At 44.7% G+C, this 70324-nt stretch overlaps 5 protein-coding genes across 12 annotated transcripts in view; 2 read left to right on the top strand and 3 right to left on the bottom strand.

The window, feature by feature from the left end:
- Positions 1–16151: 16151 nt before the first annotated feature.
- Positions 16152–20979, bottom strand: mrpl46 (mitochondrial ribosomal protein L46). 2 transcript variants are annotated; one of them, XM_037486133.2, is made up of 4 exons: positions 20691–20979; positions 19684–19885; positions 18941–19111; positions 16152–17526 (listed from the first exon to the last, which is right to left on the bottom strand). In XM_037486133.2, exons 1-4 carry the CDS (start codon positions 20946–20948, stop codon positions 17282–17284), a joined length of 876 nt encoding a protein of 291 aa, XP_037342030.2. In that variant the 5' UTR covers positions 20949–20979; the 3' UTR covers positions 16152–17281. The 2 variants fall into 2 exon arrangements, with proteins under 2 accessions (XP_037342030.2, XP_037342022.2); XM_037486125.2 differs by having other exon boundaries at positions 16152–17529; positions 20691–20978.
- Positions 20980–21466: 487 nt separating this feature from the next.
- On the top strand, positions 21467–24295 carry mrps11 (mitochondrial ribosomal protein S11). Its single transcript, XM_037486147.2, has 6 exons — positions 21467–21648; positions 21844–21951; positions 22094–22192; positions 22558–22687; positions 23684–23749; positions 24122–24295. Exons 1-6 carry the CDS (start codon positions 21545–21547, stop codon positions 24227–24229), a joined length of 615 nt encoding a protein of 204 aa, XP_037342044.1. The 5' UTR covers positions 21467–21544; the 3' UTR covers positions 24230–24295.
- Positions 24296–26418: 2123 nt separating this feature from the next.
- On the bottom strand, positions 26419–35075 carry pdpr (pyruvate dehydrogenase phosphatase regulatory subunit). 2 transcript variants are annotated; one of them, XM_037486104.2, is made up of 18 exons: positions 34946–35075; positions 33987–34281; positions 33696–33829; positions 33158–33239; positions 32885–33048; positions 32561–32682; positions 32183–32300; positions 31497–31646; positions 30237–30429; positions 29966–30090; positions 29319–29474; positions 29084–29217; positions 28718–28866; positions 28517–28629; positions 28076–28170; positions 27777–27866; positions 27484–27666; positions 26419–26899 (listed from the first exon to the last, which is right to left on the bottom strand). In XM_037486104.2, exons 2-18 carry the CDS (start codon positions 34268–34270, stop codon positions 26492–26494), a joined length of 2700 nt encoding a protein of 899 aa, XP_037342001.2. In that variant the 5' UTR covers positions 34271–34281; positions 34946–35075; the 3' UTR covers positions 26419–26491. The 2 variants fall into 2 exon arrangements, with proteins under 2 accessions (XP_037342001.2, XP_037342010.2); XM_037486113.2 differs by having other exon boundaries at positions 33987–35075.
- A 508-nt stretch (positions 35076–35583) lies between these two features.
- Positions 35584–46118, bottom strand: pnoca (prepronociceptin a). Of its 2 annotated transcripts, none has more exons than XM_037455724.2 (3): positions 46025–46118; positions 38624–38757; positions 35584–37314 (listed from the first exon to the last, which is right to left on the bottom strand). In XM_037455724.2, the coding sequence occupies exons 2-3, from the start codon at positions 38741–38743 to the stop codon at positions 36703–36705; spliced, it is 732 nt and encodes a 243-aa protein (XP_037311621.2). In that variant the 5' UTR covers positions 38744–38757; positions 46025–46118; the 3' UTR covers positions 35584–36702. The 2 variants fall into 2 exon arrangements, with proteins under 2 accessions (XP_037311621.2, XP_037311612.2); XM_037455715.2 differs by having other exon boundaries at positions 38624–38754; positions 46025–46112.
- Positions 46119–59444: 13326 nt separating this feature from the next.
- The window catches only part of kif13ba (kinesin family member 13Ba), a 32683-nt gene continuing 21803 nt past the window's right edge, over positions 59445–70324 (top strand). For 4 of the 5 annotated variants that reach the window (XM_037450054.2, XM_037450080.2, XM_037450070.2 and 1 more), the window contains exons 1-3: positions 59445–59610; positions 59841–60188; positions 64287–64380. In XM_037450054.2, the coding sequence (XP_037305951.2) occupies positions 60119–60188; positions 64287–64380 (164 nt within the window). In that variant the 5' untranslated portion in view covers positions 59445–59610; positions 59841–60118. Of the gene's footprint in view, positions 59662–59840; positions 60189–64286; positions 64381–70324 lie in introns of all 5 variants that reach the window. The other variant, XM_037450062.2, reaches the window with a different exon arrangement.

Raw genomic sequence — 70324 nt, forward strand, 5'->3', positions numbered from 1 at the left:
CGGCCATGTTCTGAGTCAAAACAAAGAATCCTCTCCACGGTCACAGCGATACTGTTGACCCGTAAATCTCTGGACCGGCACCGCTACTGTTGTCAGGTCCACTTTTCCAGTATTCATCTCTCTCTGTGAAAGAGAGTTCTCTCTCTGAAGCAAATGAAGGACGCCACTGTGCTGACACCAAGTTCCAGAGACGGAAAGCGAAGTGGGTTCAGGGCTGATTCGAAAAGTTCCTTTCAGAACGAATCGGATGACAAATTAACAAACACTTTCTGAAGAGTAGTTGTCAAAATTACAGGTGGAATGCTTTTGTATATCTTCTAGAATAAGTGTTTCTTTGGGAATAGGTGAGGCACTCAATCAAACGCTTTGCATCGCGACGGCAGAACAAACACACAATAATGTGCCGTTTTCTCACAGCCCAACAATGTGTCATTTTGTTCATGACTCAACGTCCAAACCCTCTAAAACCTTTTCCTTTTTACATTTTTACCCTCTCAGGCAAAACAATACTGAGCCATAAAATGTCCTCCATAAAAGTTTAAATTATTACATATGACACTGCAGCAATTAGCTTCCATTCTGTGGCGAAGGCCTCCCTATTTTACATCGCCCGGGACGGAGGAGATGCAAAGCAGTCCATTGTATGAGGGTTTAATTACGCCACTAAGAATTTCCCTCCATCTAAATCACACGGCTGACGCTTCTAATGGGGTCCAAATAAAGTCAGCTCATTTATGAAGCAGTTAATGTGTTCAGCGGTACTCCAGTTGTGGACCGTGTGTTTGTGGCCATTAGGCCCTCCAAGACGATGTGTCTTTCTCATTGTTCAACACGCTGCAGGGAAAAGCCTCTTCACTGCAGCTAGCTGGAGTCTGCTGCTGGCTGTGAGCACATCTCAACACAAGTTTGGAAGAAAAAAAAAATATATATATATATATTGGCAGCAAGTATTTATTTGGAGGATAAGGCATTAAAAGCATTTGCATAATCTGAGCAGGGCGCTGCAGCTGGCCCGCGACAACATTAAATCGTAGCAGCCTAATTTTACTCTTATCGTCTCTGTGCGGAAAGAGGAGCAGTGAAAATGAACTGTTCATCCTTTTTACATGTATTTATTCTCCCTCTCGCTCCCTCTTTCCCGGCTGCTACTGTTCATTTAGAGACCCTGTCTTCTGGGAGAGATATCACATGTTGTTTTATGAGCGTGTTAAAAACCAGTGGCCATGAAAAAAGCGGATACTGTGGAAGCAACCTTTTAGATAAGGTGAGACAAGGCCCTCAGGGGTGCTTGTGTTTTCATAGAGGTGTCCTAACGTCATACAGACATAAAACAAGATCTTACAGCTAGGAGACACTTATTGATGCAGAGGGGGCTAAAAAGAGAAGGATGTTGGTGACGACGAGGCTGCATATTTGAGTTATACATCTGTTACTGTAAATGGAATGAGAGAAGTAGGCGGAGGATCTTTACTGGTCTACAAGAAGCACCAGTACAGATCAGTGGTTCTCAACTAGTCTGTGTGCGGGAGCCACCATCACAACCCACACCGTTCTCAACCCTCCAGTTGAGAACGACTGGTGTAGATATACGTGAATTTGCTTTATAACATCCAAAGTAAAATATTTTACTGGATTACTATAGATTTTATGAATTGTGTGGTTGGTCAAGTTGGGGGATAATTGTATCTACTTATACAGCTGCTGGGTACATTGCCCAATAACAATCAGAATTTCATTGATTTTGTTTGTACACCAATCAATGTACCCAGCAGTATAAGAAGTCATTGTAAAGTAAGTCGTAAAGCTGTGTCAGATAAGAGTGAAAGGTGCATTTGTGTGTGTCTGTTCTATACCGGCAGCTCATACATTAACAAAGAAAACCCAGCTGTCACAACAAGAAATAATGGCCACATCCCTGGGACACAGTTGGTGTACCAAGGGCGAACTGTGACCTTACACATCAGACAGGGAGCAACACGAGGGTCCCTTTGGGTACGCTGAATGTTGTAGTACTATAGTACTACTATAGCATTGCACTCCAATCAAAGGGTCAGACTCAACACCGACAGATTAAACAAAGGATAGAAATCGATGAAACAGAACCAGTAATGTCCCTGTTAAAACTTAGCCTAGTTCCAGTTTTAATATGATACAAGATATTATTATTATCTTCATTATTGTACGTCGCTTTGGATAAAAGCGTCAGCTAAATGACATGTAATGTAATAATTAAGACCTTGATTAAAGTAGAATAATTCAAATAATTTGGGGGGAATATAAAGTTGACAACAAAGAAATGCATTCTAATGACAAACTAATTATCAATACATCTCCCTTTTTTTAACAGATTAAAAAGCCCTCGTTGACAAGGCTGCACAATCCAACCAAAATATCCCCCAAAAAACCCACCGTGTAAATGTCCTCCTGCAACATGCAAAAGTAACAAGAAAAGCAATGCATTGCTAAAAACCCTTCAAACAAATCAAACTCACCGTAAGGGGGCTGGTAATCTGGCCTCGGCTTGATTTCAAGTCCTGTGCTCAATAGTTACAGTCCTCCAATCACTCTGATTTCCTTGTTCACTTCAGAAAGACAAAGTACAACCATTAAAAGTGAAGCTTTTTGTTCTCTCGACTGAAGGCTGCTCGACTTTGCCACTCTAAACAAATCTCCTTGCCTCGTTCTCAGGGTCACGACCCCTTGCAACTGTGAGCCAGGAGAAAGCAGATCACCTGACCAGTGTTGCCTCGGCGACATCTTCTTCTTCTTCTTTGGATACTGACCACACTGGTTCTAATCAAGCCTCTGCTGGAGCATGTATTACGCAATGGATACAATGCATCAGATGGTTTAGGAAGAATCCACCTTGTGTTTGTGTACATGTATCCTTCCCTTTTCATTTGTGAGGCAATTAATGTTAGTCGACTCTGTGAGTCTGTTTCTGTTGTTGAAATCCAAGCAAGGAATGAACCTGTAACGTCAAAAAACACAAAGAGTGTCTTCAGTCATAGTTTGGCTCGGGTTTGTAACATTTATTTTACATATAACATCACGTCACATTACACAGGAACAGTAAATGATGGTGCAACATAGATTTTTTAGTGTTATCACCGCATTTCATCGCATACATTGTGAGGAGCAGAGATGAGACATTTCTCCTCTCCCCTCCTCACTTAAAAAAATAGAAAAAACTGTCCAACTGAAAAGTCATTTTATCTCTCTTTGCCTCTCATTTTCTTCCTCAAAGATGTTAAATACGATGAACGGCTCTTGCGCATCAAGAAAAGCTGGTGTCAATGTACCATTATGTGTGACTACTGTGTCACACAATTGATGAAAAGGATGAAAATGGATTCATGTGGCCCATATTTAAAGGAATAAATGTGATTCTACTTTTTTGCGACTTCTTCTTCTTCTTCTACCTTCCCCCTCCCACCACCCGCCTTAACCTCCATGCAGCTTCACACCCCCGGCCCTTAGGGCCCAGCGCCCCATCCTCATCCGTCATCCTGAAGGGGGGGGGGCGGGGCTAGATTCACGTTTCCTCAAGGCGGGAGACGGGGTAAGGGGTGTCAGACATTGGTGATTGATGGGCGGGGCTGCGACGGGGCACCTGGCCCACCCACACAGCCATGTCCAGGGGCCGCCTTGGCTCCTCCCCTCCAGCTTGGCCGCTGCCATTCCCTTCTAAGGCACACGCAGCAAAGCGGTAGAGCTGCCTATAGGAAGTGAAAAGGGAGGTGGGTGGGGGGGGGGGGGGGGAGGGGAGCTTCTTGTCGACGGCGGCATAGTTTCAAGGCAGCGGACGGCGAGGGAGTCGTGCAGACACCCGCCGCTGGGAGGATGACACAGACACTGACGCTGCTGTTGCGATCCCGTAACCAGGCAACAGGAAACCTCACACACTGACTGCGACACCACGTGGTGAAATAGACATGGGTTAACATCCCTCTCCCTCTCTTTCGCGTCTCTTTCCCGCTCCCTACTTTTTCTGTCAATCCCCGGCAGAAAACAGCTGGGCCGAGCTGCGGCTTTCACTGCCTCCACCTACTCATTCTGTGCAACACCATTACACGCCTCCTCTTTCTCCTCGTGCCCCTGTACATCCCTCTCCTCCTTCTCTGTAGTGTACAGCACACCCTCCTCCGGCTTGGTTTTCCGCACCTCCGTGTTGCCTTCCACCTCATTTGGCCTCTGCAGCACCCTTCTCCTTGCATTGCCCCCCTCCTCATTGCCCCCCTCCTCTCCGGCACCTCCTCGTCCATCTTCATAGTACTCACCTTCTCCTTCACGGCCCCCTCCGAGACTCGGCAGACAGGTGTGCATTTCACACGCTATTTGTTTCCCCTGTTTTGTCATTCTGCCGGGCTCCAGCGGTCACCATTAATAACCCCGGTTCCCCTGCCTCCCGGCTGATGTTTCCTCCAGCCCGTTGGCCGGGCTACCGGGCTCTCAGCCTCCGGTGCACGGAGATGAAGCCAGACACACAGGTACCAAAATCCGGACAGCAGTCTGTGCACAGCAAGGCAAATAGCGACGTGAGCTCCCGGAATACTAATGGTCTCACTGAAAGAACACTATGAATTACAAACTAGGTGTAAGAACGTGACAATGAGAGGGTTTGTACCTCGTGGTTCTGTAAACAGGTAGTTGCATTTATTATTAGATCAAATAGTCTGCAACTGATAAACCAGATTCATTGGGTCAGGCACTATTCTCTGACACGATGTGCAACAGCCTAAAAACAATAAATCGTGTTGTATTTCGAAAAGAAGGCGTCTTTAAAGCTAATTTCACTACACACAGACAATAAAGAACAACGGTCTGCCCCCAAGAGCGCTTCCCAAAGAAGCAAAGATGTGTTGACCCCCCCCGTCACGTTTGTCAGTGGCCATACGTGTGAAACTGTGCAGTTCGTAAATTTCTGCTTCAAAATAAAGTTCCGCTTGCGGAGGAAACACCGAGGTTAGGTAATAAGTACGCGTGTTACGCAGTATGAAAGCAAAGCAACTTGGTAACGTCATTGTTGACTTTTGCTTTCCCAGGGGGCATAAACACAAATCTCCTAAACCTGGGAACATGGACCCATCGATTTCGCACAACCTTCCGCCAACACGGGCTTCATCCCTGTTTATACCAGTACAAGAGCCCCACACGGGCCCGGGATGACGGTCAGCTGCTTCAGTGAACAAAGGAACGAGCTAGTTTGGCATCTTGTAAATGATCCCCACAAGAAATGTGTTGAGCACCACGCTGTCACCTCAATGCAAAGCCTCCTCTCCCAACCGCATTGACTGGGAGGACGAGTTAATGACCCTCCCTCCCCTGAGAAGGGTCCGGGTTTTTTGCAGCGAACAATGTCTGATTGCAGAGCACACAAAGTGGAGTTTCACTTATTTCAACTTTCAACGAAATTATTAATTAATGAGAGTCAATAAAGGAATAGTTGTGGGATTCTATTTCAGCAAAAATCGACCTCCGACTCCGGAGGAGATGAAGTGATTCTCCTCTGCAGAGGAATATGTGTGTCTATCTCTCTACCCTGTTTCCTTTTCCTCTCAACATTGTGCACTGTGGAGTCAATAGTGTGGGATAACACTACACTTGCTGCAAAACTTTTATTGTCTTTGTGTAATAAGATTTCCTGTGCTGGGCAACTGTTTCCCAACAAACCCAATCAACAGCCCTAAGTAGTTTATTTAAGCTACCATATACTCACTTGTGGCAATTCTGCACCTCCCACAAAATGACATTAGTTTCCTTTCAAGAGAAGCTCTCGTGATGCTCTGGACTATTACATCATAACCTGTTCCAACTTTAAAAGGAAGGAGAGTGCTTATCTGATTGGCCATGACTGAAGCCAGATGCACGGATAATGCATTTCTCTAAATCCAGCCTAATATCCAGCATCGCGCTGCGCCTCCGGCATTGAAATTACCAAAACTCAGTTGGCGCATCCTGTGCACTCACATCCTGTGCCACTGATTTGCAGAAACAGAGCCCACAGTGAAATAGTGAGGACATTTGTTCCCTTTTTTAATCATCTGTTTCATGACAGCGGCTTTTCTTCACCGCTAAGCTGCACTCCAACAGCGTTATGTGTTCTTACTTCCATCCTTCCTTCCTTCCTTTGTTCTTCACTCCCTGAAAGCTTTCCTGCTCCTTTCACTTCCTGTATCCTCCTTATGCTTCACTCCAGGTCTTTCTTCCTTCTACTTCTCTTTCTCCACATCCTCCCTTCTTTCCCTCCCTCCCTTCCTCTCCATAAGTCTAGTTCAGTGAGGTCATAAAGGGATCTGCGTCCCTTGGCCTCCGTGAGGCAGTGTCCGGTTGGTGTAATTATGATGGATGGAGTAATTTCCAGAGGCGCCTTTCGCCAAGAGGGTTGAACCCACCGTGCTTTCTCTCAGCTTTAATGACTTTTTAATAGAGCTCACTCCCAAACCTACATCACAGAGTGCCAGTGAGACCGTTAAAGCAGGTATTGGCACAGCAGGACACGGGTGGTCCGGCCTCTTAACAGCAACAAACCCCTGAGGAAACGGCAGCCTCTCTGAAGATGTGTGCTGGACTCCCATAACACTGGGTCCTAACTTAGTTGGAGTCCTTAACTTTAGAACAAGCAGCCTGAGGACTAATACTGACCTTTTTGTTAGGGGACCATATATGATCATGCTTTTTGTATGAACAATATGGCTGATTGAGGCTAAATCCTTGTATTCTTGAACATATGTTATTTTAGGGATATTTAGGAACTTGTCACTCAAGTGTCTTGCTCAAAGGTACTTCAACAAACGGGGAGGTGCTGTGATGACCACCACTTCAAAGGAGAAAAAACCACAGAGGTGTACTTACCTTCTGGAGTAACTTCCTGTAACGGTGCGGTGCCCTGGATCATGTTTGGGTGGAGGTCCGTGCCGGAGCCAGGTCCCTCCACCCCCAGCGCTGTATGCAGTAGCATAGTGTGAACTGCATAGGATCGAAAAGAAAAGTATAAACGTTCATTCACAAACATATAATATGATTAGCATCATGGCTGTACGATAGCAGCATAAAGCTATGCCAGATGTTTGCAGCTTTTAATGTATATGTAAGATATCTAAAAGTCACATCTCATCTTACACACACATCAACATACTTTTGGCCTTTGCTGTGAATTGTTAGGGGACAACAACAAAAGCCTTTAAAAAATGGCATTTGAAGAGTTTCAAAGTCAATGGCGATTTCTCTGGCTGTCGTCTGTGTGTAATCAGGCAAACTGGAGGTGACTTGACTTCTACGTCGGTAAAGCAGCAGCAGCGCCGTGCTCCTCTCTGATTACCCTGGCAGATGGAAATGTCTCTGCACTCTCAGTGACCGCTCTTATTTTGGTGGCCTCTGTGTTGTCCGGGCTGATTCATTACATGTTAAGTAGGTCGCTCGATGCTGCAAGACCAACAGGGTTGTTATTTATCGGGTCGACATATTTCGTTTTTGCAGAGACATAACCTGACTGTTCTGGTTTTTTTCAGAATTTGTGAATTGTAGAGATGGAGATCATGAGGTAGGACACTTTTAGCTATGAGTCACCAGAGAGTGATTCAGCCAGCTCAAGCAGTGCATTTAAGGCCTCCTTCATAGTCTCCAGCACATCTATTGCTCTATATTCCTGAGTCTGAGTAAAATGACCTTTTGTTGTAGAGTGTCCCACCTGGCTAGTGACTCCAACAAAAATTAAAATTGTATTCTTTTGTCAAATTAAGTCAGGTGACACTTCCCATAGATGATGAAACTCTGCATAAAATATCATTTGCCACCTTAATTGTATTTAGCTATCAAACATTTGTGTCTATCAAACCTACTTTGCCCTGATTTATTCTTTCTAATTGCATTAGCACGGTTACTCCGCCTGCAGCACTGCAGGGGGGTCGAGGGGTAAAAGCGCCCTTTGCTACATTTGTAAAGCAGAGGCAACAACCTTGTCTGTGTGTTCTTCAGAGAAGGCAGCTCTTTGTAGGCCTTTTTTCTCATCAGTCGTTACGCGCCTTCCCCCTTAAGAAATACTATTAGGTCTTTGGAAAAAGCGATTTCCGAGAAGAAGAGAGATGGAACTACAAAATGCTTTGGAGCGATATATATCCAGGATGTAAAACTGAGTTGGATAAAAACACATTAACAGGATATGAGGAGAAGCTGAAGCCAGATCACAGACTTAAACTGAACTACCTGGTCATGACATGCTCAAAGCCCACAGAAAAACAGACTGAAAAGGAGCACAGCTGTCAGAGTTCTAGTCAAAGCTGGCAAAGGGTTCACCAATCAGTGTGGAGGGGCGGGACTTAGCGGTGGCTCTACTGGAGCTGCTGGGAGGAGATGTTTTTGTAGGCCAATCCCAGACAAGTGTATTCTTCCATTGGATCACTAGATTGTTATACGACTCTTCACAAAGAATGAACCACTTTTATTATCTGTGAAACATTAATAGAATCTTACTTTAAGCCATAAGTTAACTTCACCAAGGTCACACAAGCGCCAGTGTTCACAACGAGGCTGTGGAGGGTGGAGAAGTGGGTGTGAAGTTGTAGAACTAAACACTAAATTCTGACAACGTTCTGTTCACACCTGACCCTGTTCTTAGGCGTCCATCCAAAAACACATTGACTTTGAGACGGGGGAACCAGAACTGCCAAGATCCAAGTTTTAGGACCAATTCCCTCAACACCCCATACCTTCTACAGGGAGCATCTATCAATTGACTCACACTAACAGGCAGAGAATGTCACACTGAAATTACAATTTTAAATGTGATGGAAATCCTCCTCCTCTTCTTTTCACCATTGAGCTCTGAGAGATGGTAATCTTGGGTTGCTGTTTTTGACGGTTGGTTTGCATTTACACATTTCTTTATTAAGTGACAGTTTACTCCTCAGAAGCCCACTTTAAATGTGTAGAATTTGTTTATATTTTATGCTGACGGAGCATCGGTTTGGTCCGATGTATTTTGGTTCCACCAACTATTGTCACCACGGTTTGAAATTGGCACGTAATAAAACAATTTCTACATCTGCCAGGCAATCTGGAAGAGTATTTTCTGTGGCCATGCCAGATGTTTTTTATGTTCTGTAAAGAGACATATACAGTTGCCTCATCCCATTTGGATGCGGCTTGAAACCTACAGCAGGTGTGGTAACCGATATTCTCTCCCCCCTTGTTCTGGAGTCGTCCCCACCTCTGTTATCCCTCTTTTAGCATCCTCCTCCACATCCTTTACACCACGCTCCAATCTTTTACGGTGTTCTTTTTTCATCCCCCTCCACAACCATCTCTATCACAGATTGGAGTCAGACTCAGATGTTCTCTCCAATTACTTGATTCGGGTAAGTGGCGGCCTAGTTTAGGGGCTTTACTGTGTAACCATTCACACGGCCCACTCCTTGACATAAATATCTCACGAGTGTGCTTCGGTGTCCTCCCGCAGTCTACAAACCCCACCCGTTAAGTCAAGCGTAACCTGCGTGCAGATGTGATCTGCCCAAATCTCATGGCGGTCAAGAGGCGCTCGTCGACCCGAGACGGCGAAAGTCGATCGGTCAGCAAGACGTCTCGGGCCTCCACCTCTCCCTCCGCTTGGCCCACGCGGTGCTGAGCTGTGGACTTGTGGCCTGTAAAGAGGTTTAGGTGCAAACAAACAGCCCATTTAGAGGCATCTCTCCTCCATTTAGGCCCTCATTATGGCCCTCAAGGCCCTGGCTCAGCACTGAATTATGAATTAAGTTGTCAGGAGAGCCTCTGCTTATGAGCTGAGGGGGTCATTTAAATTTAATTTGAAAAGGGATTCTGTTAAGAATGTATGCTCAGCAACCTCCTGTGGAAACTTCTCCATCGGAGTGAAGAGGGGGTAAGTACTGACACGGGCAAATGCAATAAAAATGTCTGGAAGAGCATTGGCTATAATAATGCAGAGTGCATCATAGGATGGAAGCTACAAGAAGTGTTTAAAAACATCATCAAGGCTGAGTAGATACCTGCAGTTGATCTTTTCTGGTAGACGTGCGGTGTTACCCGAGGTGTGGCTTCACCTCGGAGCATTTCAAGTTCTGCAGCGCTGATGAATGATTAAACTACAGTGACATTTAGAACGGGCAGAGCTGTACAAAATAATTGCAACTGTTAAGAGAAGATACTCATAGGTACGGTTCCAAAGGAGTTTTGTGAGGCTCTTATTGGTCCATTTAGTGCTTTCTAGCATGTCATTTATGTTCAACGTTACTTTAGAACTGGCTCAGCTATGTAATCTAAAAGTTGGTGAAGGGTTTGTTTGAGGATACTCTTGAGGAGAGATTGGTTTGCTTTTGACTCCGGCTCTTTGGAGGATTTGTGGAACTGCTGGAAAAAATTGGCCAGAAATTATTTCGCACTTGCGTGAGTGGCTGAGAGAGCTGAAAACATTCAACATTGAAAAAAGCCCTTTCACCAATGCCAAATTGTAAATTAAATTTCTGCAAAATGAAGAAAAAATAAAGAAAGACATCTTTTCTCGCGTTTGCCTCTTAATAACCCGCCTCACTTCGACCTCCGCTGACCCCGTGACTCTGATGTGACCCAGAGGGTGTTAAACCACCCACGGAGGTTAAGTGTGTGAGCGTGAGGAATTCCTCCCTCACGAGGACGTAGTTTGAGTGCAGCAGTAGGCCGGCAGTGAGAAAAAGATAAAGGGTCTTTTCACCAACTGCCACCATGCATGCAGCATGCAACGCAGACTCGCTCGGTCCCTCGGGCCTTTCTTTCAGAACCTCTGTGTTTCTCATCATTGCAGGATTGTCCCTCTGAAGATACACATTACTCCTCCGTCCGGGGAGACGTGTGCGGCGCTTTTCGCAGCTTCTGTTGGAGATAACGGTGCCGTCTGACATGATCCTCGGTGCCTGCTTCTCCCCTGACAACCTTCCAGGCGAGACTTTGACTTTCCTCCCTTTTTCTGCCAGATGTTTCAGCCTCTTCGCAGCAGCTGTTCCCCCCCGTCGCGATACCGGACGGGAGCAGGTGCCAAAGCCTGGCCATTCAGGAGTCCCTCAGGGACCACTGATCGCCATCAGAAAGGTCTTTGGAAGGGGACTCGCCCCTTCACGGGCCGCTGCCAGCAAACCACCAGCACCGATCACTAGACGCACTGCGCGTGACGCTTTCCCCTTTTTTATATATTGACAAATATGTAGATGCCACTCATCTGACTGGGGATTCCTTTGCCTTTGTCTTGGCCGTGGTCTTAGAATTGAAGCTCTTGTGCCACATTCTAATCAACCAGCTCTGTCTCCTCTGTGCACCACATTCATTCTTGTTCAAGCCTTCCTTCCATATGTTCTCGGTGACTTGGAGGTGTGACGACGCTCCAGTTCGCCCGGCGGGTGGCGGTGAACCGCTCGCCCCAGCAGCCAATTGGACTGCCCGTATGGCTCGGGGGAGGGGGGGGGGGGGCTGCTGCCAGGGGGTGACAGTGACGGAGGAAGTGGAGGGGTCATGCCTCCTGGCGCGATGCCATCTTACTGCACAGTAGGATGTGACCTTTACCCCCCTGCTGTCCATTCACACTCCCTTCTTCCTCGCCCCGCTCTCGACCCCCGCACACACGGTTTGCCATCCGTCCGTCCTCATCCCATAACCCCCCCCTCAATGCATCCCACTCAACAGTCTGTTTTGGATTGACAGCTCCCAGGGAAAACCAGGGGGAGGGGAGGAAGGAGGTGGCAGATCCAGACAGTCAGTGGAGAGGAGGGGCACTCGCCCTGCAGGCCGGAGGTCTGCCTGCCAGACACAGTGTGAGCGGATCTGTGTGTGTGTGTGTGTGTGTGTGTGTGTGTGTGTGTGCGTGCGTGCGTGCGTGTGTGTGTGTGTGTGTGTGTGTGTGTGTGTGTGTGTGTGTGTGTGTGTGTGTGTGTGTGTGTGTGTGTGTGTGTGTGTGTGTGTGTGTGTGTGTGCTAATGCCAGTTTTGGAAGGGGTAGGGGAGTTGTAGAATAAATAAGAGAATCAAGAAATACATCTGAAGGGAACAAAACCAGAACATTTTGCTGTATAAATGACAAACTACATAAAACTCTAAATTACCTCGCAAATACAAAATGCCTACAGAATAAGCATATTAATGAAATACCCACGGTGAAAACAATTGGGCGAGACAGGGCTGGGGATGAAGGGATGAAAGGAGCCATGGGAGGAAGGTGGAGGTGTGGAGGACCTCAGCTTTCTACTACGGAGTAGAGAGTGGGAGGGAGGAGGGGGGCCGTCTGCTTCTTCCCAACAACATCACACACACATTTCTGGCTCCCTCCTAATACACACAGATTCACCAGAGCTGTGCTACACTGGAACAGACGAGAGTGAAAAACGAAACTTTTAATGCGCTGCTTCAACTGAAGATAGGAACAGCCATCTCATCAACTGATGTACAAAATCAAGCTTTCCGTGATTCTTGGCGCTTGTGCAGTGCCTGTTTTTAGAAAATTTGCCAGGCCTGCGATGTTGTTGCTTTCTCAGTTTTCAGCTCGTGAAAACAATTTCCCCTCCCGACGCAGCGCTGCCTTGGCGAGCTGTACCCAGTGGACCGTTTGACGCTGTGACAGTTAATATTGTAGCTAGAGACACCCAGCATGCGGTTCTTCTCCTTTTATGCTCGTCAGCTCGAGAGCAAGAGAGTTGCAGGTCGTCATTCATCATTTAGCGTCACAGTCTCCGAACTCGGAGGCGTTAGCTTCCTTTGTCCTAATCTGGAAATTTGCTGCGTGACGCACTTTTTTGTGCTTTTGTGCAATGTTAAATTTCACGAAAATTGAGAGAGATCTTAATTCATGTCAAAGAGAACGGGTCAAATTGACATGATCCCTGAAAGAGAAAGTTTAGAATAAGTAGTGTGAGGACATCCGCTATGTATGTAGAGTCTGAAACACTAAACCTTAAGTCCTCAACAACTCTATTGTTAACTGTGAAGTCAAACATATTCAGTTAAACTATGCAAGGAAAAAAAACATAAACTTAATGGTCCAAAAACAAAACCCATTTATCACTGATATGTATAAATGTCACAATCAATTCCACCTCACTGCCACTAAATGACACCGCGCTTTTACATTCAGCAAAAAATGCTCTCCTCTGCGTGTCTGCTTATTATTGGTCTGGAAGAAGTTTATCAGGGCTGTGGGGAAACTTCATTCATATTCTGCAAAGGGACAGTCATTAGCGAGGACAACAGGTTGCTGAGACACAGCTCGTCCTCCTGTTACAAAGCCACGCAGCAGGTTGTGTGTTTGCTGTTGTCTCCACACACAGCCCTCAAAGGGTCTGCTCTCTCACACTAGTTGCCCTGAGGTTATAAAATGGCTGCTGGGCTAAAAGTAAAAAGCTCTGTTTTTGTTTGTTTTTTAATTCCACGGAAAACACAGTAATTAAGTGTCACAATATCGTTATAGTGAAGTTCTTTTGCAGAAGTGGAGGTCAGTTGAGGCGCTGCCTGCTTTTTCTGCCGTGCAATGTAATCTGATTGAAGCTCTGCCACACAGCCGTGATCAACCTATTGATACTCTTCCGAAAGCGTGCATACTTTGTGTACCAACCCCAGCTTTGAAACCTTCATTAGTGCTTAGTTTGGGGTTGCTTTTGCTGGTTTAGTCCCGTAAACAAAAACAAAACTTTTTTTACGGGCTATCGTGCCACAAACCTGTCTTTTCCTTTTACTCTGGTGGACGGTCTTGTTTGATTCTAGCATTCTGTTGTAGAAAGCCGATTGGTGTGCTTGTTATCTATAAAGAGTTGTGGGCAGTGTGGTTGCTAACACAAGCAGGCTGGTTGCGCTGGGATGCTATGGTTTATCATTATATTATTCTGTATACAGTAGTGCAGACTTTAAAGACAATGACAGATCCAAGTCAAAAGCTGACAGAGATCAAAGAAGAACAGTTGTGGTTAGAAATGTGCGTCTGATCATTCAGCACCACGGACAGCGCCGTGGCTTCATCAACCCACAGCACAGGGGGCTGCTGATATTTCAGAGCCGTGGTAACGTTCCGGCTCGCACAAGCTTCAGTCCGATAGCAATGTCAGGACAGACACACAACATGACAATTTAACTAAACAATCCCTCTGGCCCCCGCACGCCCTCTGCCACTCAGGGAGATGACAAGACGCCGGCTACACAGTCACTACAGACTGCACTAAAAGTTGTTAGTTGTGGTACGTCCAATGTGAAATGACAGTGAAGATGGATCTAATCCAATCTGTGGTCGAGGGAGTAGGAACACGTTTGAATGGGGAATATAACAAAAAAATAAATCTTCGATCTTCACTTTAAAGGCGAAGCAGGACCGGGCTGAAAAGTATGAGGGCTAAGCCGACTGTCGCTGAATGATTATGGGTACAGAATACAGCGCAGTGCTGCTAGCGCTGCATGCTAGGAGAGTGGAACTAAGGAGGGCCGTGAGGAGCTTAAGGTGGTCCGGCTGGGTCGGGATCCGGAAGCCTTGTACTGAGCCGCACTCTTCTCTACCTGCATGTTTCTGTTACATAAAGAGTCTTAATAAGCTCCTTTTATCAAAATGTTTGGTAAGCTGCTGTGGATGACCGGCCTGCTTACATCCCTCCCAGTGATAGATTTGCATGAAATTAAAGGGAGAAAAAAAAGATTGCAGTGTGCAAAAGGGGTTTATTTGGGCAAAAGGGGATTGGATTTCCATAGATATATAGTATATATATATATATATAGAACTGTTGTGTAACATATGAACACTGAAGAGAAGATACAGTTGGCCGTTTTGGTTCTGTGCTGGTGCCTCAGTCGGGGCCCGGCAGTGGCATAAGTGAGTGTGCTATTATTAGATCAGGACATCCTGATGGAGCTGAGCCCCTGAGCCTGGCAGGGTCTCACTCATTGCATGGAACTTCAAAGGATCATCAAGAATAAGGTTCAACATGTGTCAGTGGCTGCTTTAAAAACAGTTTCAAATCCCCAAAGAGAACGAGGCGAGTGTGAATGTGACATCCTCTACTCTGTGTGCAACGGTTGCAAGGGGGGGGGGTCTGAAATACGTCCAAGGACCCTTCCGCACTGCATCCACTACATACCGTCTCTCTTTTACCCTTTACCAGTGCCGAGGAGCTGCAAGACCTTTCTTTTGACATTTGTCATCCGTGTGCTATGATGTGCTCTCTAATTGGACGAAGAGGCAGGCTGTGGCGTCCGGCTTCGGGCAGGAGGGGAAGGTAAGAAGCTGTGATCTTCTACCTCGGCCTGTCGGCAGCCATGTGGCCTGTGACAGCGGCGGGCGCGCCTATTTTTATTTCTTTTGCCGCGTATTCCTGATTGCAGTCAGAGCATCTCTGGTTATTTTGCCATTCAGATTCAAATGTGGAAGATTGGTATTCCGGCTGGGTATGAAAAAGATGCTTTAAAATTAATAATCCCCTTGGTAATATCAAGCCAGTTTTTGTCACCTTTAGGTGACAGGTGAAGAATAGTCATCCTCAACATGTGCTGTGTTATGGGTTTGGAACGATAAAAACAGCTGGAGAACGATTAGATGCACCACAGGATGTAAACAAGACAGGATTACTTCTTTCTCCTTGACAAATCTCCGGTTCTTCCTAATTGATGTGTAGACATTAGGTATGAGTGACTTTCCAAAAAATTGTGGATGTAGTGCATTTTCATGGTTTTGGCTTGGAGACGTTGGGAATTTATTGCATGTTTCTCCTCAAGGGCTCTAAAATTACCAGCATTTGAGACTTCCCATAATGCATCTCGATCGGACCCTGAATGAGGACATTATGGGAGATTACATTAGCATTTCTTTCTTCTCTCCTTTAGTCTTTTGAGCATTTCAGCAGGAGTAACTGTGCACTGTTTACATTGGGCCCCTTTCACCTGCCTACTGCTTCCAGGATTCAGACTGACAACCTTCTGATCGCCAGCCAATTTCCCCCGTCCTCTTAGACCTTTCATTACAACCTGGGACGGGACGCTTTCATCACGCTCCCCTTGGTCATGAAAGCGTGGACTGTTGCTCTCTTTTGCACAGGCGATTACACCTCTATTTGCCGCATGGACCGTAACCCGGACGGAGGGCGGCAGGAGGAAGAGTAAGCTCCGGTTCTGTGTGCAGACCAAAGTGTCAGATAATAAAGGCCATGACAGTTAGATACTGCTTTTATTACCTCTGGCCCTGACCTTCACATCTGCACGGACGGGGCAGGCCCGCGTGGCACTCAGGACTTCCACCGAGCCTTGAAGAATAAAGACGGAAAAAAAACATCTAAAGCCAAAGTCTCCAACATTAATAACCCCTTGTCCCTGCAGACACAAATAGAAAGAACAGGCTGATCCGAGAGGCTGTCGGGAACATCACAATGCTCTTAAGACAAATTATCGGAGCCATTGCAGAGGAACATTCCCCCTCTACGATGGATATTTTCAGGATGAGTAAGAGGAAGCCAACTTGATCAGAAAAGCTCGCTCTGCAGTCCACCTCTGAGGTCAGCACACACGGGCGCAATGACGGGGCTGTGCTAAGACTGCCATCTGCTGCTGGACCCCGGAATGTGCTGGAGATCCAGAGATCACCTCCAGCAGGGCTGCCGGGCCCAAATAGCGGGTGCTTGTTAACTGCTGCACGTCTAAATGCACTAAAACAAACGACTGCTTCAGCAAGTCATCGAGTGTCTTCAGTGGAGTCGAGCAAAGCCTAGAAATCACATTTTAAAAAATGACTTATCAGAAAATCATAAACAAACATCTTATGCGGCGTCCACTGGTTCTCACATTAAATCTCACAACAATGTGATTAACAGCTCATGGGAGCTTTCCCCTCTCATGCTGTGTGGTACATTGAAGGAAGGCGATGGCTTCGTCTTCATCGTGACTACAGGTGCATGCGAATGGGACTCGCTCCTTATCCCCCGAGGCTCGCTATTGGGTGGTTTGGTGCTTGGCGGGTAGTTTCCTTATTATTTAAAGATGACACTTTGACTTAGCTTGAACTATCTTTGAGCATCTTTTGCAAAAGAGGGAACCACTGTTTTAGGATGTATTGACTGATAAGTCAAGATTCAGGTTTCATTTTAAGATGATTTGTTAACAGGTTTTACCCTGTAAGGAAAGGAGGACATCTGACATTGTGCAAACTTAAAATACAACGTACTCATACAACACATGTATAGAACCAAAGAACTCTTTATGATACAAGACAACAGATAAACTACAGAGGTAACTTCCTGGGCCTCATAAATAACGATCCAGTGCCCACGCTCAATGTTCAGGTGTCACAGGGCGAGGACGAAGCGCTCGACCTTCATCATGTACGCCGGCTTCAGGTAGCGCTGCAGCTCGCTTTTCTTCGCCCACAGAAGAGAAGCGCTCGGGGCGGCGGGGGCCCCGCTGCCGGACAGGATGGCTTTGAAGAAGAACACCTTTGTTCCCACCGCGCTCTCCGTCCGAGCGGCTTTGGGCAATTTGTACTTGTAGAGTCCACAGGGGGCGTTGCCGAGGAAGGTCGCCTCGAGGCCGGCTGCTGCGAGAAGACAAAAACAGGGTGTGAGCGCTGGAGCCCAGAGGTGAGCTGGGGTTTATGCTGGTTTAAGTGCGACGTTACCCCCATTCGATCGCTTCCCCCTCCCCGGGACTGTTCTGCACAAAGTTTTAATACGATCGCATGCCGGCTAAATCACATGGTCCTAGTCGGTCTAAACCGAGGCCGGCGTGGCCGTGTTAACAGGCCCGTCTGGCTGTATTAAAAATGGACCGACCCTCCACCAAACGGCACGCGTTAATGTCAAGTGGAAGGCCTTAATGGGGAGTGATTGATGGAGTTGGCACATTAATCGTTCATGAGCGGCGTTGTGGAACAGTTTAACAGGCTCCGTCACCGGCGTTTTGTCTAAACACTTACAGGCTTAAAAGGCTTGGTTTCCGTCTGGCCAGAGAGAGGGAGAGAGAGAGAGAGAGAGAGAGAGAGAGAGAGATGTTGGTGGAGTGAATGTTTAACATCTGGTGGGACGGATCATTGCTGCTGTTGGCCAGCTGTGACCCCAAACGTCCGACCCGTCATCTGCTGACCGGCGCTGATCAGTGAGCCGCGGCCCCGTGTCCCTTAGTGGAGGCCCGAGTGCGGATGTGACAGGATGCAGCTGCATCGCAGGTTGGAGGCTCTGAAGGACGGCTGCGCTGCAAGTAGCGCGCAGCTCTTCCAGATAAGATTGCATCAAACTTTAATGATCCGGAGGATGAAACTGGGTCATGACAGCTAAAGAGATTTGAATGTAGATACGGTGATAATGCAGCAAATGGAGCGTGTAGACAATAAAACAACCCATAATGGCTGATGTTTAGGATATGGATGGAACCCTTATATGATGTTGCAAGCAACGGCTCTGAGGCTAATCAAAACACATTCAACACATCAACTCAGCGTCCTTCTCACGCTTCAGTTTCCTTTTATTTACAGTTGATATTTCATTTCTGTATTGACCATAAATTAGGGGTAAGGCAGTAAAGGTTAATGCTGTTGTGGTTAAAGTGAGGATAAAACATAATTAGGTACCAGGTTGCTATCACAACAGTGATTATATGTAGCATTAGTGCATTGATAAAGCTCATTAATCAATTTGTAAGGTCAATATGTTCTCCAGGGAGAACACATTAACGCACAGTCTGCACACGGGACTTTACATTTCTGAGTTAAACCATTTTGGTCTAAATGTTTATTATTTCATACGTAATAATTTGATGACAAATGAAATGTATTTCTTCGTTAGTTATTGCTGTGTCTCCCTGTGTTGTATTGAAATGAATCTGAAAGTGGTTTGAGTGGAGTTTCGGTGTGCCACTATTAAAAAAGAATACTTGTATTGAATACAGTGTAGTGAATACCAGCAACAAACATCTGCAGCATCATTCAAACCTCCTAAAAAAAGCCACGTTACCTGGCAGGGAATGCAGGGCTCTCTCGGCCGTCTGCCGCAGCGTTTCTCCTTCCTGCCACCGCGCCTGAGGCAGCAGCCACAGCTTGTCGCCGCCGACCTGCTGCTCGGCCACGAGGACCAGCGGGTCGGCCAGGCAGCGCTCCGACGAGGTCAAGTCCTCATCCACGTCAGCTAAACAGGAGAGAGGAGCGTCAGCCGGGACCCAACGGCTGCGGATTTTACACAAACTTGTCAAATGTCAAAATAGAAAAATTAAGTCTTGCACTGAAGGTAATACAAATCTGTTTCATTCCTGGTCATTTCCTTTAAACCCACATGTGTGCGACGTCTTCAGGTCATTTCAATTTATTTTCCATTCTGTTTAACTTGATTAATGACTGGAGCAGGGCAAATGACTGAATCACATGCTTCCCCATTTGTAATAGTTAGAGGGCCAGACAGGGGGATTTCTGCAGATCTATTAGCTGAGATGGAATATGATGTTTCTATTCATTAATAATCACCTGAAACCACTAATGATTTTATTTTTGTTAGATTTGAAAAATATACTTATATCTACTTAGAGAGCAGGTCCTAATTCGCCAGTTCAGCACCGTCATGTTGCTACAGCAGCAAAACCACACCACCAGATGCCACCAAATCCCACGCACTGTTGCTTTAAGTAGATACTTATACCACGTATATTCCGGGATGCTTGATAACCGCAGTGGAAACTTCACTTCATTGCATTCGCCCATGCTGACCTTTGACCCTCAACCCGGGCTGGAACTTTTGAAGCTTCTGCTCCCAAGAGTCTTCCAGGTCCTGAGCCAACACGATCTCCTGGTCGCCGCGGTTGTCCTCCTCGTCAGAGTCGTAATCGTCCGCCTGCTTGCGACTGATCCTCTCAGAGTCCTCCAGGAGCTGCAGCTCATGGTCCGACAGCAGGCTTTTCTCTAGCTCCATCTGAAAATCATGCAGGAGCAGGCCTCCATCTAAAGTTCTGGGACCTTTGTCATGCCTCGATTTTACCCGGAACATTTTAGTTACCTAATAATGAATTCATGTGGTTGTGCATCGAAACTAATCACATGTTACACGAATGAACTTCATGGAAATATGAAGTATGATAGAAATAGTGTGTAAGTCCTAACTTGAGACATGCGGTTTGGCTTTTTGTTATTCATTCAGTTAACATTAAACATTTCAGGATATAATCCTATAAAAATAATTAAAATAATCAGAAAATATTGCTGAGCATGACTCTTAGTACCTCGTTCAATTTGCTTTTGTTCCTCGTGACAGCAGTTTTAATAATTGCACGTGATGGAAATTACAGCTTTCTCATTAATGGAGGATGAGAAGCAGACAGGATAAGCTAACCCGCTGTTTCAAAATATGACTTGATTCTATAAAATGAACATACTTTTACATAATCTTCATTACAGTGTAACGACTTCAAGAAACTCCGCACAAGATCAAAGAGAATTCAATATCAAATGTCACTAGTAATAAGTGCCATACAACTTGCATTGGTGAGTTTATTAAATGAAAGTGGGTTTTACCCAAGACTCGAACTATAGGTTATGTCTAATGGATCATGCATGTTTATTTATCATGATCACACTGTATTTGTAAATGTTTTTTACATTTGCAAAATTGCTGTTTCAAAAGTTTTTGGATGCTAAATGTGGTCACGTGTTGTAGCCTATGACATTGATAACACATCATGTCACAGTCAAAACGTGTGTTTCATGGTGAATAAACTCACCTGCTGCATCATGTGTCTGAACTGCTGCTCTATCGGGCTGCAGTCCGCTGATATGACCGGAAGCCTTTGCAGACAAACGGCTGCCATCAGAGTCCACGGAGATGGACGTTTTTCCGTTTGACTTTTGGTTTGCAAAGTCACCCGACACACAGAAGAGCTGGACAACTGACGAAACCCAGCGCTCCCAACTGCTGCCCTGCTAAAGCACCGAAAATGTAAGAGAGTTACACCAGCCATCCTTCTACAGGGCGCAGCCATCTTTTTTTCGCCACATTAAATGTTTATCCAAGAAAATCGTAATTTTGGCTATTTCGGAAAATAACCTGAAGTGAGGGATATCGTATGGGGGATATTTAAACCACGTTATACCCTCTGGTGTTAAAAAAAACACCAGTTGTCAAAATCACATGTTCTCTTAAATGTTTAAATTGGAATCATTGTAACTTCAAGGTAACAAGTTGTAGTGTTTAGAATAATATTTGATATTTCCGGCGGTTTACTAGTAACGTGAAGGCATCAAGTGTCAACATATACCCACAATTCCTTGCAGCGAGTCGAACGGTCTATTCAGATAAAAGTGTGGGTGAGGGCTTACATTGATATACTTTTTTTAAAGCAAACATCTTATTATACTTACTACAGAAATGTATTTTAGTGATCATTAAGTCATTCTTATGCAATCGTCTTACAGATAACAGCTGTATTTGCAGTCTAATACGATTAACATTGTATAATAATTAACTTGCCATCCCTTGAAAATGTAATATACCCATAATCTGGTCTTCAATGTCACATTTGTTGTGTGTGCAGTAACTTGAGTTCTGACAGCGAATTTGTGTCTCAACATATTAAATATGTATAAATTAAATAGCGTATTAGTTGGTTCTGTGAATAACGTTTGCCGACAGCTGTCTGCCTCCTTCAATACAATCGGAAGCTCTCGCAAAGTGTTCAATGGGTATGTTTTACTAGCATCCTTGTTAGCCAACGGCTAACCGCGCTGATGAAGTCAGGCTGCTGCATGCTGAAAGTGATATAGCGATGTGACACTCTACGTCATGGCTAGAAGATACTTGTTTGATCGGCAATGCATCGTTTTTAGCTGCTTGCTAAGCAACACTGGTTTCTGACGATGGTGCCACTGTGTTTACAGTTGTGAAAGCGTCGGGTTGTTGCAGAGAACCCTGTGCACCAGTGCAGTGCGGCGTCAGGAGACCGCAGCATCCACCACCAGCTCTGCGAAAACCTCCAGAGACTCCAGGTCAGACATTTACGTCCGTTTCATGTCCGAATAATAATAAAGAATAATTCTGGATTATTTGTTGTATTTTCCCCCGTTCGTGTATCTGTTCGCTGACTCCCGTGTTGGTGACACATTAATAATCTCAATTGTAATCCTGCAGCATTTTCCCTCCAATAATTGGCGAGGAGAGTCCACTAAGATGGGGTGGGAAGAGGTTTGAGGAGCTACCAATCGCTCACGTTAAAGCGACATACAACAAGTAAGTGAAAGCAGAAAAAGTGATTTATTAGGATCATTGTAATCCTAATTTAGGATACGTTAAGTTGCTGGATCCACATTTTACTAGTGGGGAAAAATACGAACATAAAACAGTAAATGATTTTTACAGCCTGTGTACTGACCCATCAGATACGATTGCAAGTAATAGCATCCCTGATTTCTGCACTACAATTGCTGGAACATCATTAACGTTATTTTACATATTTTATTGTACAAACAAGAATTTCAGCTTCCTAGTGGACTTCATGCTGCAAAAATAGGGTTGTTTTCCCCAACTAGACCAATGCTTAGTTAAAAATGCAATGGAAACAGCCCAGCGACGTAAACTGTCGTGTCCTGCACCAGCACCCACATCCAGCTGACGGAGAGCACGGGGCAGTCCATGGTCAGGACGTCCTGCGGAACCGAGGGCTTCAAGAACATCAAGAAGTCGACGCCCATCGCCGCTCAGACTGCGGGCATCTCGGCCGCCGCGGTACGCTCTCGCCTGATTCTCCTGACGCCCGTGGAGGGGGGGAGTCGGATTTGTTTAAAAAGAATGCAGGATTAGTTCATCTTGCTTCTCTGCTCGGTGTAAAATAAAAATGTAGAATGTTAACCTTTCTTATCTCCCTTCTCGGAGAGAACAGTTACCATAGTAAAGCCTCTAATAATAGATGAGTTCATGTTTTCTTTCTATGAGACATTCACACCATCTCATCATCTACTGAAGGGGTTCACCACCTCTATCAGTTTGAGCTGGTTTAACAGGATATGAGGAAGGATGGATTTGCATACTGAGCTAATTTATGATTGGTCTATCTGCTGCAAACTGTAGGGTTTAAGGTGCTTCACAATGGTGAGTTATATTATAATTATGATATAAATATAAGTTTGTCACAGGTACGCTGCTGGCACTGAGCCGTGTAGCAGTGGGTGGGTGTTTAGCGCTCAATTAGACTTTGTAATAATCTGATTTATGAAGGCTGCTGGTAAGGTCACACTGGTAAATACACCGGAGAAGCTTCTTATCACAGTGCTCCCTTGACGTTTACCGCACGAGCAGATTATTCTGACCCCTGATCTGCTGTTTAGCAGAAAATGGAAATGAGAGAACAACATTTAATAGAAACGTTCTCGTTTGTTAGTGATTGGAAGCTCAGATGAAAAAATGAATTTATTCTCCAAGTAGACTTGAGGTTGTTCAGTTCCGCAGGTCAGAAAATATTGATAAAATGCCAAGGAAGTTATTTTTTTTGTGACTGAAGGGCCCAAAAACGCTGTTCAGCTTTTAGACAAAGAAAAGCAGCAAATCTTCACCATTTCGAGCTGAATTGGGTTCAAACGCCTGTTTAAGATCCACAATAGTTTCAATTCAGAGGAACACAATGTAGTGATTAGTTTTCTGCTGTTCCAAAATATAAAAAGCAGTGAAGGTATTCTACCTGGCGGCTAGGTGTTGACCTCGATCTACTCTGCCTCCTCCGAACAGAAAGCCACAGCGAAGGGAGTGAAGTTTGTGCGCGTTGTGGTCAAAGGTCTTGGGCCTGGACGTCTGGTGAGTAGATAAACCTCATTTTTTTCCCCTAAAGAACACCTTATTCAACCTTTTTTATGTGGTTGTTACAGCTAGATCTTGACATTTCATTAGGCCTATGAATTATTATGAAAAAGTGACCCTTACTGCTTATCTTGTTAAAAGTCCCAAAAAGTCCTTCAATATTAAAGCAGCAAATCCTCAGTTAGTTGCTTAAGCAATTCTTCGATTATCAGATAGTAACAGGGTAGCACATCAAGTATGAAATTGCATCATAAGCTTCTGTTTCTGCACTAAGAAAGAAGATGTCATTCATTTCAGTTGTTTTTATTATCAGTGACATTTTGATCCCTTCCCATCGACTTGAATGAATGTATTTTGTCTCCGGTACAGTCGGCCATCAAAGGCTTGACGATGGGCGGCCTGGAGGTGATATCCATCACAGACAACACGCCCGTGCCGCACAATGGATGCCGGCCGCGCAAAGCCAGGAGGACGTGATCCCCAACCAGAAGAGCAAGTGGTTGTGATATCGTTTGCTAATAAAAGGTGTTTTTTGTTGTGGAACCTCCGAGCTTGAATCTCACATAACTTTTGCAGATTGCGTTATTAATGAGCAGCGTGCACATTTCAGTCCTCTGCTGTGATTGGTTCGAGGCACGCGTATCGGTAGTGAACACAAAGCCAATTTAAACAGAGTTCTCTTTGTTTGTCTCTCGAAGCACAGCTAACATGATGTAAAGCTCTGAATAAAAGGCTGGCATTTACAGGTTAGTGCAGGACGGCTGGAGTTCAAATGGAAGCATAAAGTGGGACAAAGTGTTTGGACGCAAGCATCACAACAGAATTCCACTATATAGTCACCTTTGTAGCATTCATCGCTTTGTTACTTTAAATGGATTATTAAATAGCTGGATTATTCCGCTATTTGCGGCACGTACCCGACACAGTAACAAAATACCATCCCTTCCTTAGTTTGGAGCCACGGTTTGGGACCTTTTCCCATCAAAAATACATTCAGGAGAGAGAAAACAAAACAAAAGGGAACTACAACCGGTAACTTTAGTGCTTTGCAGTAAAATGTTTCAGACACCTTTGCCCTGAAGCTCCTGGACTCACCGTGAAGCCTTCAGTGATCCGCTGAGCTCTTAAACTGAAAGGATTGACGTGGTTGGCTTAATGGCCGTGAGGTGAGAAAAGATGTTAGAACGACCCAAAAGTGAAGCAAAAGAAGTCCCACTAACGTAGTTATGAATACAGCTCAAAGATGAAGGAGCGACAAACAGAAATTACAAAGGTTTTTTTTCCTCTGGATCCATTCGTGAGACACCAGAAACTAATATTACAAAAGAAAAGCCAGAGATGTTAGTAAAGTATTCAGATCAAAAGACATGCTTTCCATTATTCTCAACATCTGATATTCAATATGCACACTAAAAGATTTTAGCTCACCGTATTACCAAATGCTGGAGAATAATATTTAGAACAATCCGAGTACGACTCCTGGATGAGTCCAACATTCCACTGCCTGTTCCTGTAGCTCTCCCTGACCTCTGACCTCTGAAGGGAGCATGGGGCACAAGGATGCAATTACTTCAAAGAAAACCACAAGCTCTGTTTGCCAAATGTCATTCTCAAGTACAGGATCACACTGGAAAGCATGTGAAACAAAGGACTGAGCGAAACATCTGTCAGACTTACAGATTCTGTCAATGTGACATAAAGATGAAAAGATCCTGTACTGAAAATAGAGATTTTTACACAATAGCTATAGAAAAATACATTTTATAATTATTATTTCAAATCACACTGAAGTCCGTCCTCGATACAAACATTGGAACTCTGGATCAAGCACAACAGGAAAATCAAATAATGTAAGATATGTGGTCTTTAAACCAACAGCAGCCACACGTTCAGCAGAACCTCAATGAAACGACAGCAAGAGGGCGACGGTGCATCGAAACCACCACAAAACATAAATAACAGTGCGGATTAAATCACTGTGAATACAGCTTCCACAACGACAGGAAGCAGGAGAACAGCTGGAAGTTGATGAGAAAGACGAAGTCAAGCGGCTAAAAGAAAAAAGAGCGAATTCAGCCCGGCTTTGGGCTCGTTGGGAACCTTTTCAAATGGAGTAAATATTGGTTAAATACTGGTGTGATCAGGTTCTTTGACCTGACCGAGGGAGGGCAACGCAGCGGGGATGGCGCCACACAGACTCACACATCCCATCACAGCCATTTACATACTGCCGGATCCGATTGTCTGTCTCGACTTCTGTCCCCCCCGGCGGGGTCGAGTGAACAAAGTGTCCCCAGACAATGTTGTCGACGCCCCCTTGACAAAAGGCACTCAACGGGGGCCGGGCCGCGGGCCGCGTTACCACTGCGAGGCGACGACGGTGCTGGAAACCGGCGATGCGACGACACGCGGGAGCCTTGCTGCGCTGCCGGGTTTTAAACCGCTCGTGGCATTTGGGGGCCTCTTAAATATTGCACTTTTTGAAAAAGAAAATAAATAAATAATAGAAACTGGGACGTGCAGCGTAGAAGTTGGATACAAGAGAGCTGAAATGTGAAATTGTGCACATCGCCCTTCTCGGGTTGAGAGACGTTAAAAAAGGGGACAATTGCTTGCCAGTTTAGCAGTGGACCGGAGGACGGGAGGAGTGTCACAGAAGCCCCCCCCCCCCCCCCCCCCCTCCCGAACAACAGCCTAGCAGCCTAGGAGGGACGTCAGGCCCGCCACCGCCCTGCGTCATCACTTCCCCTGGAGGTTGCTGAACTCCATGTCCTCCTTGCGGCGCTTTTGCTGGGTGAAGAGCGAGCTGAAGGGGTAGAGTTTGGCTTTGGCCGGGTAGCGCTGGCCGGCGATGTCCACCTCATAGTCGCCGCGGTTGATGAAGTCCGGGGTGATGGCCGTGGGCAGCCCCTCGGGGCCCGGCGGCGGCGACACGAAGCCGAGGCAGACGTGGCGCTCCAGGGTGTAGCTGTAGGCGCTGCTGGTGGTGGTCCCGGCCAGCAGGCCGTTGCGGTAGATGGGCTCGCCCCACCACGGCCACAGGTCCAGCTCCGTGTCGTGGTCCTCCAGGACCAGCATGACGAATCGCCGGGACACGCCGTCCTGGCGCTGCTGCAGCAGCGCATCGCGGCCGAGGAACTCCGTGTCCTGCAGGAGGCGCAGGGAGGGGGTGGAGAGGAAAGTGTTTACGGGAGACGGTCCACAAATAATCTGCAAGCGCCGCACAATCGCGCTGGGAGAACCACTGAACTACTCCCCGCTGTGGTAACGACTCACCTGAAAGCAATCTGAGAAACCGATTTCACACGCCGAGGTCCGGCCATTAATACCGCGTCGACATTTTTGCTGTGTGCGGCAGACGGCAGCACACCTGATGTTTGGCTGCAAGCGCCGCCTGTTGTGCCTGCAGGTGCAGCGCTGCTGACAATCTTAACAGATGTTCGGGCGAAGCAGATGGCTTAGTGCCTTTCATTACCCCGCAATCATTTCCTCATTTCCCCCGGCTGTGCAAAAGTACAACTTGAATTACAGCGGTAACAACAAGTTGCCGTTTTTAACATCGTCTGTCAAAAATGTTGCCACTCCATTTTGCATATAGAGGAACTCCTTCGAGGTGATGGATAGTTGGTAAAGTCATAGCAATAAAAGGCTTTTTTGGGACCCGGGACCGAAGCGCAGCAGTTCGTATCCACCCTGGCAGATACCAACAGTTTGAGCAGCTGGCCACTGACCGTGTCAAATTTCACCCTAAACTCTCGTCCGCACTCCAGCGGGGTGGTGAAGGCGTCCAGGTCCTGACCCCAGAAGGCAAAGAACTTCTCGATGCGCAGGCTGCGCAGCGCGTAGTACCCTGCGTTGCGGATCCCGTACTTCTGACCCACCGACATGACCTCGTTGTACACGTGCAGTGCGTACTGTGGAGAGCAGAGGGAAGTACTGCAGTTACACCCGACGCGCCGTACCAGCGGGGAATGACTGGTTTCATGTTTGATTTGAGCGTGTGCAGATGTGAGCGGCGACGCACCTCGATGGGTATGTAGAGCATGAAGCCTGGCTCTCCAGTGTGGGTCATACTCATCACTCGGATCCCATTGGCATAGCCGACGCTCATCTCCTGTGAACACACACACACACACACACACACACGGTTAAATGCTATTCACTGCAGGGCTAATAAGTATGAACAATTATACGGTTAGCAGCATTAACAGAACCACAGGTGGAGTCTGAAGTGATGCTGAAACTATTTCAGCAACATAAACTATTGGTACCACCGCTGTGATCAGCAATACACGGTTATGAAACTAGATTTGCGTTTCCTACCTTACAGAACATGGAGGGAAAATGGTCAGGTGTCATGGAAACATAGGACAGCTCAGCCAGAACATCCATTGCACGTGGTCCAATCAGATTTAAAGCTGTGGGCAAAGAATTAAGTGAATTCATATTTAATACTTTGTCTGAGAAAGTACGGCCGCATTAACCCTTTGTATAACTATACAATTTCTACTATTTGAAAATGATTATTATTATAAAATATCCCCCTTTGAAAATGTCAATGAATTGTTTAGGAATCTGAAAAAAACAGAAAATGCAAATTACATGTTGGACATGTAATCAACCACCCTTCTTGTGCGGTGTGTGTCAGATTGTAACAACAAACCCAAATTCAGACCGTATGAAAAACACTGCGAAGAGCAGAGTGAGGTCGTGGGATGCTGCTGCGTTGTGTGGCCACTAGGTGGCGGCGTCACTGCAGCTTACCAGTGTACTTCCAGCTGACATCCTCTAGGTGGAGGTGTGGGTCATTGGGCATGTGTTTCTTCATCCAGGACCAACAGTGGACTTGCTGGTCCGTCGGAGAGACGATAAAGTAGCTGGAGATGGAATGGGGGAAACATTTTTTTTTTTTTTATGTTTGCAGTAAAGTGCTTGTTTCTAGATACTCGTGCCTCGATGTCAAACCTGTTCTTGCTGACGCGGGCGACGCTGCAGTCATTCTCGTAACCTCCCCTCTCATTCAGCATGCCGGTGTGGACGATATGTCCAACGGGGACATCCAGGTCGTTGGCACACAGATGCTGCAGCAGCTCCAGCGCCTGGCCATTCGATGACTGGGACATCAGGACAGACCAAAAGGTTCTACTTAAAATCACCACGTGAAAGTGGATGCATACCTCACCGACTGATACATAACGGCTGAATCAGTGGCTCCTGCTTGATGTGGGACATAGCATAAAATATACCACGTAAAAAAAACAACACAAAGATGGAAAGTTCCACTGGTGCTGAACCAGTATAAGACGTCCACACCAGCACGTCGTCACTCACACTCAGCTCAAACTTGGTGAAGGAGGACATGTCGATGACACACACGGCCTCTTTGCAGCATTTCACTTCTGCTCCAACGATGTCAAACCAATCCGGCTTGTAGAAAGTCTTGCTTTGGTCCAAAGACAGCAAATCTACACACACACACATAAACAAACTGGTTTATAAATAACATATATAACACAGATACATTGAAATTGAACGAGGACTTGTGTTGCTGGCGAGTATTCTGCACCTTTTCCATGAGGAACAAAGTATTTGGGCCTTTCAAAACCGTGTTTTTCCATCCAGCGAGCTCCCTGGGTGTCCAGGCGGTCGTACAGAGGGCTGGTCCGCAGCTGGCGGCCAGTCTGGAAGTCCCAGCGCGGAACCTTGAGTTCGTACAGCAGGGCTGGAAACAAACACATTAAGAGAAACAATCAGGCCAAAGCAGAACTCAAACACACGCAGATATGCTGTTGATATCTAGACACAACGGAACCATGGGGCAGCAGTTTTCTGTGTGTTTCTGCTCTAATCACACACTGCATGTACTTTCAAATATTTGTCAGTTAATTGTTCCTTCTCTCAAAATCCACAAATCTATTTTTATGCAAAGATGCATTCCAAAGGTCGACACCAGCTGATATGAGGATTCTGCAGTGCGACTTTGTTAAATCGGGTGGCTATTTTCCAAAGTTAAGCTTTGTTAAACAAAATACACTAGTGTGTCCTTGCCTGTGATAGAAGGAAAGTAAAAGATTGTACGCAGAAAACTTTGAAAGACACCAACTTGTTTTGTCTGAGATTTTGATTTGTCTCCCATCATGTAAACTGGAATCGGACGCCGCCTGTCAACACGCCACGGTTGTTTCAAGAGCAAATAAAGAGTTTTCTACTCACGCATGACCTCCATCACTCTGTGTCGCAGGAAGGTTCGGCTGCTCTGCAGGTTGCCGAAGCGCTTGATGTCCAGTGGCCACACATTGGCGGTGGGGTAGCCGTAGGTCATCCACTCTGCCAGGTACCTGGATACCAAACCACATCATGCCGTCATGCCGTTTGTGCCACATTGTGATGCAACCGCAGCTGAATTATTCTCTGGGTAAAACACATTTTTGTTTCAGGCCTTTTAGTAATCTAAGCTAACAAATACACTCAAACCCACGCTTACTTGCCAGCTCCTCCAGCAAAGGCCAGACCAGACGAATTCATCCCAGCCAGCACAAAGTATCCAGCCACACTGGGAATCTCTCCCATCAGGCAGCGCATATCGGGGGTGAAGGACTCCGGACAGTTGACCAGCTGATGGATCTCAGCCGATTCAACACTGGGCATCCTCCTCAGCAGGGCACTAAGCATCGGCTCTGGAAGCACAGGAGAGGTGTCATGTCATAACCAATGCATAGCCTTTTCAATAAAAAAAATATGATGAATACTCAAACTCAAGACAACAGTTGGCCTAAAGCTATGCCAGCATTAGTATTTAAAGGCACATTTCCCATAAATCCAACTGCTTCCTGCTGGTCTACCCAGCCCTGTGTGCCTTTACAATGTCAAATAACTAAATCACACCAGTTGCTTCTAGTTAACCTTTAGCCAACCACTACCCTACACAAACCATCCACTATTGCAAATACTCAGAAAGCTCGGGATCAGTAGGAGCGGCCGCGTTCTCCTTTTATGTGGGGCTATAAACAATCCATGGAAGCTGAACCAGTGTGGCAGCACCATGAAACAATGCATCGCCAGCAGGAAGCCGACCACCTGATGGATTTCTGTTGCTAATCATACGATACTGGAGACCAAACATGAGAAAACTCTGCTTTAGTTATTTCTTAAGTATCAAGTTATAGTAACAATTTTAAGGGTAAAAGGGGGTAAGCGCGGGCAGGGGGCATATTTGTTAATAATCCATAATTAAAACTAGAGCCCCCTGGGGGAGATTAGGTGGAGTCTCGGCCTTGCTCCACTTCACGGCTGACTGGTGATTTACGGCTGTTTTATAACAACCCGTCAAGCTGCATGAGGAATCTCAGGTTACCAGCGTAAGGCCACGGTCAGGAGATGGGTGTGAGGTGGCATTTACATGTGTGAGGTGTACTCTGAACTTCTATTGGCTAAATAAAGAACATGTCACAAAACTAGTCAGACAATTGATTTCAATCACTGAAGGACAAACTATTAATTGAACAATATGACTTTGACCTCTGAAAAATGTCTGAAACTGCAGTTGAAAGAAAACCAGGTTAATGACATGTTACCGAAATAGAGACGCTAAGTCTATGAAACCAGGACCCGATCCATCAAAAAGATTAAAGAAGTACTGTGCAACTACACAGTCTTCCATGTCATTGGAAAACAAAGGTTTCTTTTCTTTTTACTCAACAACCGCGCTTTGAATCTCCCTCCTTCCCGTTGCACCCTTCCTCACCAAAGTGGTCCCAGTCCTCCTGCATGTTTTGGATCTCCAGCTGGTTGCGGCCCTCGGTGAAGATGGGTTTGGGGTTCTTCTCAAAGCCCCCCGACAGAAGGCCGCCCTGCCACGGCCGTGCGTACATCCTGCCGTCCATATCGATCACAACTGGAGACGAGACACATTCTCATGAGATCATGGCTTGTGTAACCAGGTTCACTGTACGTTATCAATCAATACACGGGTACAAGTGGCCGAGCAAATGATTAAGGCTGCAAGAAAGACAGTGGACCAACTGACCAATGAACTCGCCACGCCGTTTTATCCTCTCAAAACATACTTATCAACCTGCAGAGTCACAACCATTAAGGGAATTTACTGAGTTGCTGAAGTGTTATTTTGCTGAGGTTTCCCTCCAGAAACAATTCATTAAATTGAGTTGTTAGCTGTCAATCAATATTTTTCCAGATATAATGCCGTACCATCATACTGAGCCGACTTCTCCAGGTGTCTTTGAAGAGCAAATGATGATTGTTGCAGGGATTTATATACTGTGCAATGACTTACTCGACCAGCCAATTTGCCAAAAGAAAACAATGAAAGTTCCATATCAGTCATCATATTTGGCTCAAGATTTAGAATCCATTCAAATCGGTTTGCCACTGTGCCACCTGAAAGAACAAGTGAATGTTCCAGTAAGAGACCTGGCGTGTTGGGTGAAAGGGGGTCCTGGAGCGGTTTGGTGAGGAGGTAAAAGTGTTCACAGCCGTGAAGAGGAACCGACACCTTGGTCTCACTCCCCTGGCCCAGCTCGTAAGCCCACTAGAGCAGAGACAGACAGGACAAATCTTTATATCCACCGCTCTGACCACAGGTTGATTGTGCCCCATGCTGGAGACTTTGCAATCTGTGCTAGAGGTCAATTTCCTTCAGTCATATTGTTCATATCTATGAGCATTATGCAGGTGAGAATCAAGCCAAGACAGATCTGGAATTAAGGCAGATTTTAAGTTTTCTAAATGGTTACAAAGATTCATTAACTCCCTTATCTTAGTTGGCATCCAAGGCCTACATTTGTTTACCTGTCCAGCACAGTTGACAAAATATTCACACTCGATGGAGCCTCGATCGGTCTCCACCGCCATCACATGACCCTTCTCTATCAGGACCTGCTGGACTGTGGTTCTATCCAGGATCTGAACCCCTGGGTAGCATGAGGGAGACATGGAGATGAAGGAGGAAGCAAAGAGGGGAGAAGGGTGGTGGATGGAAGAAAACAGATGCAGCTAAAGAGGAGGAGACTCAGACAGAGAAACTGTATACGTGTAGAAATGAGGTAATAATTACGCATCATAATTGTCCATTAATGCTCTATCAATGACACAGAATCAGTTTGAGTTTCTCACCATGTCCAGCAGCAGCCACAGCCAGGGCATGGTTCACATCAGGTGAAGACACCACGGCGTCTGCTGGGAGGTGGAGTGCCCCCACCAGGTCATGAATGTTAACAAGAGGGTGGAGTTTGGCCACCTCCTTGGGCTTAATGATGTTACAGCTGATCCCCATGACCCTAGAAATAAAGTGAAGGAGACAAAGATAAAGGATACTAACAAATATATCATTTCAAAAAGGCAATCGGTTCCTCTACTAAATGTCTACTGGAGGTTTTAGGGTCTTACTTCAGTCGGGATGCCAAGCGCTTCAGAGACAGGAAGCGATCTTGATTTTGAGCCAAACAAAGAGACCCCGTCTTCACGTAACCTGAAACACACAAAACGACGTGTTCAACCAAAATGATAATGCAACTCAAAACTGAAGGGAATAATCATTCTAGCTTTAGAAAAGGCCAAAACATAGAGGAAATGTTATAGTGAGCCACATCAAACAATTTAGGGCTTCTATAATAAATGTCATAGTAGTGCATGCCTTGTGTAAAGGTTTCAGATGCATTAACTGATTATGAGACTAGTGCAAATATCTACAACACTAAGACTCTTAGTGCTTGCTTGTCTACACACAGATATATGCCCTAGAGAGATAAAAGTGCAAATGCTCCTAATATTAATAAAATAGTCCATGAAGACAAATAACCTCTAGTCAGATGGATCTGCAATATATTTTTTAGCACATTATAATAATATAAACCCTTGTGTTTTTCCAAATACCATCATGAGAAGTTAAATTGGAATCAAAGTGAAACACATCAAATTGGCGGACCTGTTTTGACTCCAGTCTCCTCCTCCAGGCCCTGATAAAGACTATTGGAGTAGTTTGCCATTTGACACTCGATGGAAATAGGCTTGGCAACGCTGACAATGCCAGCACACAGCCGGGTCGTTCCTGCACCGAGCCTGCCAACAAGCAATCAGGAAGCAGCATTAGCACAACAACATCCAGGCAACACCTCTCGGGTGTACTCCTCCAGTGTCTCCTACTGTAGGAGGCACTGTCTATACCCCACATCTAACTGTTAGCACCAACAAGCAAGGGGAAAAGGCATCTTCTCACCTGCCCTGCTCCAGCAGCACCACATCGGCCCAGCCCAGTTTGGCGAGGTGGAAGGCTACGGACGAGCCCACGATACCTCCCCCGCAGATCACCACGCGGGCCTGGGCGGGCAGCGGGAGCGGCTGCGTGTCTCCGCTGGCCACAGCCGCGCAGTGCGGGGAGGTGGAGAGCCGCCGGCCCGCCGACCTGTAGCCGGTCGGAGGCGGCAGCAGCAGCAGCCTGGGGAGCAGAGCCGGGGACAGAGCCGGGGACAGAGCCCTGGAGCTCCGCACGCAGCTGCACATAGCTGCGCTTCCTGCGGTCACACGCAAGAGCACTCTCACGCACACCGGAGAATATGAGGTTACTGCTGCAAGTGTGGCTACGCTATTTATAAAGGGTTATGTGCAAATTATTTTTTTTATAGTCTAGTCGTATTTTTAGGATTCGTGTGAATGCCACTGTTTGAGTTGTTGTGCTACAATGTCGGCTCATCTAACGCAGGTTGACATTTAACAACATTACAGTAACGTAACGTAATACGAGGTTAGCACTCTGCATCGCAGGGGCCCTCCCAAAGCAGCAAGGTAAATCTGCGCTGGTTCTTCAGCTGTCACAATCGTATTAAAGCGTAATGGCAGTTTTAACGTGAATCAGTTGACGTTAAGTTCTCAACTAGCGACATAGCTAGCTTAAGCTGCAGTACGTTAGTGGGTTCTCTGTCAATTATCTTAACTTTATCTTAGATGTCACGTCAACGAGGTTTAGCTGAACTGTACATTTGTAAACTTGACTTTTAAACTAATCCGTGTTAAAACAGATCACATGGTTAAAGTTATGGCCAGTGTTACTGGTGGCTAGCGTAACATCTCATAGCTTCGGCTATTGAAAAGCTAGCTAACGGTGGGTTTTCACCGCTGTACGTAAGCTAGGTTAGCTAAAGGTCTACCGTGCGCTACATTTATCGATTTATAACTCACCGAATCAGCCAAGTCCAGGCGTTATGATATATGGAGGATAGCTATAGACACCAGTGATGCGACAGAAAGTCTTGTTTAGATACAGAAGTCGAAGCAATGGAAAATTAGCTTTAATCACGACTCACACTTCCGGTTCAACCCTTCAAAATTAAATCCTTCTGCCTCGGAATGCCTATAAATCAACATTGAATTATTGCATATTATTATTATTGAATTATATTAGTGGTAAAATTCATTAGTGGGCCTCCGATGTTGAATACCTGAGATATTTGAGAATACTTCACAATGTACAACAACAAGTAACCTGTGTTGCTGCAGTGTGGCTTCTCCATTTTGACTTAACATGTTGAAGTAGTCCCATTCCACTAACGGTGAAGGATACTATTAAAGAAGAATGTTGACTTGCAAACATACTTACAAAATAAAAAAATGAGATGGTTCTACCACGCACTGTGGGAAAACGTGCATCATGCAGATCCGCCCACTAGAGGACGTCATAAACCCACTGGATCATCTGATGAGGGCTTCTTTAGATTGACCTTCATTACCCCTCATTGCTGGCCACACTGTAAATTCAAAATACTAAGAAGAAAACACCTCAAGACACAGAATGAGTTGCTGCATAACAAGCCACGACAGAAATAGTAAACTATTTTTATTGACAATGTTTAGATTTAGCTATTTACAAGTCAACGATGTTGGCAACATTTTACACCATTACAGTTGGACCAAAGAAGAAAGAAAAAAGACCAATATCATTTATACATACAGAGATTTGGCATCTGAACATAATAGCCAGTCTGAGATGATGCTCACTTGTACAACACATCCGTTTGGCAAACAGAAATGCAGAATATATGAACATTGAGTGCTGTGTTATCTTTTACTTCACTATCGCACCAGTTGAAGAAGAGCTCTCTTCATCACACATGTCTCAGTAGCCATGTCTCACATGTGTTTTGGCACAATCAATCAGTGACTTTTAGCGTCATTTTCCCTTTTTTTTGCATTTATTTACTACAAATCACCTACATAATACATCACATTACTGCTAACAATACCCTAACAATTATGGAAAAACGTGAGAAAAAAAACACTGGAGTTGTCCATTAAAAGACATGCGTTATGCATTTTGCCAAAAGATGGAAGCGAACGATTATACCAATGACATGCTGTCAGCAGTAATGATGCCCCAAAAAAGGCCTACATTTGAGAAGTTAAAGCACTTTTAACACATATTCCCAGCACACTAATTAATTAGGAAATCAAACTATATAAAATAATTATGCAAACGTTAACCTGCTCACACTATAGAGTAAATCAGAGCCGATATTTTACTGTAAATCCCTGCGACACTAGCAAGTATTCCACAAGGGAGAGCGTCCTTCAAAGCTTCTGAGGATCGGGGGCTTGGGCAGGTACTCAAATGAACTATGTTGCATACAAGGTGGCACTAATTGGGAGCCCCAAATTTAGTGTCCTTACTCAGAAGGAGCATTTTTATTTCTACTGGAGCGTTTATGTCGAAATCAAGGTCTAATTAAAGTTTGAACCGTAATTAAAAGGGATGTAAAACAGAAGCGGCCATGCGTATGCCGTGAGACAAAGAAGCTTGCGATGGTAGTCTTAGATTACCGGCTTAGTTTTCACTTTTTGGTAAATGACTTGAATCGGTAGACTTTGGTGACGGCGGTTAGAGTTTGACATTTGGTGGGACACATCAGCAACTAGTTTCGTGTTGGTGGCGTGAAGGTGTGTTAAACCTCATTCTGCTGGGCGAGGTCCTTCGACACGCCGTTGAGCTCAGTGGCCTTTGTGCTCCTCCCCAGATACTGCTTCAGCAAGTCGCTGAAACGTTTTTGGTTGTTCCACTTGCGGGCCGACTTGCGAATGCCGACGAAGCCGCCGTACCTCTTCTGGTACAGTCTCCCAGGGGAGATCAGCTTCCTGTAGCCGTGCCTCCCCTTGACGAAGCCGCCGAACCTCTTGAAAACGCTCAGCCCTGCATCGCCCTGTCCTCCTGCTACCATGTCAGTGGCTCCTCCTTCTTCTTCTTGCCCTGCATCCTCCTCATACTCATCCTGCAGAGTCAGGGCATTCTGCGCATTGTAGGCAGTGTTCAACTGATGCCTCTCATCCGACCCCAGCTCCCGGGTCATGGGAATGTACCTCTGCGGTGCAAAGGGCGACAACAGACCCCCCTTCAGAGGCTGCTCCTCTTCCTCCTCAGAAAACAGGGCCTCCACCTCCTCCCGAGATCTTTTCTGCATGGTACCAGCAAGGGTGAAAACTTGAGAAGACAGCACTTTACGACAGAAGTCCCAGAAGAGGGCCGGGGAGACGTCGGCCTCACACTCAGTGAGACACACCTGGCAGAGATGAAGACAAGACATCATCTTGATGTGCTGTATGGAGTCAGCTCATTTGCAATACGAAGCAGGGCACTGGTGGGCCTAGTGGTGTGGATGGTATTGCAGGTCTGTAGGGCCACTGCCCTGATCCCATTACCATCCCATTGCTATAACAATTTGTACACCCACTCGTGATCCCATCAGGATGTATCATGACGTTGATGATACCTTACCTTTTCATTTAGTGACAATAATACCTGGGTTTGTATTACCTATGACCAGTTCAGATGTATGTTGCGCTTAATGCTATTTAGCAACGTCTAGCATGCTAACAGGTACAACTAAGTGAACATGTTAATGAGTGGGTTAGCATTTAATGTTGACATTTACCTCAGACGTGGGCGTTGAGTCTTGGACTTACTTGATTTAATGTCCCATCTAGATAACGTATGGAATTGCATACCAATGAAGACACTACATCTTTGTAAGCAACGTATCGGATTCACTGGGATTGTTTGAGTGGAATATGAAAGCCGAAATGAAAGAAGGAAGGATTTCTAGCCTGTTTTTCACCTTTATCTTTAGTGGGTGGGTATTATTACGTTTCTGCCTGAATAAGAGTAAACGTTGATGCATGAAAAACCTTTGCTTTGAAAATAAAATTGCCTTGAGCATGAAGCCAACTAATCATCGAGGCCCTGGTCGCTTATTGATTTATAAATGAAATGCCTTTTAGCCGAGGGGGACGAAGAAGAAGAAGGAGAGAATTAGAATAAGCAGAAGAAGAAAGGGTTTCAGAGCAGTATGTCAGTACATGGTCAAGTTACATCTGTCTTAAGCATCCTATGTTTTACAAAGCAATATATGTCCGATTGAAAAGGATCACCTGAGGTTGCTTGAAAATATGGCTGTGATCTAATGGCCTAACAAAAGATTCTGGTGGTTCAACGCTTATGATACAAGCCATGTGCGCTCTAAGGTCTTCTTGCATTCCCCTTGCCAAAACATCTGAGACGCTGACGTGTTGTTATCCGGAAAGAAACAACCACGCAGCAAAAGGGCTGAGGGGCGAAACACACATCTATCCTCAGGAATCAATTAGCTACAACAAATTAAAAGTCAAATGGCAAAAGGGTAACGCGTTGAGTCAGGACAGGAGAAAAGTGGGAAGGTGGGGTGGGGGTAGGTTTAGAAAAAACCCTGTGAGAGTGTAATCTAGTGTGTGTGTGTGTGTGTGTGTGTGTGTGTGTGTGTGTGTGTGTGTGTGTGTGTGTGTGTGTGTGTGTGTGTGTGTGTGTGTGTGTGTGTGTGTGTGCCGACTCCTCACCATGGGGTTGAAACTGAGGTGTTTGGGCAGGATGTCGCTGCAGGAGGCGCAGTCCGCCTGGCAGTCACTCTGTCCAGGGTCACACAGACAGAGCAGCAGCAGAGCCACCACAGTCTTCATGGTCCCACCGTCTGCTGACAGAGCGCATCAGCACGGGGTCGCAACGCCAAGCGGAACCAAGGGGCGGAAAGACAACGTTAAATGCACTTGATCCTAGTTGCAACCGCCCAGTCTGGTGAGTCTGACGTCAGGAGCACAACCAGAGTTTTCATCTCATTAAACAAACTCATTAACGTCTTTAATTGATGACTCAATTAATGCCGCTGGCAACGAACTGAGTCATTATTTGTTGCTGACAAATGCCCACCCAAACTTACTTGCTAAAACATAAAGACACACATATATGCAGCATGTGCATGTGCATAATAATACAGGCCTAATTTGTGTATCCCCACTATGCAGGACATTAAAAGGCACGATCAAATAGAGACCCCCCCAAAAACAAGCACACACACACACACACACACTACACTGCTTTTTTTGCAGTAGGTTGACATTATCTATTAAACTGACGTGCCTGGAAGTGAAACTCATTTTCTTAAATCAATCGCTACGTAATAATGTCTTTGAAATTGGAAGTTTATTCAGACCAATTAAAAACTGATAAAAGTGTTCCTCCACCACAGTTTATTCAAATCTCTTCCCATCCTTAAAACGGCAGCTCGACAAAATCCAAAAGCCTCGTAGTTGGCAAACAATCAAAGCCTGCGCTGAGTCTTAAGTCCGATAGGAAGGAGGATGGGTTTGTCAGCGAAGGACAAAAGAGTCATTTTAGGCAGGAATATTGGAAGAGCGAGAGCGGCAGATGGCAGTGGATTCAGACAAACGGCTCGGGCCTGTTCATTTGTCCAAGTTGCATCTCGTTCTCCAACCCCCCGTCAATGACTGTTGCTTCATTTGCCTCCTAAAAGGCAGCTGCCATCACTGAGGCAAATGCATGGAGGAGATTTGGCACTGCGTTGTGGAGGGAGGATGCAGCCTCTGCCCTCACCCTGCACACATGGATGCTGCATCCTCAATGCCGCGATGAATGAGTCAAGGAGATGTGGATTACACATTTACCTTCATATTATTCATATTTGCTGTATAAGGAAAACACACACAACTAAACCTGTTATATAAAAGGTGGATAGAGGCTGAATTTAGACATCAAACAGCCCGAGGAAAAGAGCTGCTCTGTAGTCATTTTACATGAAAAATCATATTCATATTGTCTGTCTGAATACGCCTCTGTTTATCCTCTGTCTTAAACACTGTGATTGAGCCTGTTTCAATGGAATATCACTGGTAGCCAACAGCATGGGGCAATGTTTACCACCTGCCAGCAGATGTAAATCACTTTCACTGCAAACAACCCTTTTAGAAGGCTTTTCACACACAGGCTGTGTGTATTCATCTCCTCAATATATTTACAATTCACTTTGAAGGGATCTACAACGTTATTGGGATTCTTCATGTTGGAGCCATAATTATGTGCCTCCCCTGTTATGGTAAGCCCTCCAATAACAGCTGAGAGGATTAGTCCAACCAAAGTGGTGGACATAAAGCAATACAATGTAAAGCTAACGCGAACCCAAACATAGAATCCCTGAAAGGGTTCATAAAGGTTTGGACAATTGTCTTCCCATGAAGTTTTTCTTTTTCCCCCCCATAATAATCCTAACTTTGTAAAACACAAATAAACATTGAATGACATGGTTTGATCAAGCTGCCGTTTGTGGAGAAGTGTGAATTCAGCTCAGGGGGACTGCAGGGCAGTTCCCAGCCCAATCTCTTTCCCACTGAATGTGATTAATCCAGAGTTCCTAACAACGTCACAGCAGCACAGAACGCACTCACTCAGTGTTACAGGTGCACATGCAGACATGAATGCACTCCTGATTGTAATCTACTACTGTTTTCCTGTTCTCTTGTCTGCAAAGTACGGCGTGCGATTGGATGACTGTACAATCACACCGTTCTGACGTGACTTTAAATGACTGATTAGTGTGTGAATTTGATGCAGTTCCCACATCCCATTGAGCACACCTGTGTCCTATCTCCTGATGAACACCTGTCCCTCATTCCCATGACAACCAGTAAATCCTTTCCTAATTTTTTTTTGCATCGTGACTATACGATTACGTAACGTTATTCCTTTACACGTGCTGTCATCACCTTTCCAGCTTTCCTTCTCTCTCTCATCCTACTGACGTCTGCCAGGTTCTCTCTCCCTGGAGCCCTAAAAAGCCAATTATTCAGCTTTTAATTAACGGATTAACCACTAAATAAACCAGTTAATTAAGTCATTATGTGTGGTTCTGCACTGAGGCGATTCTCTGAGAGGTTTGCAGTCGGGGAGACAAAAAAATATTATTCAGGAACAAACCCCTCAGTCGCACCCGGGATCAACTTGTTATTGATGTGCCATTTAAGCTGTTTTACTACCCACAAGAAATGTTGCACATGTTGCAATTCAAGGCCACTGAAGAAGCAGCTACGGTGTTTTGCATGATGTATTCAGACTAATAAAAATCAAATGACACACGGCCGCACACGTATGTCCCCTTGGGAACGTGTAGGCTTATGTAAAGTCAATAAGGTTTGCCTGTTCAAATGGAAAATGTCCTCAACCAGGAATAAGTACTGTTAGAATTACAGAAAGATTCACACGTAGGTTCAAGTATGATTCGTGGTCTTCCGACAGCTCACAACTGTCTGTGTTATCAAGCGTTTCCACCATTATGCTTCTATATTATTACCATTTTCTCATCAAGAACAGGAAGTACAAAATAAATTACTCTGAGCCTGAAGAGCGACTTAAAGCCGGATTATTTACGCGTGGTTGAACGGAGGAGCAGCGTTTCTTTATTTTCAAAAGCCAGAGAGCAGGTTTTTACCAAACTTAAATGTAGTACCAATATTATTATATTAACATTCATGTCAGTATTCCATGTCATTTGGCTGTAGATGCTTTCTATATTAAGTTGTTACCGGTCATGAGGACATGCTGGAGATGTAAACAACAACAAAACACAGACGTTGCCTTTGTCTATTGGAGTTCCGACCTAACGTTGTGTGGCATTTGCATAAAATGATGCCAAGGCCTTTCAATTGACTCCATTTGAAATAATTTAAAGGTTCAGTGTAGTTCAAACACAGTCTAAATTGATATGCACATTAGGTTTTTGTTTATTTTTCCTTTCATATAAAAAGAGAACAAAGTAGTAGCACTCTGCTGAGTGCACCCACTACTTTGTTCTCACTAATAGTCTAAAATGGCAGGTGGGTCTGTGACGACCACTGCCATATTGTTTGTTTGAATGATCCCAACGCACCATTTGGCCAAACTTCTGTCCAGACACCAACGGCCAGTAAGGCATCGCAAAACCCACTCCATTCAAACAAAACGAAAACGTGACGATGAATGCAGTCAATCAACCAGAAGTTGCATAATACACCTCATAGAATCTCCCAATAACAAAAGTCCCTGATCTTTGCGCCCACTTTTGCAGTGAAGAAACGGTTTGAATGGTTCTCGTTCTCCCTCCCTGGGTTACCAGGTTACTGCGAGAACCACAAAACCCAACAAACAGGACACATAAGCACAGTAGTCCTTTGTTAGCTGTTGGCTCAAAACAATAGCAATGTGCCACAGAGCAGAGGCCGAGAGGTTCTGCTCGTTGTCAGATGGAAACTAAAAAAAGATTAGCAGAGTCACGGACAAAGAAGCGCAGAGTCACGGACAAACGCACAAGCACGCACACAATCAACTACTCAACTGGTCACATGATCCTCCTGGCGGAGATAACAATTAAAGTGTGTTTGTGTTGTCGGCTTTGTTGGTTGATGAGTCGGTTTGACAGGTAATTAAATGTTACTTAGTCTTCTGCCTGGAGCCACAAGTCCGACTACTTTAACTGTCAGAAAAGTCACTTTGATGGACAGCTTGTCTCAGGCCCACTCAAGATACATCAGGCTCTTTGTTCCAATATTGATAGGTACAGTATCTGACATATTGGCATGGTGGCCATTGCTGTGACACATTTCAGGAAAATACATCTAAACTACGAATCATTTATATTCAACATATCTGATGTATGCATGAATAAGTCTTGGCCTTCAGACAGACGTCAATAGCTCCCTCGTTTGCCTCAGGCTTCTATAGGTCTCCTTCTCACCCACTCAAAAACATAACAACAAAACTAAGGCCATTGGTGTAGAAGTTTCCAAGAGGCTTCACTAGTTCTGTCCCTAAAACTAAAATTTTGCTGAGAGGTTACTGAATTCTAGCGTTAAAAGTTAAAGCACATTTGACACTTGTTTTGTATGAAAATGATCAGTGTATTGTACAGATTTAGTGTGAGAAAGCCTGAACATCTGCCCAGTTGTTGGAGGTCATGTCTGCTCTCATAGTGGGCGTTTCGACACAGCCAGAAGAGACCTTTAGAAGAAACCTTTTACCAAACGTTCCCTGTCGGTCACACTGTGTGTGACGTGGCGCTAGATTACCTGCCGAAGCCATTACAGGCGGACGCGCTAAGCAAAATCAATTTCCTCTTTCAATGCACCTAATCACTTATTGTCGATTAATGGTTTGGAGGTGTGCACACACACACACACTCACACACTCACATTCAAACCCATTTGATATTGATTTCGTTTTATGGCGTGAAATGAGGTGATGCCCTTTAATTGTGATTTTTCTTTTCCATCCCACCTGTGCAAATTTGACATTTGTCAAAGAATTATTTTTAATTACCTGAATTAATTGTATTTTTCTTCACAATGTGTTTTTTAGGATTGGTTGTAAGCGAGTTTGCAGCATTTTTAATGGGTGGTGTTGGGTTGTGGTTCTTTTCAACAAGCAGGAGACATTTCCTGATATTAGAACTGGGATAATGTGCATTTCTTATGAATGACTTGTTTATTTGGGACAGTTCCTCTTTCCACTTGATGTTATGTCCCTTCTGGGCTGACATGGCTGTGAAGAGAACTTGCTTTAGAAGCGGCTCATTCTCTTGAAACTAAAACATGCTAAACGCTTAAGGCTCAAGACTTACTTACAAAGAAAACATGTTATTATTAATATAATTCAACGCTGGTCAGGGCCTTTGCGCTGTGTTATTTTCCCTCAGCAACAGCAAAAGAACAAATGCACATCTTTTTCTTTTTTTTAATCGAAAGTAGCGCGACTGCGTATGACCAGAGTTTGATGGACATGCAGGGGGAAGAGCCGCAGCAAGGATGAAATCCCCCCCGCACAAAGGGATGGACGGGGGCCCTGCCGTGTTAGGGACATTGCATCCTTTGATTAGCTCCACACGCCACATTCACACAGTCATGAGCAGCTACCGGATCAGCACACAGCCGCACAATGACCTGTGATCCTGCTCCCCCTTTCATACCATTTCCATTTTGCCCGTCCAGCCTTGCAGTGAGAATGGAGTCCTGAGGTTTATTTAAGTGTGCAGTGTTGTTGAAGCAACCAGCCGATTTACTGAGGGAGGAAACACGTGGCTGTGCAAATGGGGCTGTGATTCAGGAAAGTGGTCTCAATCAATTGTTCAGTCCGTGTGTTTTGGGGGTAAGCTTAAGGTTAATTAATGCCATGTACTCTATGGATTTGTCTTTATTCTTACTTCCCAGTGAACTTTCTGTTTTTCTCTTTGTCTCACTTTCTGACTACCAATCTATTCCTTCAGTTTGTTTATTAACTCTGGATTCTATTCCATCCAGCCAATCCCGACATGTCAGAAAGCAATACAAAACTAATCAGAAAATAAATGCATTTCACAGCCTTGATTATCTGCCCTATGGTGTGGTGAGAGCGTAGCTTCTAGTTTCCCTGAATCGGTTTAGAAGAGCGTGTTTCCAGCTAAAGCGTCACAGTATCCGTAGATCTATCAGCCTCCTTCTGATAAGCAGCAAAAAGCTTCTCTTTCTCAGATAATTAGAACCAGTTACGGCAACAGATCTGTTATCATCAGTGGTTGTTAAAATAGCCTATTAAGGTAAAAGCTGACGAAAGGAAACTGGCTTTGAAAAGCACATTTCTTTCTAGATTATTGGTCCAAGGTCAATGAAAAACAAGCCCCGGGCCAAATTAAAAAAAGCAAAAAGCAATGTCAATTAATCAAAGTGAAAAAATGACATCCAATCTTAAAGATGATCATTTTTATAATCGATTCTTGACAACTTAAAGAAACACTTAATGACAACAAGTTATGCCGGAAGCCATAAGAGAAATAACATTAGTAGCACTACAGAATCGCTACCTTTACCACTAATAACAAAAACACTAATGATGAGGAAATCCTTATTATAACCTAACAAATGGTTCCATAGAAGCAAGTCATACTATTCATCTAATGGTTTTATGACAATGTGATTGAAGACATTGTTCTTGGATGGATTTGGACTCATTAAAGATAACGGGGCCTGATATATGGGATCAATAAAAATCCATTTATATTACTTTAACCTTTAACTTCCCTTCATTCATTGAACTTCCATTTTCATTCTCACTGGAACTCTCAATTAACTAGTATCGTAATAGGTATGGATTTCATATAACAACACACAATTTACTTATTGAATTATTTCAGTCATGTTTAGAATATGTAATGACTAAGCTGGCTTTGAAAATCTAAAAATAACCTTCTAACCAAGAGAGCCCGTCTAAATCTGACCCTGACTAATCAATGTGCACTGACCCAGATCCCCATTACTCTGTCTCTAAAGGCCACGGCGCAAACACAAACCTGCGCCCCCCCCCCCCCCCCCCCCCCCCTTTCATTCACAGGCCTTAACGATCAGCGACTAATGGCAACATACTATTTATGACCTTTCCCCCTTGACGGAACCAACTGGATGTGCGGCCCTCAGGTGGAGCGCCTGTGCGGCATTCGCATCCCTGATGCTTTACGCTTTTCACTCACTCAAACAGTAGTAGAAGTATTGAACAATAGATTAAGCCTCAGATCAGCGACATTACAAGCGGCAGCCCGCCTCACGGAACCCAAGGGTCAGGTGGTGACAGCAAGCGTAACAAGGGCTGCAAGGATAGACAAGGTCCAGAGAGAAATAAGTCACACTGGATGAAGTGAAACCTGTCAAATGTTTTCCAATTGTTTCATTATAGTTTAGATTTAATTCAAATGGAATTCACAACAAATGGCAGCCACTCAAATCTGCCGTATTAACACCGCATGATAGCAACTGATGAAAGAATTTACAATAAAAGAAAATCCAGCCTGTCGAAATGACAACGTAACAAATTCTCTCAGCTTTTACCACAAACAACGGTTGTGTGTAAAAGGTCAGAGGTCAAGCTGATTCCTCCTCCACGGTGCCCCTTACCTGTGTCGGGGGGAGGTTGCGGGTGCCTGTAGGGGTCTGGAGGCTGGTCGGCGTATAGGTGTCCTTCCCTCGGTCTCGGCGTGGTTTCTCTGGCTACGTGGAGACTGGAGGCAGCTGCTCTTATAGGGACCCACCCCCTCCCCTCCAACCTCCTCCTCGGATTCTCGCTCTCTTTCTAAACTCCCCCTTTCATCGCAGGGAGGGAGGGATGTCATACAGAGGGAGGAGAGGCACGGACATGGCAGGGAGAGGCATACAGAAGTTGGGATGGGAACAAAAGTAAGTGGCATAAGTTGGAAGGAGGAGAAAAAGAAGGAGGCAAGAGGGAATTTGGCAGGATAAAAAGCAGAAGGGGACAAAAGGATTAAAATAGGAGGAGATGGCAGACGGAGAAGAGGAAGGCATCCATCTTTCAGTCAATACTCAATGTTGCGTGGGTGGCTGAGGCTTTGCTGCAATCTAAACATTCTTAACTTTTTCTGGTTGGGTTGAGACATTGAAGACTTTTAAATTAAGAATCATACCATACTGAAAAGTCCAATTTAAGTGTCAAACTCATTCCGAGGAGCATTCTGTGCAGCACTGCAGCTCGATCCTCCAACTAAAGACATTTTTATTTTTTTTAATTTCTATTGCATATTTCTGCCTCCATATTTCTATTTCCTCAAACTCTCTAAATTAAAGTTGACCCATATCTATATCTTCTCTGAACAACAGTTACATGACATTCATTGACATTAACTGTCCGGTTTACAGCCTGAAGCTGAAGCTGCTTACAGCAGTTATCAGCCCAAAAAAGCCTTCTCGACTGACAGGGTCCAAGGGAAGTACCCCCCCTCCGGTCTTCCACCTCAGCACTGCTGCCTCGGTTTGCTCTGTTAGCGAGAGAGGTGGAGGGAAAGCCTTTCTCCCATTCAGCGCTTTAGACCTGATTCAGCGGGGCCTTTGAACAGATTTTTCCTGATACCTTCATCCAACTCGGAGTGCATATACTGTTACGACCTTGTGAATAACAAAGGAAATATGCAGAGTTCTTTTGAGGCGAGGTTGGCAGGACATCTGGCTGTCACTCCGCCGCCGTGTTGTGGGAGTGACAGCCAGACGTCCTCCAACCTCTCCTCAGGCTGTGGCAGGACTGTATTACTGTCAATTCTGCTCTCAAACCAAAACCCACCCAGGAAACAAAAGAACCACGGGAAGTTGTTATTATGCATCGGTCTGGCCCTCATTATCTGCTTCTCTCTGCTTCCAGTTACTTTTCTTTTCACTGCATCACAATGCGGGATGAAACGCTGTGTGGTTTAGGTCTACATGCAACCAACACGCTTCTGACAGACAGGCAAGCAGACATTTTATATTCTTAAAGACTAAGTTTGACATTAAGGACAGTATACTCGTCTATTCAAGAGTTCAACAAGAACATTACTGTGACTCTCCTATCGGGCCGTTAAATAGGAAGCTGGAGCTTCCTATTTTCCTTGGTACAGAGACTGCCCAGGGCAGTGTAGGCGGGGGGGGGGGGGGGGGGGGGGGGGGTGAGGAGCCATCAATCGCCTCGTCAACCCCTCCCAGTCTGCTCAGGTGTGTGTTACTAACAATGACAGACAGACGCAGACCCCACGCTAGTCACTTAGATGAGAGCATCTTACACATGAAGACAGTTAACATGGTAGCGAGCGACGGAGAGCAGCTCCCAGCAGTTAATAGGATCTCCTCCTCAGTGGGTTCATGATGGTTCCAAATTAAACATGAGGGACAGACAGAGAGCCTTGCAGAGAGCCTCCTCTGGATGATGAGTCACTGCTCAGCATCAGAAGGGTGACGTGGCTGCTGACAAAACAGCAAACGGTTGCTCGGACGGCCTGCTTGTTGCTGCAGTAAAGACGGCTCAATTATTCAATTATTGTCTTTGTCTAGTCTAGTCAGCAGCTCATTTGTAGATTGGCATCGCAGCAGCTTGGTCAAGTAATCCAAAAAGACTGTCAAATAATCACGATGTCACAGGTTCCCCCGCCACTCACGCCGCGTACAGCGCAAAGCATACAAACATTATGCCGTTTGTCACTGGAGGAAAAGAAATGGTTTTGTGCAGAGCACGTTTGGACTTTTCGTCGTCTATAATGAACTTAACATTTAAGGACATGGCTGTGTACCGCTACTGGATAAATCTTCCCCAGCTAGTTGTGATTTACATCGATCGGCGGCGTGGATGTCACAAAAAGGGCTACAGGGAATTATTCAACTAGATTTGACGCGGCTCCAAACTAATTTTCACTGGACTCACCAATCAAATTAACAGAGGCCGAGACATCAGATGATATCTCTCTCTCTCTCTCTCTCTCCTTCGTCCTCAGAGACCAGACGGGAGGAAATAAACCTCTGCGCATCAGACAATCACCCACACGGTAATGACTTATTCGCCTTGCCTCATTGAGTGCCCTCCCCCTGATTACACATTCTGCTATTTTGCCAAATCTGAAAAGAGACACAAAATGCCAAATGAGCAATTAGGTTGTATTGTGGAGCCGGGCACAGCTAGTTGCTTCACTAATTGAGCCAAACATCAGCGCTGAGGCTTTGCACGCTGGGACCATCTGTAAGCGGGAAGAAAACGGGAAGAAGTGTTGAGCGTAACGTGCAGCAAACACGAGACGTGAGGGACAAACGGTGCGCGACGTCGTCCCATCTCGTGTGTCTGATCCACGCAGTAGATTTTCCTCCCCCAACACATCCTTGTCAGTAATTAAACACTCGTTAAGACTTTTCCTCTGGGAAATAGCTGACAGCTAAACAGTAAATTAGACAGAACCGCAAAAGGATGCTAATTTTAGCCGTCTTCAAAAACAGCCAGAAGCCAGAAGATGGTTTTTAGTTAGAAAACTGCAGGTGAATACGGTAAAATAATATATAAAGTAAGACAACTAATAGGTAACATTTTACAGACACAACAAGTGAATGGGTTAGTAAATGAAGGTTCACCGGTCGATCTACATTAAGACACCAATGTTATTGTTGTTTTGTATTCAAATGTGGCATCTAATGAACTCAAGAGAGGCAAAGTAGGCATTAAAGTAAACCGCTCACTTAACTTCAAAATGACCTTTTCTTGAAATGAACGTCCATCTCTAACCTGAACGTGTTGACTTTCTATCAAAATGTTGACATGCGCGCTGCTTGACTTGTGAAGGTCAGCTGTTAACCATCCCATCTTTGGGCTTGGCTTCTACTGACCGTCCTGGATGTTCAACCAGCACGTTTCCTCCACCAGACGCTGCTCGTGCTGCTGCTTCACCTTCGTCTCAATGAAATTGCTGCGCTCCAGTGAGGCGCTTCGGGGTCTTCCTCAAGGTCACCTCAGTCGTAAATCTGACCTTTAGACCATCACTACAACTTAGCAATGGAAACGATGTCTCTGCCATGAGAGTAACTCTAATTCATCAGAGGATTCATCAGTAGACTTTGAGCTGTTTATAGTATTTATTTTGCATGATGCCTTCGGTTTTAAAGTTCTATTATACTGTAATTATAGCACCAATGTCAAATTAATAAAATACTGATACTCTTTTTATGCAGCTGATTATCTATTTTTAAGTTTTTCAAACTAAAACATAATATTTAGAATTTCTGATTAATATTTTGAGATTTAAATAAAAAAGCGCCCGTATTCATCCCAGTCCACGTTAGAGGTGTCAACGTCTCAGTGACTTGTTTCCAGTTTGTTTTGTTCTCTTCCTCCAAGAGGCCGAGAAAATCAGTTCATCTCTGTAAAGTTTTGATGAATTTGTGCCCTTTGGTGCTGCTCAGTCCCAGAAGGGAAGCAATTGTATTTGTACGATAATTATTCAAAGGGACGGTGTAAAGATTACCATTAAAAGATGTTCACAACAAAAGCTGCAACAAAAGCTGCATTTTTATATATATTTTTGAATTTTACAATTTCCTTTCAATTATACATATATCTACATATATTCTATTACAGTATATATACACAATACATCTATATAGTTATAGATAATCTACACAACAGCTAATTATATGTAGGCTGATGTGTTTGTGTGAGAGGAGGACGGAGAGAGGTTGCGGGGTCGTCGGAAGGAGATAACAGGTCTTATCTTCTCCCCACCAGATGCTGACAGGTTGATCCGATCGAGACCTGGTTAAAATAAGTCATCGACTTCTCCAGCTGAGCCTCTGAAATACGTTCAGGGGAAAACAAAGGTGTTGATGGGGAGGGGGGGGGAGGTTGTTTTGTCAGATTTTATGTAATCTTGAAGGAGCATTGAAACGATTTAAGTAGGAGGGGTTTTTGGAGGAGGTTTTTATATTTAGACTGACGTCGAATGAGATTATAATGGAGACAGCAATGTGCTAGGTGGTATATGGAAGCTTGCATTAGTTGATGGATTCAGTACAGTAAATTCCTGCTGCTTGCCACTCGGACCTCATGTGAAAACCTCTCAAAAGGACCAAATGTCACAGATGTGATTCACTCAGGAGGCGTCAGACCTTGTCATTTTCTTATTTTCTTAGCCGCCAAGATGCCAAAAAGGTTACTGGGACTGCCCCCTTCCTCCCAGCTGCAGGCCACTGCCATTCTTCCCCATATAATTGAGTCGCTGTCCATTAGCAGTAATGGTCGTCCTCCCGCCACTACCGTCATCGTATCTGATGAGCCTGTGTAAGTGTTTGTTTGCGTCTTCTTTCCACATTATTCACAGCACACTGTCACCATGAGGAGGCCGTCTATGTGCTCTCTCACTTCTTGGTCCGCTGCGTTGTGAGTTTTGTGAGTTTTGTGAGTTCTGCGGGATTCTCCTTGTTTCGTGTTCGTGCTTAGCGTCGTTTTATTTTCACACACTGCACCACTGTCTTTTCCCTGTTTCCCACTCTTTGGATTTGTTGACCTGTCCTCTTTTGTCCCGGCCAATTGCGCTAAGACTTGAAGTTTATTGAGCAAATCTCAGAGCGCTTCCCTTTGCTTCATCTGCGTTTTGTTAACTACTGTCAAGCTTTTGCAGTTAACAACAATGATGTAAACCTTGCCTGTGGAAGCACTAAAGCTAATTTAGAGATCATTATTTCTTTCATCAGTCTCTCCTTTCCTATTCCCACATGCATTTCAGAAAGTACAATTCTTTTTTTAATCCAAACTTTTGAAAGGATGCGTTTTGCCTCTTCGTCATGGCCTTTAATGAGGCCTCGGGTGATAAAAGTGAGTATCGCACCTAGTTTTTTTTTGTTTTAAATGGGGACGTTGAGGCTAGAGCCGATCGGGCTTTGATCCCGCCTCCACCTCAACAGCTGATTTATCAGCCTATAAATGCCACGCTGTGATGGCCACATTAACTGGAACTCATGAGCAAAGGATTGGATAAACATTTTTCTCCATCACTGTGGCAGCCCGTTGCATCCAAGGAGTTTAACGATGACAGAGAGCTATGGCGCTGTAACATTCAATGCAGCTCCCATTATTCATGGGGAGGAGTCATCAGCTGGTCAGTGATGAGAGCGTCAACGATCTAGCCATCGGCCTCTCAACTAAATTGTACCAGAGATCAGGGAAAAACAAGATGAAGGAGGATCAGACTGAGAAGAGAAAAGGAGTTCAGCACGCTCCTCGTTTCCAAGATAAATGGGCCGTGGTGCCACATCTGGGATCCTGCAGCACGGACACATGCGTTTCCTCTCAAACCAAACTCATTTATAAAAAACAGTAATGTGTGTTTGCAGGTCTTGGCTGAGTTCTGAGCGCTGTCTCTTCCTTGAGTCTGAACTAGTTTCCTGATAAACAGAAGTCAAGACAACATAAAACCGAGACCGGGTTAAGAACAAGACCAATAGTGTGCCGAGACCGGGACACGTCTCTGAGGTGCTGAAACAAGTGCAGACCAGCTGACGTTGCATGACACTTATGACTAAATGTGGAAAATGCACACCACAAAGAAGGAATATGAAATAAACCTCTTCATTCATATATTTTATTGCCATCTATACAATAAACAAAAATCATCAGGTAATATGATGTGTGTGAATTCACTAAAAGACGGTCAAGGAAATTGTTTGACTAAATGAATCAGAGAAGGAAAAGAACCTTTTGTGATATTTCTAGGTACGTGGTTACCTTATCAGTGGCAGTATCCAACGTCAGGGACCACAGCGTTTTTCTTTAGACGAGTCGAGGCTCGTTTTAAGGAACAGGACGAGTCGGGAGAAGAACAGGACGAGGCCGACATGTGGGGGAGGATGGACGAGGTGAGTCTGATGGAAAGGGGCACTAATGGAGGTCAGAGGCATTAGCCAAGAAATCTGGATGTGGACAGCAGGCCAATGCACCAGGGAGGGACCGGTGCCCGACACCAATGGTTTGTGGTGAGGTTTTTTTCTGTCTGGGGGGGTCAGTCCGAGTCAAGCTGAGAAGAAATGGACTCAAGGACTGCTGCATCAGTGCAGCTCTTGAACTATTTAATACGGGACTTCTTGAACAGTAAACGTTTCAACCGTTACACAACCGTGTGTGGACTTTAAAAAACACACTCCAACACACACACCTTCGGCAGTCTATTTTCACTCCGGGTCTTATCTGAGAGAGTAAGTGATTGGTGTTCAACAGAGCAGAGAACCCTCTGTTATCTAGCAGTGTTCCCAGGATGCTTCACTTCTGCTGTCATGACTCTTTCTCTAAAATACACACACACACACACACACACACAAAACCCTCTCAATCTTAGAATCATGCAAGGTTTTAAAAATTCCGTATTCTGTCTGAGAAACATAACGTCAGAATGCAAACACGGGAAAATAGCAAAATTGAGTGCGCTCAACGTGTGATTAAACAAATGGGAAATTCCATTTCACCCCACAGGTTACATCCGCAGCTTTTAGACCTCTGTGCACCATCAAACTGGAGGTTTAAAATAACAGTGTCAGTGGCTGATGTATGAGACGGCCCAAACAAACTCCTGCAGCTTCCCATAGAACACGGCAGGATCCAGGAAGGACTCAGCGGACGAGTCGATGCAGGAACAGTCGATGCTGCTGCTGTTGTGTTGTGTCATGCACAGACGCACACATGCTGTTCACGACATAACCTGGGCTTCTTTTTTTGAAATTGAGAAATCCGCCGGTTGTGAAGGTCTTCCACTGCAATCATGCAAACTCATGCAGACTTTTCCAGTGCACTGATTCTGTCTACACCTGAAGAAGTATCTCCCGGGCTGCACAGGGAAAACCCAGGGTATCACTTCTCCCAATACAGCAGTTTGCTTGTTGGTGGTCACCGGTGGGGCTGCTGATTATATTGGCCTGTCTAAGTAATGAGCTCATGGCCATAAAGCTGCTAAAGTCATTAACCTTAAAGAGCCTGCTGTAATGGACGACAATATTCTGGCAGGGACCTCCGCCACCAAAGCCATAAAGAGCAATCTCCACTGTCTCCTGAGCCGGGCTCTGCTTTTAGCCGGGTACCAACGCTGCCACCCTGCACACATCCAACACTAACTGCACCCCAAACCTCCGCCTTGCCCTGCACTGAGGCAATTGGCAATAAAGACAATTATATTAAGCAACCATTTGAGATCCCATCACGATTTGGTCGGCTGGCACGTCAGGTTTGGGCGATGTGAGAGGTCTGATGCATGGCTTTGCCTCTCGCAATGGACACGATGACATCACATAGCTCAGGTCGTGACTGTGTGCTCAGGAGCACTGCTCTCAGACCGCGTCTCCAGTTGTTGAACGTCACTGGACAAAGTTCTCAAGCTGGACCAAAGTAATAGAAGGAGTAGGGGTCATTTGACCGCTTGTTGTTAGTTGCCACGGTGAGAACACACAGGCCATCAGACGCAGCTTGGGGGAGGCGTACTGCTGGCTACTAATGGAGGGTCCTTCTCATCGGAGACGGGGGGAGTCAGCTGGCGGGGCGACGAGCTGGTTAACTAGCCAGCTGTCCGCAGGCTAGCTAGCAAGCTAACTGCTCATTCTAATCTTTGCTGTGAACCCCCCCCCCCCTCATTGGCCAGCCCTGAGTCATTGCCGTTCATGCGTAAGTGGGTCAGCTAGTTGTCATTAATGGAGAGGGTACACATTCTGCTACGTTGATTTTAATGTCCGTTGTACGTTTATCTCATTGGACAATAACGAGTGTAAAATTCTGTTTAACATCAAATATTTCTCTGGCTGATGAAATACTGGAAGACATTTTTAAGTTTTGGGACCAAGAAGTCTGATCGCACTGTTGGTTTCACACAGCCTACTTTTATACCTTGATTGAGTTTTTAACCCGGGGGGTAAAAAGTAAAGTTGGAGTAGTAGACATCATTAAAAAAATAAAAAAAAACACTGGAGTGTGTTTGTCTGTGCACAGAACGCCGCCGCAGGGTAGCATCACTCAATCATGTCTTCACCCCGCCTGGATGTCCTGGAGCCTTTTGGGAATTCAACCAGTTGCCCTCCAATCACCATCTGACTCACGTAGCCTGCTGAGACTGGTGTAGACTGACGAGGACACCAGAGAAGCTGGTTCATGTCCCAACTGTGTGGAACATTTAATATATCTTTAAAACATGAATTTCAAATTGCCGATTATAAAAAACCTGATGTGAATGCTGGGCTGAAGACCAGCTTAGATAATGCCGATCATCATACACAAGCATAAATATTTGTGTGTATACTGTATATGCATGTGTGTATACATATATCTGTACGCAGTACACACACACACACACACACACCATCTCCTGCTTTGGTCTGATTAGTGGCCGGAACAATTACTGCAATCGAGTCATCTTAGCAGAAAAGCGGATAAGGATTCAGACCTTCCCTTCCACCCCGACGCCCTCAGCATTCACGTTACCGTACACTAAATATACAGATGATCCACCATAGCTTTTTTTAAAAATGAAAATATAATATAACAGGTATCAAGGTTTTATACTAGTGTGCTGTGATACAAATAATAGTCAATAGGTCCCGTGTTATATTATTACAAACTTTATTAAGTTACAATTCAAGCATTAGGAAAGCATGTTTGTTTTTAATCCAGTGGGCTGTTTATGAGCTAAAGCATTATTGGACTGTTTTTTATTTTATAGACTCAAATTGTTCATATTTTTGTTCATGTTGGGAACACCTTATCAAATAACTGCCATGAGCAGAAGGGCAAATGTATTTTTTCTTGCTATAATTCATCTGTCAGCAGCTACACTGTATTAACCAAGAATGACATAAGCTGGTTAACTAAATCCCCTTAAGTATAATGCTTTATTGTGTATTGACTAGTCCCTAATTATTCATTTTCATTGAACTTCTTACCCTTAAATCATGTCTTTTTGATTTTTTATTCCATAGAATGTTATTATTGTTAACACTTTATTTCCCTAACATTTTTCACTGTACCAAAACCAGAGTGATTTATTTATCCTTTGCTTTGATGCCCAATTGTTACTCCCTTTTTTCCCTTTTGTCTTTGTCTGTGTATTGCTGCTCCTAGTTTTACATTAAAAATGTTATTCCTTGCAGTTCATATTTATTGCACTCATGATGAAAGTGTACTTAATAGATGAATTCATTCCATACACGATGAGACACAAGGCCGCACCTCCTGTAATCGTTGCTTCCTTCGCTGCTCAGTGGAAGATGCTGATTGAAATTGAATAATATGAAGCGTAGTGTCATTAATACACTTCAAAGCCTCTGCCCTTTGCTTAGGAAAACCTCTTGGGAGTCTTAATCAATCCAAGCCCTCCATCCTTCCTTCCTACACGGCATCGTTGTCTCCTCCGTGCTTCGCCCCCACCTTAGTGAACCTGCTGATTCCTGTTCTTCTACGTAGATCGGGTGTGGTGCGCTTTAATCACTTGACATCGCCCTATTAACTTGCTTTCAGCACATACGTAGCACTGTGCGTCATGTGACCACGGGCAGAGTCAGGTGGGGGAGCAGCCGCAGCGACTGTGGAGAGACCAGCGAGTTACTCCCTGACCCAAAACTCACCAGTTTGGAAAGGCAGTACATGTCATCCGTTCACTGTGAAAAACACTATAAATAATCTCTTCCATATCCCAAGCTCGATGAATATTTTGATGAACCTGGCCTTATGGTGTCAATTTCATATACAGAGGTATGACTTTCTAATTCATTTTGCAGAATGGACCTACGTAATCTACGGAGCCCCCTGGGGGTCACGCTGAGGATCCTGGGTAACAAAACTCTTAAGGTCACCCGCACTGGCTTTTTGCTTGACCACTGTTCTATATATAGCTTTTAGTTTCCCTCTCATTTTTTGCATATATTATAAATTCAAATTGAAACGAATAAAATTGGCAATTTGGCATCAATCTACACTGTGTCACCCATGATGACAAATGAAAACAATTTTAAAAAATGTTTAAAAAATCCATCTTTATCCTTGAGATCTGTCGAACATGTGGCAAACAAACTTGTCCACTACACACCTGTGTACATAATATCCCAAATTTACAGGGAACAATCCACGAGTCACACTTTTTTCTCTAATTCAATTCAGATTTACCCTTCATCTCCCAATTTCCCAAATCATGTATATTGGCCAGGACGGTTTCACTGATTCTATAAATGGCAAATGGCTGTGGGCAGCATGTTTGTCTCTGAGGCACTGAGTGTTCTCTACAAACACTTCGGTGCTGAAACCTTCACTGGTAAAGAGCACCGTCTCTAATGAGATTACCTCGTTAGAAAAATTGTACTCGACACTAGTTTAGTGTCATTAAACGGGACATTTATTAAAAATTCTTGCAAGTGGGAGCAGGGTTGAAACATAAGTGTACATAAGTCATGCATTAAAGCTTGTCAAAAATCTGGCTCTGGAAATAAAACGTTTTAGATGACACATACAAAGGCATCAGAAGCAGGATGTGCACCATGGACACAGACGTGAGATTCTCTGGATACTAACGCTCAAATCATAATATGCTTCAGCAGGATATCTGTTTGGAGGCCTGTTGCACACAAGGTCACAGACTCAGCGTCTAAAGTAATGTTGCTTGAATGACTGTGACTTGGACAAAACACTATTTAAGTTTGTCCAACACCTCTACATCCCGCAGGTGCTTTATCTTTATCTACTTGGTAAATGGGAACCTTTTGGTTGGTGAATCAAGAGTAGAATGCATATTCTATTTTTAAACATGCATTTGCTTTTCTCCAACTTTGATTTCCTGACCGACGCACTTTGTACTTTGTACTGTGCGTGGCTCTGCAGTACATCAACGCTGGCAGCCACACAGTGGGGAAAGAGAGACAGCCGTAAAACATACGCTCTGACAGCAGACTTTGGTGTTTTTGCAGTTCCTGGAAAAAGAGGCCAGGTACCAATTTGTCTGTCTGTGTGTTTCTCCCCTCCGCCTACGCTCATAGCAACGTGACACACATCTCCTTCCGGTCAAAATGTCCAATAATTACAGATCACTCGTGTTCCCGGAGATATTGGCGTAGGAGTAATTATTAAAAAGTGAATCATTCATCATTAGGCCCACCACCTGGCATATCATATTTTAAAAATGTTTCTTTGGGATTTTTTTCAAACAATTGTCTCTTCTAAACCCTGAACTTTACTAATACCTTTTTTCCTTTTCCGTTTATTTTAAGTGTAGCTGAGGGAGGCCCTTCATCACCATTTCCCTCATATTTCAAGCTTAATATGACCAAATCCATCTGGCTTACCATCAACACAAACATGACATTGCACTTTCTTGTTTCTTGTTCTTCTGGGTTTGTGTCCTTATGGTTGAAATGCACTTATTGTAAGTCGCTTTGGATAAAAGCGTCAGCTAAATTACATTTAATGTAATGCAATGTAACACAATTCCTTACATTCACAGTGTGAGCAGGATGGATACAGTGCAGATCAAAGGGCCATCTTCCATATTCATATTTTCAGTTACTGAGTAACTTTAATTTCTCAGAAACAAAGAAAATCTTGATTAACTCGCTCGGAATATAATGCTTAATCTTAGGCGAGGTAGTGCCTCCCTGTGTTTTTTTTATAGTATTGTCACATATTACCAAATGTTCCCAGCAGGGGTCAGCAACATTGCAGTCTTATTTAGGAAAAGCACAGTGGGAAGTGACATTAATAAGAATAAGAATCCTTTTATTGAAGGATGTGTCATACTTCCGGTAAACGGTTTTTCAAGATAACGGTATTCTAAAATAATACTGATATTTCTTTTATTGTTTAGTAACTGGTAAATGCGTAGTTTTTGACTTAAATATATAAGGAGCTTGTCTATTGTGAGGAAATACGAATCGATACATGTTTAATATGTACATTGTGAAAAGGATAATATAAAACATACAATTCGATCAAATTGAGTATAGTCTTTTACTAGCTGACTTGAGATTAGGTAAAATGGTATGACAGTTTTTGTATGATGGCATTCATAATTTGAAAACGAATTGCTTTATATAGCAGCAGCTTTAACTCCTTTAATACTGTGATTAACATTTTGAGTTATTTCAGTTTCAGTTATTTTTGTTTTTATGTACTCTATTGTGTCTTTTATTGTCCACTTGAGGTAGGTGGAATACAATTAGACTAAGCTGAAAGGATGCAACTGAATGAAACTGTAATTTGATTTAAAGGTTACAGCAGGATTTTATTCTGTAAACCACCGCAGGAAGTGTAACCTTTTCACGTGTTTGCTTTGACGGTGGACAGCGGAAGTGTCGCGTGACTGACTGGGGGCAACACGTCTGGTAACAGGCAAGTTTTTGCCCAACATTTCATCCTAAATACGGGTAGTTTAACCTGTTATCTAGTCAGTTTTTCCTGGTTAGCCTGACAAATGGTCAGTGGCCTTCTGACTTACCGAAAACTGAACTGCGCGTTTCGCTGCTCGTTGACGTTAACGGTCACCGGCTGGTGTCCGTTAGCTAACGTTAACAATGTTCCCCTGTGGGAACTAACCAGCAACGTAAGACTGGAGGGATGTAACGTGTCTACCATGTCGACCTAGTACAAGATTAAGTCAATTTACGGGTGTTTTAATGTAAAAATCTTTGTTTGTTAGTGTTTACGTTATATAAATTAACGTTGATGGTTGGAGAGGTTTCGTAAAGTGTTTTTGCCAACCTCTACTGTTGCTATTTCGAATTTGTATTTACGATTAAATACGTTTTTTATTAAAGTTAAACTATTTCCAGTCCATGGTAGTTTTTAGACACGATACAATTGTGACCAGAATTGGACGAATTTTACTTTGGTAGTTTAGTTTCACGAACAAACATATGTCCCAGGACTAGCTAAACATGGGCTTTATCTATAAGGCAACACAACTCCTCTCAAAAGTTACAACTCTACTGTTTGGAAACAATTTATATTCTTCTTTGAATTGAGTTTGCCAGACGAGTATAACCGACGCGCTTTTAATTTGAAGGGGTATCCGTTTGGCGGAAAGGCGGATGCTGCTCGCGGCCTCTAGCTCGACACAAAGGGAGTTCATAGTGGATTCCATTGGGAAGAAGTAGATCATCGCCAGGCGTTTCTCTAGTGATCTTTCTTCGTTATACGAGTATGTTAGCGGTGTCACCTCCGGGATGAACCCACCAAGGTGTGTAGCTCGAAGGCGGGGTTGTTTCTGGGGATGTTATGTCGTCAAATGGTAGGGAAATGGACAAAACTTTCTTCCTTTCCCTGCCGCTACTTCCCTTCAGTTTGCCTGGGAAATTAGCTGGCTAGCCCTTTTTTTCGTCTCGCCTTGCAGATAGCATGTGTTTGCTCGGTCACCTTCACCGGCTGCTTTGACATCGTATTAAATATACATTTATCCTTCCCTTCCAGCGTCCGCGCCTCCGTGGATCTAAATTAGCCAGGAATATGAGCAGAAGAAGATAAGAAGCAGCAGCAGCAGCAGCAGCAGCAGCAGCAGCAGCGGCGGGTGGCTTGCTTCCTGCGGGATTTTGTCCAGGCTTTTTTTTTTTTTTTACCCACCCCCGTGGACATGGTTGTTCTATGGAGCCAAGCGGAGCGGAGCTAGCTGGCTGACAGTCCGGCTAGCGCGACATTTCCCGGCGTTTGGATGATTGTTTAGCCGATCAGCGGCCGGGTAAGGAGTCAGCATGGGGGAGTCCAGCCTGGACGACGCCAATGTCAAGGTGGCTGTCCGAGTACGGCCCATGAACAGGAGAGGTGAGGGGACATCACTCTTTGGATTTGTTGTCACGCTGACTCTCCATTCAATGCTGTGCGTGGATGCTGCGACCGTCTTCATTGTCTGGATTTCCGGTTAACATGATGGATACATTGATGTGTTTGTAACCCATTTAAATGCCAGGTTGTTGATAGAAATGCAGCCCAATTAGATGACCATTTTTGCACACGTGCAATCTCAGGTTTAAGTGATTGCATAAAACAGCCGCAGGTTGACTGTAAACAAGCTGCATTTCACAATAAAACGAGGCTGGTTTGACTTAAGTACTCCCTCTGCTTAATTTCCTGGCAAAGGGATGCCAGTCAGAAATCACCCAACCATTAGTGAAATGAGCAGATAATAAAAAAAGAAAAAGCTGATAGATTTAACATATTTCAACTGTCACTTACAGCAATGTGTCAGAGAAACTCTTCTCAAGTGCCTCGGTTGTTACAAAGTATCTTTTGCTACATATCAAGTGGCTCATTGATGTATTTATCAGAACAGAGGCTCTTCTCCTGCTTCCTCACTAACATGGGTAACTGGTATCTTCAGCCCACCAGTTATCCCTGTGCCGCTGCATATTCTGTGTCCGTTGTGACATCCTCGTCCCTAATTTTAGAAAAGCCTTCGGGAAACAAAGGCTCAGTGTTACAAAGATCTGCATGCAAATGCCCTGCTCAACTATATTGCGAATTTTCAAAGCAGCGCACACACTTAAGTACGGAGGGCTTTTTTTTCCCAATGTCAATGGCCAATTTGTGTTTCGTTACCTTTGGAGACCATGTGTTTCATGAAAGTAGTAGTAGGATGAGAAGAGCTGCTAAGGCAGAGCGTTTGACTGACAACTGGCAGAATAAAACCGGTGTATCTCTCTCGTCCCTTCACTCTTTCTCTCTCTCTCCGTCCCTCTCTCCTCTAATAAATTCGGTCACAAGACCAAGGCAGTTGATTGCAGAAACTGTTCCCATAAGCAGGGATCTACAGTGACCTCTAATAGAGTATAGCCAGCAGGCAGGTCTCTGTTGTTACTTTAGACATCATACCATTGCAAGGTTGGGCATTTGTTTTGGGGATGCAAAGATCTCAGGTATTCCTAGTGTTTGGTAGAGTAGCATGAGTTGCTGGTGAGACCGAGATGAAGAGGTCTCCGGTTAGCTTTGGTGTGATTTAGCTCCAGATCTGGTTCGGTTGAATTCAGAACGGGGCGAGGTTCACCCAAACCTGTCTTAGCGATAACTTGGTTGACGTACCACCTTGTTTTTTGCGTTCTATTTCATTTCAGTGTTGATTGAGCTCTGACAACTCTGACTATAGACCACCACTCCTCACCGTATATTTAATTATTTTGAAATAATCACCATTCAAGCACCAACAGGTGCACTATCAAAAGTAGACAAGTTCAAATAAAGTCTAGAAGTTTTTAAGCCAGGTAACCTGTGTTCCCATTAGCTGTACGGCTTCCCTGGCACTTGATTTCAAACACGCAAGGCTTATTGCCTGAACAGTGTAAACACATTCCGTCTGCTTTAACCTCGAGGGCACAGTCCCCGTGGATCCCAGGTCGGGAGGAGAGTTGGCTTAACAGCCGAGCTGGACAAAGACAGGAAGGGAGTGAGTCTGAATGAATATTTGCTAACGTTGCGTAATGCTCCACGTTCCCATGGCTGTGGCCTTCGAAGAACGAAGCAACCCCAGGCGTAGCAACGGCAACACAGCGGCCAATCCGCTTCCCGGCCGACATTGAAAAAAGGGGGGGAACTTCATCACCGGTAGAAAGACCAGAGGGAAGTGGAAAGTTGGAGCTGCTGGTCATATGGAGCAGGGAGAGGCAGATAACAATGGGTACATTTATCCTCATCACATTGCATCAAACTTTCCCCTCTGGTTAGCAGGACGCAAAGCCGCAGCAGTGGTGGCTCATGGGTAATGGTGGCAACGGAGGGAGGGAGGAAGTTCAGTCCCCGTTGTTAAACTGTATTTTGCTCTTTCACTCTTTTTTGCTGCTTGCCCCCCTCCCCCTTTTTTGGGCTCCGTACTACCCTTGACAGTAAAAGAATCGGCGTGTGATTGAGGTCCTGTGAAGTTTCCATGGCTCTACCCCTGTGTTGCTGCCAGGAACAGCAGCGTTTAGCTCCACATCCCTAATGTCCCTGGTTTGCACACGGCTTGCTTCTCCCTCAGGTTGGGATTCCCCTTTGCATCTCAGGGAGTGCGTATGGATTTTGGGAAGTTAGAGCAGTCTACTTGAGCGGCCACTTTTACAACAAGAGACTTACAGTCCAAGAAAAGGGCCATTTCTATATGTTTGTTAGGAAAAACATGGACAATGTGGCATGCAAAACACGTGCAGCCCGCTGACCATCTCCACAGCAGTTGAAAACACTCTTGGCAGGAACAAAGTCTGCAGGTACGGTAAAATCCATAAGTGGACACCCCGGTGAGGTCATCGCACCCTCAGGAAGGGTTTATTAGTAATTGTATGCTGTAATCAACCCGGGATAGTTTGCTGACTGTTGGAAAACTCACACCAATCCATTATCAAGAGCAAAATGGCACATGCTCCACTGCTGACTAATTCACTCTGCTGTGCAAACTCATCCCTGCCTCCGAGTCGGCGGGTCCTGATCTGACAAAAGCCGCTGAAGGCACATATATCATAGACGGGGTGTAACACTGCCTCGGATAGTTCCTGTAGAAGAAAGGAATTGAAACCAAAGACTGTTTTTTGTCTGTCCGGACACATTTGCTGAAGTTCTGCATATATTTGATAACTTGACTCATTATTGTGTCTTAGAAATCTTGCAGTTGTTACTGGACAGAATGGCGACGGGTAATATGGTGTGAAACGTCAAACTAAAGGATGGATCTTTGTTTACATGGGGGCCTTAAAGGATCATATTTATTACGTCCCTGCTCTGCTGTAGTGTCCCAAGCATTGATTTGCAGATAAAGCTCTTCCTGCCTTGACCTCCGACCTCGCCGTGGAAGTTGGCTAAATAGCTGATGTTATCCCCAGCAGGAGAAATACAGGTGGGACCAATAAGTCCTTCCTTTATCTTATCAGATAAAAAATAGCAGGAATTTCTCTCTCAGATTATTTGCGCTCTTTGACAAACCGGCTTCCTGATTTCAGAAAAGCAAATTGGGATGATCCTCATGTTTTGTGACCCATAACAAGACATTTTTATTTCAGTGATAAAGTAAAGAAACTGCACAACTACTACTACTACTACTAGTAAAATAATCTGTCCTGCAAGTAATTGTCAGATGCCATTTGGAAAAATACAAATGTAAAATAATTAAAATATTTTAAAATGCTTTACCAGTGGCACCAAAAACTGGATCCCCGGGACACGCTGGCCGTGTTTGGACAGCCATCATTGGAACTCATTGGCAAGACTGATGAATGGAGACACTCACCAGCCTCATGAATTTCCAGTGCAATTCATGCAGTTATTTTCCAACTCTTCTCCTGGTCGCTTCCACTGCAAGCTTCTATTAGCAGGTTCTAAGACTGACTCCGCTAAGAAAAACACTTGTGCTTCATTCAGGGGAACGTGGGAGTTATCCGTTTTTAAACTTGTCAGAAAGAGATTGCATATGAACGCTGCACTATCACATCCTTCGCCGGGGACAAGTGAAGACCCTTGTTAAAGTAGCACCAATGTGCAACATTATATGCTGACCTGTACAGGCCATTGACAGAAATACCTCTGGACGGAGCATTAGTACCACTTTGTATGATGAGTTATGAAAGGCAAGTGTGACATCATGATGCACTCAGGCCAGGGTCAGCATGGGGGCTCCTTACCTTTCTGTGTGTGTGAGAAGAAAGCTGGGAAGCTGATTACCCTGGACACGTTCAGTTGATTAGCTTAATGCTAACTCAAGGGCCTTTTTTGCCACCCCACTTCTGCAACATTTTGAGCTCAATGTGCCATAGGAAATTATTGAGCTAAAATATATTTTTTAATTCTGTGCTTCATCTCAGATATTGCGTTCAAATGTTCTAAATGGTCGAGGAAGACCGCAGAAAAGTGTTCTTTTGAGGTTTGGGGCTTTGGCTGTAACACTGTGTGTCTTCTGTTCCACAGAAAAGGATTTAAACACTAAATGTATCGTGGAGATGGCGAAGAACCAGACGATCCTCCATCCCGGCGGAGCCAACCTGGGCAAAGCAGACACCAGGTACGCTTGTCACAAGTTTGACTGCAGTCTATTTCCCCGGCAACAATTTATTCTCTTCAGACATATCTAATTATACCAGCCAGTGAATGAGAAAATATACAAAGAATGTGCCGTTGCTTTTAAGTGCCTGCAGGCACCTGGGCATATTGTTTCATCTTTAATTCTCCCAGTACTATTATTCATGACCAGTGCGGTGTAAGATGTATATTACGTAAGATGTATATATAATATATTCTATTTAATTTGTTTTGTTTGTTAATTGCAATGTACATCTTGCAGTGATCACGAAATTAAGTACTGGGAGAGTTGAAGCAAAATGACTGTAAAATGCTCAGACTGTAGGTATACTCACCGCTGTGCTAAATTCTCCTGTGCACAGAGATATGCATTGTTTGGAAATGGTCTATCCTTTTTTCTCAATTTTCTACTTTCAAAAGGCACATTTTGGAACGTTCCTTTGTCATCACGATGTAGCTTCTGGCAGCTGTTGGGCCTCCTCGGGGCAGGTGTATTTCATCTGGAATCATTTGTTTCGTCCCCATCCTGTTATCCAGCTGCTGTGGGCAATGCTAAAAATGTACTTGGAGTGTCTCTGAGACAGACGTGTGAATTTGTTGTGTGTCTGCGTGTTATTGGTGTGCTGCGGCTGTTCCAGCAGCAGGGGGGGGGGGGGGGGGGGAACTAAACGTAAGGTCAATCACCACATCTGTAGTGAAAGAGCTATAGGAATCACAGCTGTTTATTAGATTATGTAATAGCTCAGAGTCAGCCTGTTGGCCTTTGCTCCACGACCAGCCCGCCATCTTGGAGGAAGCCTGCTGTGTCGGAAGAAAGATCTCATTGTTGCTAGTAGAGTAGTCTGCCGGATCAGAAGTAGGCAATAAGGCGGGTGTAGCAGCAGCAGCAGCTTGTGTGTGTCTGTCTGTGTGTCAGAGGTGCCTCTGCCTGGAAGAGACACGACAGCATCGAGACGGAGATGATTGTACATGAAAGGACCCGCTCCGCTCCTCTCTTTGCTCTCTCCGCCGGCCCATAACTCCCACCGCCTGGCTTCCTTCCTTTTTTCTCAGCTCTTCAGTTTCCGTGGCAACACAGGGAGAGGTTAACTCCAGGCCGCCGGTGACCGTGAAGCCCCTTCCTTGAGTGCACAGACGATGGAAGAGGGGGTGAAAAAGAAATCACCTAATTTACTCGAGCATCTGTCGACCATAAACCTTCTCTGATGACTTTTATGGCGGACTAAACAAGAGCAGAGCTGCACTTTCTCTCTGTGTCTCGCTGACAAAGGAGCGAGGAAGCAGCAGCAGCTGGAGGATGGACTGACGGACTGCTGTCATCAGCCAGCAGATGTTAGTTTCAATTAGCTTTTTTTTTCATTTTGCTTCTCCATACTGGATGAATTGGAGGATTATCTTGTTTATCTCGAGCAAGTTGAGAGACTTGAGAGGATACGTCATGGAAGCATCCAGTGAAGTCAGGAGGCTGTGGGAGCATCGTTTGCTTGGCTAACGATATTACCAGGATGCTCTTTGTTTACTACTGAGCAGACATACCTGCAGTAAATAACAACATGCCGCTTTTTGACTTGTTTCATATCTACTTTTATGGCTCACCACAGACATTACAGTAGAAGGTTATTCAATTATGTGTTTTAATTATTCACAGGTTATTGAGTGAACTTAATATTTGTATATAAAAGGTCTTCTGTACTGGTGGAGTACTTTGTTAATGAACTTCTCGGGACATTTAAGTGTGTGTGTATGTATATGTATATTATACTTTTAAAAGGGATCTTTATATATACTTCATATTTACATATATTCTCAAAGTATGCTCAATTAGTACGGTTTTCTGAGTGTCTATAACCTCCTTTTTAGACACCAGGTGAATTACTCTTTGGATGGCAGCCCACCAGTGCTGGAACCAACACCCCTTATTGTATTTTTAACAATTTGCACACAGGGCTGTTGTCATGGCGGCTCCGTCTGTTGTGATACTATGCTACCGCCCTGCTAATCATCTCCCATGGTGCTGTTACCTGTCCCATTTTTATTCACCATCATCCACAGCAGCAGACGTCTGGCCTCCACAGTACTACGTGATGTTTAAAAAAAAAAAAAGAAACCATCAGCTTTCTGTGTGGGTTGTGAGCTGTTTCAAATATAGATGAAAGTTTTTGCCTTTCTCTATGACTCAGAAGTTTTCCCTCTCTGTATGAGTAGACAAGATTTGAGTTGATCTCATTTTCTTTAGATGGTTCACGATCGCTGTGAAGTTGAGCATTCATTTGAAGGTGTGAATGTTTTTGCTGTGAAGCTTACATCCGGTAGTGAGACTAAATAATTCCCAGTAGCTACACCAATATAGCTTGAACCTGACATTTAAGGGTCATTTATTGCAAGTTGTAGCTGTTAACCTGATTTTCAACCTGATTTTCTTTGTGCACGCTGCCCACAAGGTTGGGAAATGACGCTAAAAGGTAGAAAAAACGGTAAATTGCTTGTTGACAACTAATTTAACAGACAGAACTTTTTGTGGCCCAGTGTTTGCTCGGGATGGACTATGGTTATTTCCTAATTGCCTCACGTAATCTTATGGTGTGGTCAACAGATATAAAATGTAGGAGAAGACTGCTTAGACGTGTATTACTGAGGTAGAACTCCACATCCCGGTCTGTTGCGTGCATGTCATGTTTCAGGTGTCTCGCGCTTACCTAACCTCTCATTCTCTTACTATTCTTAGAATTGTCTGTCTGGTCCACTCGGGGCCCAGAACAGAATAGACCACCCATCATTGGAAGTAGACAGCGTACTGGATTGGTCCCCGCCTCTCTCTCATCACACTCTACATTAGAATGAGGCCGGAGCTGCGAGACGAGAATCAAGCAGTAAAATGCAATCATGAATCTGAATAAATTGGATTGTGCTACAAAACTACCTGACTGATTTAAAGTCTCTTCCACAAAGGGTTAAGAGAGAAACTGAACCAACCTTCCGCTTCATTCTGTGGATTACCTGATCAAAACATCCACAGGCTATTTTTTAATTCTTCGTTATTTCAAGGTCCTTTACCATTTATTTTTAATTTATTTATTTTTGTGCTGGAAGTCTTTGCATGGGTCCTTTACTTTGTTCTGCCATCAGCCTCTGCACCTGCTCTCCCTGAATCGCTTTCCAGCCTCCAAGGATGTCCTGCCCTCAGGGCCAGAACTCACTTTACCGGTCCTCTTGATAAGCAGACAGCTGAGCTCCCTCGCGGGCGCGTTGTCCTACAGCGCCGATGGCATGATGACCCGAGGCTGCTCGCATCGGATCGGTGAAGCTCCATGTTGATACAATCCGACAACGATCTGTCTCCTGTCTGATATCGGCCATGTAACACAAAGTGGCTTTGTTTCCAAGGCAATACACAAAAGAGACTTTGCTGCTGCATACTTTCGATTTGATGTTTGACATTTTGTGTGTGTGTGTGTTTGGCTGTTTGCTAATATGCTTTTAGGATGTGAAGGATCTATATTTGTTCCTTTCAGAACGAAGATGTGATATTTTAATGCAAGGCTATGTAGTTGCAGTGTCCACCCTGAACCAACCATGGGTGGCATGAGTTGGTAACAGCCCACCAACATAATGACAGAGTTAGAAATTAAGGAATGAGTGTGTCATTCCTTTACAGACCACGCTGGCTCATTGCAACAGAATTATCCAGCTTCAGACCAGGTTAGGTAGAGGCTTTGGACAGAGTGCTGTTGAGTTGACTAAATACATTAAGAAGTGAATACAAAACTATAGCAAGCATTTAGCAACATGCTTTGAGCGTCAGAGGCCAAACTTCTTTGCGTTGGTCAGACACTCCCACTGAATATCGAGCGCTCTCATGAATGCATTACCATAATGAACATAGACTGCATTTGTGTGTAGAGGAAGCAAACATTTTTTTCCATTGTTTAGCTTCATAGTAGCTCCAGGGGGATGGAGAGAAAGTGCACCCATCCATCTTTATTATCTGAGAGGCTCCCATAGTGACCACATAGAGAGCCTTTTTTTCTACTACGCATAGTTGGACAGCAGCGTTGTAACCACATATGCAGATTTTCCTTAAATGGTCTTTGCATGCTCCATTTGCTATGACGGTAGTATTGTCCCAATCAATGTTGTAATTAATAATCCATAAGCACGGTTTTGGAATGAAAAATTAAACTGTCGAGCTGCATTCAAATAAATGTCAGCGTTTTACAGCGTATAATGTTATATCGAAGGTTTCTTGGTACTGGTGGGCAAAGAGAAGTGAGTGTAGAAGCAGCCCGTAGTACTGATTTTCATCATATGAGATATTCCCACTGCCTGAATACTATGAATGTGCAATAGGAACCATAAAACATTGAGTTGACATCGAGAATGCAACTAATCTGCTACAACCGACTGGCTACACAAACCACATATTTATGTTGGCCTTCTGATACCAAGGATATTTATTTGACTATTTCCAAAAAGAACAGTGTGCCTTCTATGCACGTTTGTAAAGCGGGTATCATCCACTTCGCATTCAGTTTGTGTGAGTGGGAGGATGGGCCCGGAGCTGTCTACCGTGTAATCATATTCACAGTGTGGGGGGGAGCCGGCCAATGTTGTTTACTGTGTGCTGATCTGTGGCGTTCGCCTGTTACATGTCCTGATGTCCTCTGCCATCAGCGTGCGCCGCGTTACGCTGATTCTGTTTCTGCTTCGGCTTAACATTCCGCTCTCAAGCCCAGCTGCTTCTCCTCCCCAATGCCCCCCCGGCTACCTTCAGCCTCTTTTCCATCCTCTATTCCTCCCTACACAGCCAATGATGGTACAGTCCTGAGGAGGGATACAAAAAAGGAAGGAGAAGATTGTAAAGACAGTAGAGAAAGTGAAGAGGGCGGGCATTGGGGGGGGGAAGCAACCACGCATGAAGTTATTTTTTAAATGACGGTGATGAGAGCTGAGGAGCAGGCCGGAGGGAGGAGGGACAAAAGTGTTTGAGGACCGAGTGAGGCGGGCTCATGGCTCTCCTGACTGCCTCATTCTCCTGTCTCATTGGTCAAGGCTGGGGGGTTTAGCTTTGTTCATGGGCGACCCCTCTTGCCTCTGAAACGGCCACGACAGCTGTCATCACAACGCACGTCAAAACCTGCCAAGTGTCAGGCGATATGACCGTGGGGAGATGGTAGGCATGTAGTTTAGGATGGTCCAAAGGCCCGCCCCCTCCAAGAACAGTGGTCAGAGAATATTGTGGAATCAGAGATCAGCAAGCCTTTAGACTTTAAACGTCTGATGAGTCACTCTGGTTTGACAGGATCTTACTCCCAGCATGGGGTCGTTGTTACAGAAATGCAGTAGCGTCAAGTTACATCCTATTTGGACAGTGTAATCATCCCTAGAAACCTCTTTTAATGCCAAAGTCATTCCCCTGGAGAAACGTCAACGCCGTGTACAAAACATCACAAAAGTGAGGCTTAAAGAGCTGCTGGAGTCGGTCGGCCTTCAGAACGTAGGCGCACTGCGTGCTCTCTGAACGCAGCATGTCAGCAGTGAAATATGAAGTGTTGCAGATCGGATGGGTTGCTTGCCGGTTTTGGGCAAGAGCCTCTGCTTTGGTGTTGTAAAGAATGCTCATGGGTAAAAGGAAACAGGTGAGCGAGCGTCTCTGTGTTCCTGCAAGAGAGTGGGACTGAGACGTGTGTGTGTGTGTGTGTGTGTGTGTGTGTGTGTGTGTGTGTGTGTGTGTGTGTGTGTGTGTGTGTGTGTGTGTGTGTGTGTGTGTGTGTGTGTGTGTGTGTGTGTGTGTGTGTGTGTGTGTGTGTGTGTGTGTGTGTGTGTGTGTGTGTGTGTACCCTGAGTAGGACATTACCTCTGTCCCCTTTTGTGAATTGGTGGGGCTCTCTGACTGATTCCCAGATGGAGGAGAAGGCAGAGGACATGGG

The sequence above is a fragment of the Pungitius pungitius genome, chromosome 4, assembly GCF_949316345.1.
Source record: "Pungitius pungitius chromosome 4, fPunPun2.1, whole genome shotgun sequence".
Classification (NCBI taxonomy): domain Eukaryota; kingdom Metazoa; phylum Chordata; class Actinopteri; order Perciformes; family Gasterosteidae; genus Pungitius; species Pungitius pungitius.

Coding starts and splice junctions, on each gene's coding strand:
- pnoca (XM_037455724.2), bottom strand. CDS start 38,743: ATGAAGACTGTGGTGGCTCTGCTGCTGCTCTGTCTGTGTGACCCTGGA. Junction 37,315..38,623: donor ACCTCAGTTTCAACCCCATG/GTGAGGAGTCGG, acceptor CATCTCTGCCAG/GTGTGTCTCACTGAGTGTGA.
- mrpl46 (XM_037486125.2), bottom strand. CDS start 20,948: ATGGCTGCGCCCTGTAGAAGGATGGCTGGTGTAACTCTCTTACATTTT. Junction 19,886..20,690: donor TCAGACACATGATGCAGCAG/GTGAGTTTATTC, acceptor CATGATTTTCAG/ATGGAGCTAGAGAAAAGCCT. Junction 17,530..18,940: donor AGCCCTGCATTCCCTGCCAG/GTAACGTGGCTT, acceptor GTCTTCTCGCAG/CAGCCGGCCTCGAGGCGACC.
- mrps11 (XM_037486147.2), top strand. CDS start 21,545: ATGTATAAATTAAATAGCGTATTAGTTGGTTCTGTGAATAACGTTTGC. Junction 21,649..21,843: donor TCTCGCAAAGTGTTCAATGG/GTATGTTTTACT, acceptor CTGTGTTTACAG/TTGTGAAAGCGTCGGGTTGT. Junction 22,688..23,683: donor CGGGCATCTCGGCCGCCGCG/GTACGCTCTCGC, acceptor TCCTCCGAACAG/AAAGCCACAGCGAAGGGAGT.
- pdpr (XM_037486104.2), bottom strand. CDS start 34,270: ATGTGCAGCTGCGTGCGGAGCTCCAGGGCTCTGTCCCCGGCTCTGTCC. Junction 31,647..32,182: donor CCTTTCACCCAACACGCCAG/GTCTCTTACTGG, acceptor TCTCGTCTCCAG/TTGTGATCGATATGGACGGC. Junction 30,091..30,236: donor TTTGCTGGAGGAGCTGGCAA/GTAAGCGTGGGT, acceptor TTTGGTATCCAG/GTACCTGGCAGAGTGGATGA.